Raw genomic sequence first — 72,089 nt, forward strand, 5'->3', positions numbered from 1 at the left:
TAAAGCCAAGCTTGCTAAATCAGCCACCCCAGTCTTATACATAACTCTACACTGATAATGTTTGGCCTGTGGGTAGATGTGTTTCTTCTGTGGAGTAAAATATGTGGCCTCGTGACTCCTCTCTTTCCCTTTGCTATTTCCAGGTTCCAAGCTGCATTCTCGATAGTTGAAATAGTCCAAATGCAGCAGATGAATGGGGTGCCATTGTCTACATGTATATAAAACAGATACCAAGTGTTTTCAAAATCTTTCATTTTATTACATTTGTCTTTTCTTTTGAGAAACAGTGCACGCCACAGACATTACAATTGTTCTTGAAGATACTAAAATCTGAGCTGAAGGCTTTAGAGCCATATCCCTAGAAAACAGGGAGATAAGTACTTGACAACCTTAACTCTTGTCCCTGAAAACAGTAAGTAGCATTAATTCACATACAGACATACCCTCTCTCAGAACAAGGTAAAGAATGAAGTTTATGAAACAGAAGAGGTTAAAAACCAACAGCCAGGAAGTCTAATGTGCCTGGCGTCCTTAATAAATGAAGAATTTATGTTTTCTAGACAACTACCCACTTAATTACCCATTTCATATATGTGTCCCAATTCATTCCAACCTTACAGACTCAGGCTGGTCCCCAGGCTCTCATTTGACATTTGCATGCTTCTAGTAAATTGGCTAGCTTATTTTTAATGCTGATGGACAGTAAAATATCTTTCAATCACCAGGATGTCTTCTGATAGTTAATAATGACAATAGCTGTTATTACAGAGAGCTTTAAGCTTAATTCTATACATAATCTCACTGATCCTCCGTCTTGTGGGGTAGGTAATACAAATATTCCTCCCATTTTGTAGATGAGGAAACTGGGTAAGGGACCTGTCTGTGGTCACACAGCTAGTAAAGCGTTAGACGTGGATCTTGAGCTCAGGTCTGTGCTGACTACACATCTAGTGTTCTTTCCCCTACACCAGGCTTTCTGTCTTTCAAGACATTTAGATGAAACAGATGGAAAGGTTCTAATTGATGTACTTAGGGAGTGATAGGGTGAACTAATTTATACAACAGGCAGCAACAAATCCAATTTTATTTTCGTGAACGTTTACATTCCAAAAGTAACACAATTAGCCGGCTGCGGAAGGATTTTATCTTGCTTGCATAGGACTGTTGAAATACTGCTTTCAATTTTTCCCGTAAGGATTCCAGAGAAGGAAGATGGTGACAGTCTGGTATATTCAACATGATATGAAAAAAGTCATTCCACATTTCAGAATTTGGAATCCTAAAAGTGTGACAGAATAAAAAAAAAATGATAAGTGTTTTTAAAACAATAAGACCTTCAATGACCTCAAGAGGATTGGTTTTAATTTATTTCCCACCTTTGCTTAAATCCACAATTTAGAATGTAGAAAGTAAAGAGAATGGAAAATGTGACTAGAGTAACACAAAAAAAGTTTAAAGATTTATAGAAATTATTTTACTTTTGGCTAGTGATAGATGGACTATGGTCAGAATCATTTGGCTCATATAATTAACTGCAGGATGAGGGATTCAGATTGTGTTTACTTGGGATTCTTATTGGTTGAAGTCCAAAACTTTGTTGCTATCATAGCTAGAAAAATAGGTAACAGTAGATACCAAAGACCATTCAGATCAGGGGTTCTTATTCTTGGTGTGGTTGTTGTCCTTTGTTTTTGAGGAGAACCAAAATGACATCATCGTTATGCTGGGGTCAAGGTACAGCATGTTCTAGGGTGGCTGATTAGACCAATACGAGCTCAGAAGGCTCTACCACAGGCTGGGCACAAATGGTCCGTGTGATCATTTTGAGTGGAGATGTTTCTAAACTGGCACATCTCACGTTGCATACACTTACTGAGTAGAATGGTGGAGGCTATGGATCCCTTCTTAGAATGTTTTTTGCCTGAACTGGAAGAAATGCTAATTTCATTTAGAGGTTAGTAAAAATGAAGATGTCAGTTTTCCCCACTCAAATGCATGGACCTCAAATTAAACCTATAATCTAGATCAAAGGTACTACAGTAGCAAAGCAGAAGTAATGAAGAGAATGTGATAAAAATTAGTTTGGGCTTGGCAGAAAAGTTTTGTCAGCTATGATCCGATTTACCCAAGACTCAAATTAAGATTTTTTTTGGGGTGTGTATCAAGGCCAACCACATTGGTTAAACTAAAAATATTTAGGTCTAACATGTATGACACTAATATGTGCCATAATTCAAGAAAGTGCCTATAGAAAACATACTTGCTACGCTAAATTATTCAGTGCAGAGAATTTGTTAAAGTTATCTAACAAAATATTCTTATGGGCCTTCTTCTAGGACACTATAAGAACTGATATATGGAACCTATTATTGTAATAAGATTTAAAAATCTACATACATGTTTCTGGTAGATGCCTTTATAACATGTACATATGTAGACACACACACACACACACACACACACACACACACATTTTTTGAGAAAGGGACTCCTTATTTTGTCCAGGCTAGAAGTACAGTGATTCCTCACTGGCCTGATTCCGCTGTTCATGAGCATCACCCCTCCTTGTGTGGCCTAGTGGCCTCTCGCTCCCAGGGCTCACCATAAGGGTGCCAGACTTAGTGTAGACACTCAACTTTAGCCCTGCTGTAGCTCAGAGCTGCCCATCAGCCTCTGCCTCCCCAGCAGCAGAGACTAGGCAAGTATCACTAATATATTTTTGAAAGCAAAGAAATTGATGGTTAATATTTTTTAAAATCTTATTTATACACTTGTTTATTCACTTAGGTTTTGATCACTTGATCAAGATTCATAAAAAGCATTTAAGTTTGCATTAGAAATGCAGAGATCCTAGAGCTCACCAATTAATGACTATTTACTTCCAAAACCTTCCTAAAAGTGATTATTCAACATTACAGCTGTTTCCTCATTTATTCAAAAATACTTACTAAGCACAAGACAATTCTTTGCAGACACAAGAGAAACATATTAACTTCATATAGAAAAATACATCAAAAACTAGAGAATATAAACAAAACTATAACGCAGCATAAGTGATGATGAATGTAAAGCATGGGAAAATGGAATGGTAAAGGAAGCGGTCTAGCTTAGCGTGAGGAGAGTGAGATGGGAGAGAAGGTAAAACTGGGGAGACAGGTCGGCTTCAGCGATTGTAGACTTATAGGATGGTACACAATAAATCTGGGGCCGCCATATCTATTCTAGGGAAGATTTTTGTACATAACTAGTGAGACATGGTTTCTGCACTTTAGATTCAAGTATAAAACCACTGCCTTTTTTTAAAAAAGCACCACTCCTTATAAAGGGTCCAACAGTCACCCCTGTCTCTCTTTACAAATGCAGGCACAGCAACAAAAGTGTCAGTGATTAGGATATTGTGCTTGAAGGTTTGTAAAATGTTTAGCCCTGACATGTGGGTGCTACGGCCCCCATTTTATATATAAGAAAATAGGATTAGAGAGGAGAAATTATTTGTTTCACATAGTCACATAGCTCATGTCTGAGGCAGCATTTGAACCCAGACCTTCTTGACTCCAAGTTCAGGACTCTTAATTAGGCTCACACTGCTTTTCTGAATATGAATACCTAACTTTAAAAAAAATATCTAAAGTTCTTTAATAATTAAGCCCTCTTTGATGAAATCCAGGTTCTGGGTAGCAAAGTGGATACAGTACTGGGTGTGGAGTCAGGAAGACCTGAGTTCAAATCATACCTCCCAACATTTACTAGCTGTGCAGCCTTGGGCAAGTCACTTAATGTCTCTGTGTTTCAGTTTCCCCATCTATTAAATGGAGGGTTGGATTTGATAGTTTCTAAGGTCCATTCCCACTCTAAATTATGTTCCTGTAATTCTTTTCCTGAAATTAAACTAACATTTATACTCTGTAGAAAAAATCGTGTCATGGAGAGGATCCAGAGCAGAGCATCTTTCTAACCATTGAAACATACTGGTCTCTGCCTTGGGCACCCCCCTTATACCACCCCACCCCCCGCTTTTTTTGTCAGTTTCTGGTTTTTCTTTCCTTAAAAGGCAAAGAGATGATAAATTTCCTCCAATGCATTGGTTTCTTAAGAATGGATGTGTGGATCATTTCTATCCATCTATTTGTCTTTTCATGCTAGGATACATATTTTATAACCATAAGATCTACCTTCTGAAAACTCCTTCAGGCTTCCAGACTCCCTGGTCATTTTTCACCTTCATATATGTGCCAAACAACATGCAGTACGCTGTGGCAGCAATCCCAAAGTAATCGGTCTATGAACAAAACACATATAAAACACCATTGTAACTTACATGGCTACTCAAAAAACAGTTCATTAGAATTTCTGGCTCCTGGGGCAACTACTTCCATAATGACCAACAGGAGAAAGGGGAGAAACTCCCCAAAACAAAGAATTCAAGTAGCTTCTCCCATGGCCCTGATACTTATCTTCACTGATCCTCAACTGATGTTCACCCCTCAGAAGGAATTTATGCAAAAGCTGTTTTTTATTTTTTTTTAACGTTCAAATTGATCAGAGCCCCCAGATCATTCTGAAGGCCTGAGAAACGTCAAACCAAAATTCTCAAACTGAACAATTCCATACCTGATAGTTCCAAGGTTTTTGGCTGAGCATTTCAACACACTGAAAACCAGAGGTTTCACACTTTGCTGTAAATGCAGTTCCTTTTGGGAAGAGGGTCATATCTATACTTTGACCCAAGTCAATTAAAGCCAATCCATGAGATAAATCATCTATTCCATTGTCCTGTTCCAAGAACCTGAATTTGGTTAAAAAAAAAAAAAAGTATTGGTTGCCATGGAATAGAGATTTGATAAACAGAGGAAGAGGATCCCTGACAGGAAGGAACACGACTTGCCTTTCTCCAACTATAAAATTGTCAGGTTTAATGTCCCCATGAATGATCTCACAGTCATGAAGTTGTTCTATCATGTGGAGAATTTTTATTGTAAAGTAGAGGACTAGTGCTTGTGGCATCACTTTTTCAGGAGTGTTTTTGTAAAGATTAACAGCATTCTGTAAGCAGAAATGAAATTCTTTATTAGCAGCCACATGAGTACAGCAAAGATTTAAAATCAGCTACCAAAGCCCCCAAATCCCTCCAAGCCAACCTATAACACCAAACAGAACGATATCAGCCACAAAAATCTATACTTCAAACAGAATTAAATACCCAGTTGAATCGTGAGATATAAGGTACTTACTAGTAACGTTCCATAACTGTACAGATCGCCAACCAACACGCTGCCATTATGGAAGAAATGAGCAGCATCAAACTTGATGAACAGGTGGCGCACACTGGGTTTTAGTCTCTCCATCAGCTGGGTTCCTATATAGAATTCCCAGGGATTTGCAGGCTTCTGGATCTGTAAATTAGGTATATAGGAACATTTACTGAAAAATCCATTGTATACTCTGGAAAATATCAGAAAAATAACCCACCACAAGAAAGTTATGCAATTTCAACCAGATGAAAGGCAACTATAAACATGAGAGCTCATCACCGCATCTGTGGGACTCAGATGAAGTGTGGCTGTGCCATGTCTGCTGTATCAGAGGAGAACTATACACACTTGTGCTTAATGCATTCTCTTCTGGGTTGATTATAGACCTATTTTTTTCTTTTGGTGGGTGTGGGATAGGAGAGGTTCCAAAATCATGATTTCACTAGTCCAGAAACTTTTGAAGGCCTTGCCCCAAATTTTACTGAGAAACAGAAGCTACTCATGCTGACCTCTCTCTTCTTCCCTTCTCTACATCTCAAAACTCCTTGGTATCATCACCCCCACCCTGCCCCATTCTCTGTTCCTTAAGTCAGGCTCTGATAAAGAGATGACTCTTCTCATCAAGGCCAACCCCTCTACATGTACCCTGGCTTCTCTTGCAGATCCACCTTTGCCTCCTCATCTCCCCCTTCTCTCTCCATCTGCTGGTTTCTTCCCTGCTGCCTGCAACTATATCTAAGACTCATTCATCTTCAAAAAACTCTCATAAGAACTCACTGTCCCCTCAAAATATAGTCCTCTACCTTTTCTAAGCCCAACTCCCAGAAAAATCTGTGGCTGTCCATCACCTCCACCTCCACTTCCCCTCCTGTCACACGTCTCAAACCTTTGTAAACTGGCATCCAACCTCAGCACTCGATGGAAATTGCTCTCTTTGAAGTTAGCAACAATCTCGTGCCTGCTAACTCTGATGGCCTTTCTTCATCCTTCTTGCCATTTATGCGACACTTGACACAGCGAGATACTTTCTCCCATCTCAGTTTTCTCTCTTCAGGTCCTCCTCCTACCTGACTGCCTCTTCTCAAATGCCTTTACTGGTTACCAACGGTATTCCATCCTCTAACTGTGCATATACCCTAAGGCTCTGTCATGGGTCCTCTTTTCTTTATATATACTTTTTAATGTAGCGATCTTATCTGCTTCCATGGATTTAATTAATATGACTCCCAGATATATATATATATATACATAGATATATATATATATTTTGGCCTAGTTTCTCTCATGCTCTATGGCATGCATATCCAACTGCCTACTGGACATTTCAAACTCTGTTAAGTCCAAGACACAACTTATTATCTTCTCCTTTCCCCTCCCCCAACACCTCCCTCTTCAAACTCCTCTATTTCTGTCAAAGGCATCACCATCCTTCTAGACGCTCAAGTTCACAACCACAGAGTTATCCCTGGATCCTCACTCTCTCTTACCCTACATAGCAAACCAGTTGCCAAAATCTTGTTCTTTCTACTTCCATATCATCTCCAGCACACATTCCCTTCTCCCCATTCACATTCAGTTGTTTTTCAGTCATGTCTGACTCCTTGTGACCCCTTTTGGGGTTTTCTTGGCAAAGATACTGGAGCCATTTCCTTCTCCAGCCCATTTTACAGATGAGGAACTGAGGCAAACAGGGTTAAGTGACTTGCCCTGGGTCACATAGCTAGTAAGTGTCTGAGACCAGATTTAAACTTAGGTTTTTCTGACTCCAGGCCTAGTGCTCTATCCACTGTGCCACCTAGTTCAGGCTCTAATCTTCTCTCACCTGCACTATTGGTCTCCCTGCCTCAATTCTCTCCTCTAATCCATCTTCCAAATATCTGCTAAAATGATTTTCCTAAATCACAGTCTGAACATGTTACTTCTCTATTCAACAAATTTTAGTGGCTTCTTACTGGCTTTTAAAATCCTTTATAACCTGGCCAAACCTACCTTTTTGGCCATATTATGGACAATATGTTATTATTATTACTACTACAGATATATTACATAGACATTATATTATATAATCTGTATGTCTCACATTTATAAGGTCCAGTCAATTTCACTTAATTACTCTTACAAATAATGTTTCCATCTCTGTGTCTTTGCACTGGCCGTCTCCCAGGCCTGAGATACATTCCTTACTTACCCCCACCCCTTAGAGAATCCTTTATTTTCTTTAAAACTCAGCTCAGGTGCCACGTCTACGTGAAACTTTTTCTGATATTAATAACTGTTCCACAATTAAGAGTTTTAAAGAGTTGCCTAGAGCAGTTGAGAAGGTAAGTGACTTGTCCAGAGTCAGGCAGCTGGCATGGGGGTGAGGCAGGTATGAACTGGGCTCCTTTTGACCTCAAGGTCAGTGTTCCATCCACATCGCATGACCAAATAATATAGAAAAATAGATGCAAAATATGAAACTATGCCAAGTGCTACTCTGAAAGCAAAGATGACAAAGATGTTCTGAACCTGACCTCGCTACTGTTCAAGTAACTCATCCACCAAACTTACCTTTAACATTACTTTTTGCTTGTTTTTAGTGTCACTCATATTCCATTGAGTAGCTTCATAAACATGGGCAAAAGCTCCTTCTCCAAGAAAGGAATCAACATAGGTCAACCATGGACCTTTGGAAGAGGGATACAAGTTGAAATAAGAAAAGAGTTTGTAATACATAACAAAGTTCTGCAAAAGTACTGCCACATTATCAAAGTGTTTTTTAGAGTCTTGGATGAAGTTTATACAAACAGGTCTTCAGAGCAGCACTATTCATCAGAGATCTAGAAACTGCTAAAGACTAAGTTTCATAAATGCTCCTTAAAGAAAACCAAGTATTTGATTATTGACTGATTTTTTTTTTAACATAAGTAAGTTTCTGCCTAATTTTTAATAATGAGAAAGGGCTACAAGCCTTAAATTTCAGATTGTGCCCTCTTTTATTATAAAGTGCAATAAGTATCTATAGGCTATGATGCAATAGGATATATTATGTAAATGAAGAATATAACTGCAGAACAAGTCAAGAAACATAACCAAGACCAGATGAACTAGAACTTCAAATGTGTGCTGTTCCTAGAGTTCTAAACTCTACCACACCAAAGATCAACTATTTGGTTATTTTTTACAGTATTACAAAGGTAAAAGGAGAATATGCTATATGGATTCTTCATCAAACCCAGAAATGTTATATATCCTACAGGACTCTCCAGTATACATTTTTTAGAGAAGGGAAAAAGAAAAGTAAGCAGGATAATAATGGTCAATGGTTAGGGAATACCTGAAAAGGCCATGGTCCAATGCAAGAATAAAAAATAACAAATATGTCAACAATGCATAATAAACATAGAAAGGTCTACACTAAATAAAGTAAAGCACAAAGATCAATATGGGTACTCCTTCCACTAATACAGATAGCAACACACCTTTTCAACCATTGCAAATTGTGTCCATATCCTTGTACAAAGCTTTTAAAGAGGATCTACCCTATATGCTAGAAACCTTCCCCTTGGGTCTTTCACAACACCCTGAATGTCAGTGTATTCTCCCTTGCCCTTATTCCATGGTCAGCCCAGTCAGTTTTCCTTGTAGAAATGAGACTGATTGAGTACATAACAATTCTTACCCAACTGGATTTCAGATTTTAGCTTGATGTATGGAAGTTTATAATCCCATTCAAAGACATTAGAATAAGAACTTATTGGAGTAGATAGTCTTGATAAAAATTTCTGAATCAAGTCACTATCCCATGGGTTCTCAACAATGAAGTCTTGAAAGAGAAAGAAAAAAAAAGGCAATTTTCTATAAAGCAAAATATATCAGAAACAAAACACAGTGTAACACACTCCCATCATAATATGGAACTTGGTAAAGCAAAATCTTGATCATAGGATTGTGGCTTTAGAGCTGGAAGAGACTTCAGTGGTCATTTAGACCAACTCTTGTATTTACAGATGAGAAAAATGAGTATCAGAAGGGCTAATAACCTGCACAAAGTCACAAGCATGGGTCTTGGATTCTAACCGGCGGTTTGTTTGTTTGTTTGTTTTTTTCCCCCATTTAATAGTATTTTATTTTTTCCAATCAGTACATGTTAAGGTAGTTTTCAACATTCACCTTTATAAGATTTTGAGTTCCAAATTTTTTTCTCCCTCCCTCCGCTCTCCCCTTTCCAAGACAACATGCAATCTGATATAGGCTATACATGTACAATCATATTAAATGTATTTCCACATTAGTCATGTTGTGAAAGAAGAACCAGAACAAAAGGGAAAACCATGAGAAAGAAAACACACACAAAAAGCATAAAACAGTATGCTTCAATCTGCATTCAGAGTCCATAGTTCTTTCTCTGGATGTGGATAGCATTTTCTATCATGACTCTTTTGGAACTGTGTTAGATCATTGTATTGCTGAGAAGAGCTAAGTCTATCAAAGTTGGTCATCGAACAGTGCTGCTGTTACTGTGTGCAATGTTCTCCTGGTTCTGCTCACTTCACTCAGCATCAGTTAATGGAAGTCTTTCCAGGTTTTTTGGAAATTTGCCTGCTCATCATTTCTTATGTCAAAATAGTATTCCATCATTCATATACCACAACTTGTTCAGCCATTCCCCAATTGATGGGCATCCCCTTAATTTTCAATTCTTTGCCACCACAGAGCCACTATAAATATTTTTGTACATATGGGTCCTCTTCCCTTTATTTATGATCTCTTTGGGATGAAGACCTAGTGGTGCTATTGCTGGATTAAAGCGGATGCACAGTTTTATAGCCCTTTGGGCATTGTCTAACCAGCGTTTTTTCTCCTACATCATGCTACCTTTCCCAATTATCTGTTATGTCAGGGGATAAGTCTCTGAATAAGAGAGTCTCTCAAATAACTTATGCTTAACTGTTTAAGCATTTGGCCAACCAACCATATCATAATATACTGTGTTCTTCAGTTATTTTTGTTGTAGCTCCTATCTCAGTAGATTCTGGCTTCAAAGATAGCTTTAAGAAACAAAAAGAAAAAAATCCCTAAACATCTGGGCTTAACATTGTTTCAGATGTTTGGGGGTGCTGAAAGGCTGCTCTCCAAAAACCAAGATTTAAGATATATTGTGGACCTATCCAGGGTTGGTCCTATTTTGCCTGTATCAAGAAGACTGGAAAATGAGCCAATTATGGATCTCTTTGTTTTTTTCCTGCTGCTAGACAGGATTAGACCATGGAAGCTCAAATTTTTATTCTTTCAGTAGCAGCAAAAGCAGCTGGGAAAGGGGACAAGAGCTGTCAAGAGCATAGAGTTGGCAGAAGAGCCATAAAATGCGTTTTTAAACATCTCTTAAATGATCATACTTATCAGAGACTACTGTAATTTGAAGTTTCTGCAGATAATAAAGCCTTTAAATGTCCAGGCACATTTAAAGAAGCCTAAATATCAAGGAAAGACTTATAGTCCTATAGAAATAGCAGATAACTACACTCACTAGGTATACAATGCTATTTTAGGTGCTCAAGAGATCTAAAGATTAAGTAAGGTATGGTTTCTTCCTACAACAGGCTCACTCTCTAATGGGTAGGATACATGGCTATAATATAAAATAATACACAGGCACAGAAGAGCTTAAGAGAGGTACAAATCAAGTGGTAGTAGAGGCCTCCATTTCTGGGTCTTTACATTGGCCACCCCTTAAGACTCAAAGGTTCTTTTACATCATTACTGCTTCAAAGACTACCTTTTCTTTAAGAACACCACTCAAGCATCACCTTCAACAGTCATCTTTTCTTGATCCTTCAGGCTGATAGTGGTTAACATACCTAACTATGTTGTATTTATTCTTCTTATATTTATTCTATATATATGTGATGCTCTAAAAGCTTAAAACTGCACCAAGACTTTTGGGACACCCTGGATAGATACTTCTTGTCTCCCTGTGAGAACAGAAGCTCCTTGAGAATTGGGATGGTTTCATTCTTTGGATTTATTCCTGGAGACTACAAAAGGGCCTGGCATATAGTAAGTACTTAATAAAGGCTTGTGGATGGGTAGTAATTTAGGATATGTCCAGCTTGTATTCATATTTTAAAAATTAATTACCTACTAACACTCTTAAAATATTGTTGCTGTTGAGTTGTTTCAGTCATGTCCTCCTCTCTGTGACCCCATTTGGGATTTTCTTGGCAGAGATACTGGAATGGTTTGCCATCCCCTTCTCCAGTTCATTTTACAAATGAGGAAATTGAGGCAAACAGGGTTAAATGACTTGCCCAGGGTCACACAGATAGTGTCTGAGGCTGGATTTGAACCCACGAAGATAAGTCTTCCTGATTCCAAGTCCAGTGCTGTAGACACTGTGACACCCACGGGCCCTTCATAAATATACCACCTATTTAAACAATCACAAATGATATCTATTATTATGATTAAAGCATTCACATGATATGCTTCTAAAACACTTTTCTACTTACATTAAAAGATATGAGGTACAGCAGGTATGTTAACAGGCATTATACATGTACTTTTTGTAAACTTACAAAAAGTATGCCTAATGAAATGGGTAGTAAAAACTTCTACAAATAAATTCTAAGGAAGAGAATCATCTCTTCCTAAATTAAGCTGCCATAAAAATTGCTATTTATGGCACAAATCAAAGGATTTGATGTTACTACCACTAAAGTAACAGACAGCACCTGGTGTATGCCTAGAACATAGTTTGGTTCCTTAGGTTTAAATGCTTGTACTTTCACTACTGCATATTACTTTTACAGGTATATCCATGTAATAGCTGGTTGTCTGAGTAAAGAAAAATATTCTTATAAAATAAATGAAAACACATTTATCACTGCAATATATTAAATGTCCTAAAGTAACAAGTATGTATACAGAAGTTCACTGTAGTTTTGGTATCACAGAATGGTAGCTGATCAACTTGTCCTTTATGTGCTACCACTGTAGGAATCAAATGTCATACACTTTTCCTTCCAGAAAATAACTACTAATAATATCAGAGTGGTGAAGCGGATAGAGGATTGGGCCTGTAGTCAAGAACACTCATCTTCCTAAGTTCAAACGTGGCCTCAGACACTTACTAGGTGTGTTACCCTGGGCAAGTCACTTAACCCTGTTTGCTTCAGTTTCCCCATCTGTAAAATGAGTTGGAGAAGGAAATGTCCAACTCCAGTATATTTGCCAAGAAAACCCAAAATGGGGTCACAAAGAGTTGGACACAACTAAAAAAAGACTAAATAACAATATGTCAGAAAACAAGTACGACCAAACAATATTCAAATCTGGCTTTAAATGTCTCTTATTAGCAACTGTCTCCCTCTCAAGGGTTCCCCTTGATGCCCAGAAATCAATTTTTTTGTTTAATAAAAAAAAAAAAGAAAGAAAGAAAATTAAGACAATCATCAGCTCATACCTTGGACATGAAGACTTTCAGATGGTCTCCTCTGTGTGTAATTGACTGAGTGCTCAACACTGACTTCTTCTGGCTCCACATCCATTGCAAGGTCGTTTTCAGTGAGTTTACAGGCAATGTGGCCCTCCTCAACACCATCAGTAAGGACTCCAGCCACCACACGCTGAGTGATGGGGAGTGGTGGCACACTGCCTGGTAACATACTCTCTGTGACATTTTCTTGAATTATACTGGATACATACAGACAACAAAAAAGAGGCAGAAAAAAGTTAGACTTGAGAATTAGATATCAGAAGTCCAGGGACTAGAATATACACCTAACTTATACCAAGTAGTTTTCTACTGATTCTAAGGGCAGTATTTCAAAACCCCAAAGTAAAAAAAAAGATTAAATTATTAGCCTTTGGCTTTCGAAGTCACTGGAATCTGGTCCTTCTGCATACATTTTGCTTGGAACATACTTGACCACTTACTGTTCTTCATCCACAGCTCACTCTATGGTCCACCTCCATGCCTTTGCTCATCACTCCCTAGACCCATCTCTGCTGTTGACTACTACCTCATTCTTTAAAGCCCAGTTCAAACACCACCTCTTTCATGAAGCCTGAATCCCTCCAATTCATGATGCCCTTCCCCCTTTGAACCTCCTATAGCATTCTGTTTGCTCTTTGGCAATTGGGTATTTATAATTTTTTTTTTATTCTAATGATTTGTGTATGTACCAAGCACCCTACTATACTGTAAGTTTTGTGATGACATGAACACTGTCTTATCTAATTTTTCTTATCTAAACTTTCTTCCTTCCTCATCACCAAGCCCTGTGCTCTGGACTCAGTTCGGGAGGTGCATAGTAATTGTTAACTGAATTTTAATCACCAAACTAATCAACCTCGAATTCTTGCTTAGTTTACCAATGCTACTAATAGTTGTCTGATCTATTGGCCTCAGTTTCACCAAAGTGGTTATCTTCTAAGAGTAATAATGATGATACTTAATTGACATTTACATAATGCTTTATTTAAAGCTTCCAAAGTATTTTGCATATATAGTATTATCTCATTTGAGCCTCACAACAACCCCATGAGGCTGGTAATACAGGTATTTTTATCTTCATTTACAGATGAATGAAACTGAGGCCCAGAAAGGTCAAAAGACTTGTTCAAGATCACACAGGTAGTATGTGTTAGAGGTAAAATTTAAACCCAGGTCTTCCCAACTCTAAGTCCGATACTCAATTATATCATCCTCTTGGTACTTTTAATAGTCCTTTCCCCCCTTCAAGTGATATGAAGAAATAATTCATCTTCGGAATAAATGCATTTTTGGTGAATCTGACTTGTACTTCAAGTACTCTGACAGATGTCTTAAAACTACCTTGATATGAAGCCAGAAGAGGGTCTCAGAGAATGTCAAAGTTAGAAAAGACCTCAGAGAGTCATGTAGTTCAACTTGAACAATCTATTCCATCTATAACCCCTCCAATCAGTGGGATTCTAGTTTTCCCAGGAAGGCCTCCAGTAATGGGAAATTCACTACTTCCTAGGACAGCCCTTTCTACTTTAGGACCAATAGTCTGAAAGACTGCTGGACTTAGGGAAAGGTTTCATATTCTAGCTCTGACACTTAGTAATTATTTGACAAACCAAAACTTTCAAGCCTCATCTTTTTCATCTATAAGAGGGGGATAATACTTTGAACCACCACCTCATAGGGCTGTTGTGAAGAAAATTCTCTGCAAACTTTAAAGTATAGATTGGTACAGTACAAAGATGGTCAGCCTTAGAGTCTACACGCCTGGATTTGAATCCTGACTGAGACCTGTGTGACCATGGGCAGGTAACCTTTCAGAGCCTTAGTTCTGTAAAATAGGGGTAAAATGCTTATACTATCTCCTTCACAGGGTTGTGAGAAAAATGCTTTGTAACCTCAAAGTATTATGTAAACTGGTTACTATCATCATTATGTAAATATGAATTGTTATAAGGATCAAGCTAAAGTCTATTTCTCTGCAATTCTTACCCATTACCAGAGGTTCTTCCCCTGGCTTTATGGAAAACACACCTCATCTATCTTGGTCACCCTCTTCTGGATGAGCTCTGATGGCTCAATAATAGCCATGCAGCTTGTCTTTAGAATGAGAGGTATAGTATTTTGTTTTTCTCCAAATCTGGTAAGCACAAGGTTGTAGTGGCACACTTTCAAATCATCTGGTCATAAGGCCAGAAGAGGGTATACCCATTGTCCCTTCTCCCAACTGCTACTGGATTCCATCTGGCTACGAACTCAGTAGGGCTCTTTTGTCATGATACCTCTACCCCAGCTATTTTTCCCCTTGGCTTCTCAACTTTATAGAGTTAAAGTCTACATATCTTAAGTGAGAACAGTTTTCAATTTAAAATAACAACTACATAATAACATATACAGATTAGAATTAAGTGCTGTATTATAGATGTGAAATTAAAGACACATTTGGAAAGGAAGACAGAGAAACGCTCTAATGTGCCATTACCTTAGCTTCTGGTTTTTTGAGTTCTCCACAAGTTTTTCCTTACACGAATTATAAGTCATACCAGCACTATCATTTTCAATCATATTTTCTAAAATTCAAACATAATTAATTAGAAACAAAAGTACAGGATAAAAAAAAGATATCTTATGACACAGTAACTGTAATTAGTTCAATTATGTTCCTTAATTTATGGTATATATTGGACTTGAGGATTTAAAAGTACTAATAAAGAGAAGCTCTGATTTCCATTAGAACTTCAAAATTCCATTTTCATAGGAAAGTTTAGTTCAGAAATATAATAAAGATCATGCACAAGAATTATAATATTAACTTTTCACTTTAATAAGCATTTTTGTTCTTTCTTTCCTTTCTTTTCCTTCTTCCCCCTTTCCTTTTTCTTTCCTTTCTTTCTTTCCCACACAATTCCTCAAAGAAAAATTACAAATAGAAACAAACAGTCTAGGCAAATCTCTTAACAGCACACATATCAACATGCAAAACTGGAGATCATTTTTATGTTTGAAGGTGACTTTCCATTTATCCTAATGGACTTGAATATTTAAGCAGCCACAAGGGTGATGCCATGGCTCCATTTATTGAGCAGAACTCATGAGCTGGGGAGTCACATGAAAAGGATTTTTCAGGGAGTATCTAGGCTATATCATTTTGCAGTACTGTTGTTATTTATAAAATGCCCAATGTACTATGTAATCTTCTAAAACACATTAGTTTTTTTAAAAACACAAATAAAACCTCTGACAATGTCCTTGTCTTATATACATAGTTTAATAGCTGTTAGTGATCCATTAGGTTGAAAAAGTATATGGATACTAATGAAATGAAAATTTTGTTTTGCTATCCATACTTGAAAAATGCATATATATAAACAGAAATAGAAATGGCAATGATTCTCACTACAGTTAAATGCAATTCGACATAATTTCTACAAAAAGCAAGGTTAAGCTATATTGTTTCAGTTGTGTCCAACTCTTCATGACCCAATTTGGGGTTTTCTTGGCAAAGATAGTGGAGTGGTTTTGCCATTTGCTTCTTCAGCTCATTTTACAGATGAGGAAACTGAGACAAACAGGGTTAAGTGACTTGCCCAGGGTCACACAGCTATTTGATTTGAACTCAGGAAGATGAATCTTTCTGACTTCAGGTTGGCAAACTATATAGCAACACCAGAAACAGGAAGCATATGAAGTCATTAATTCAACAAACATTTATTAAGCATTTCCTATTTATAGAACATTGTGTTACATAGTGTGGAAGACTCATAATTTTGATAAGCTAGCCTTTGCTCTCTCAGACCTTACAATCTAGTTGAGGAGAAAAGACATAAAACATTTTTTTGGGGACCAGAACTGTGATTTCATGAGTGCTGGGAGCTCTAAGTGAGGAACTCCATTACAATGTAGACCAACATCTTTTTCAATAACTTAAAATCAAAGAGTCAGAGGTGGAGTTGGAATTAGGGTCCATTAAGGTTAGAGTTAGCTGGAAGGTACTGAAAAGGTGACCAGGATCACATAGCCAGGTTTTCCTGGCTCTGAAAGCAGTTCTCTGTCTGTCATGTCTTGGCTGCTTGGTATAAAAGATATACTTTTTTAAAAAAACAATTTTTTTTCAGTGATATACAAAACAAGCTATATGGTAGCTCTTAGAATGAAATAAAGTTGTTACTAATGGAGAAATCAGACAAGACTTTCTGAAAGTCATTTGAGTTGACGTTAATAGAGGAGTAATGATCTCATAAGAAAGTATAGGGCATGCAGGAGGGCAAAAAGTAGGTAAGTTTCGCAGAGATACTAAGTACATGGAAGGAATTAATGAGATAAGACTGGAAAGGTAGGATAGTGCCAAATTGTGGAGAGCCTTGAATGCCAGAAAAAGGAATTTGAATTTGATTCAGCAGGCAGCAGGGAAAGCCTGAAGATTTTTGAATAAAGGAGTAAGATCACCTTTTGAGCAGAGGAGTGATGCTGGTAGAATGTTAGGCTCGAGGGCAGGGACTGTTCACTTTTGTATTTGTACCTGGCATAGCTGTTGGCACATAGTAGGCACTTAATAAATACTTACTGATCAAGTCTGAGCTTTAGATAAGGAAGTTATTTTGAAAATTATATGAAGGATGGAATGGCAGGCATAAATAATGGAGAACTGACCTGCTAGGCAGTTATTGTCCAGGTAGGTAGTAATAAGGGTCTGTTCTAGGATGGTGTCAGCAGATGAAGAGTTAGATAAAAGATATTTAACAGATACAGAATCAGCATGACTTGGTTATGTTGACTGAGTATAAGGTGAGAGAGAAGGTAAAGACAAATTTTTTGCATATCAATGTATAATGCCTGTGATTTCACTGATTTAGGGAACTCCTAGGAAGGAAACACTTTACCACTTGAGATTAACAAATGTTCTGAACTTGAAGTCTTAGAGAGCTACTTGGGGGACACTGAGATGTTAAATGATTTGCCCGGGGTCACAAAACCAATACATATCCAAGGCAGGACTTGAACTCAGGTTTTCATGACTCTGATGCCGGTTTCTATCCACACACCAGCTATTTTCAAACTTGCTGGTTTCAGGACGCCTTAACACTCTTAAAATTGAGGACCCCAAAGTGCTTTTGATTATGTGGATTATATCTATTGGTATTTACCATGTTAGAAGTTAAAACTGATAAATTTTTTAAAATTAATTCATTAAAATGAATTATCATGTATAAATAACATTTTATGAAAAATAACTATTTTCTAAAACAAACAAAAATCTTAGTGAGAAGAGTAGCAGTGTTTTATATAGTATCTTGGTGTTGTTATGAAAAGTTTTGATCTGAAAGGGTCTCAGAGACTCCAGGCATCTTCAGATCACACGGAGACTCAATGCACTATATGATGATGCTTCTCACTTGGGGCCAACATATATGGCAAAACATGGGATACAAATAAGTATAAACCACATTCTTGATCAAGGAACATGAGGACATAAAACAAATGACTACAATACAAGGTCGTATGTGATAAATGCCAAGCGAACGGTCTACAATTAGTGCTAAGGAAGGAAGGATCATTTCCCAGTGGGTGATAAGGAGAAGCAACATTTAAATTGGGTTCTGAAAATGCTACCACTTAATATTGATGGTGATGCTATAATCCAAAGCACAAGGCTGTTTTAAGCCAAAGTTACTTTTACTGATTAATTTCTAGCAGAGATAGACACCTACAGAATAGGTACTAGATAGTCCTTATGTGTTTTTCATACTACAAAGAGCTTTGCTTACTTATGGAGCTGACGTGGCAAATGAAACAGACAATATTGACGTTTTGGGGAAAAAATTATGATTTGAACTAGAGTTCCTTTTAAAAAAAGCTTTTAGAACTCTGTTGAATAAACTGTGTAAGTTTGCCTTAATGCTTGACCTTTTCCCATTTATTGAGATTTTCTTTTTAAAAAAAAAAGTAAGTAAAATTTAAACTTACAAGTTAATAAGCTAGGGATTATGTTCTCTCATTCTTCAATCAGTAATCATGATATAAAACAAATGGGACCATAAATACTGAACCTGCATTAAAATATACCTTGGTCTAGTGACCTGATTGAAATTCTCTTGGCAGATCTTACATCACTGCTTTAGCTAACAACTGCTAATAAAAAGTGATGAATCAGAAGAAAAAAGCTTTGACTATAGGGTATAGGTAATCACTGACATTGCAAAGTGGTAGCATGTGTGAAAGAAGATTTCTGCCAGTTGGTAATAAAAGGCTAATGATTCTTTGGGTTTATATGATAAACTTAATAAGAATACTGCTTTAAATTCAAATAAATAATGATCTTTACAGACAGGCATGATTAACATTGAGACCTCAGTAAAGCATCCAAGCAGAAGGCACAAAGTCAGCACCCTTAATTAGCCTTCAAAGAAAAAGACGAAAGAGAGAACAGTTCTCTCTATCCCCACCCTGCTGTTCTCAGTATCATCTCCATTGTAGAAACTCTTCTAAGAAGTTTAAGTTAGCTATGTTATATTTATTGAATAAATATATCTTTACAATTACCTAGTTTTGACAAATCAGGAAGACAACAGTTTAATAACGTGAAATTTAAATAAATGAAAGATCTACATAAGTTTCTTGTGCAGGTTATAATACGGTAGGGACTTAAAGTGTAACTTTCATGGAAATCATTGTTAAACTGCATTTAAAATCAGCAAGTTCCTGCCATGTATCAGGCATTGAAGATACAAGACAGAAATGAAATTCCTGTTCCCTGGATGACCTCTAGGATCCTACGCTCTACCAGGAGAAATAGCATACACACACAGAGTATGTACACAGACGCACAATATGCTTACATACCAAGTGTGGATAAGGTAAATAACAAAGCCATCAGGTTGGGTAGAGAATTAGGAGGGGCTTCATGTCACAAGTGGTTCCTGAGCTGAACCTTGCAGGGAGCTTGGGATTCTGAGAGAGGGAGGTGAGAGGGAGGTGAACTCCAGACATTGGGTGGGTACAGGCTAGGTGAAGGAAAATTACTTCAGCTGTTGGCCACAGGACAGTTTGTTAATTCAGTCAATTAAGCAGCAAACATTTACTGAGTGCTAGGCACAAAGATGAATAAATAGACCTTTCCCTAAGGAACTTCCATTCTAACGGGAAAAATCATTGCACAAAAACATACAAAACACGTACAAAGTAAACACAAGGTAATTTTGGAGGGAGGGATCAGGAAAGACTCCATGTGGGAAGTGGTGCTTGAAGTGAGTTTTAGACAAAGTTGGGCCTTCTGTGAGTGGAGGGGAGAAGGGATTCATCACAAATATGGGAGGTAGCCTGGAACCCAAGGCTGCTTCAGAACAAGGACTCAGATCTAGATCTCCTCTTTAATTTGAAGGCAACGCTCCTTCTACTGGATGGAAGGTAGCATGGAACCCAAGGCTGCTTCAGAACAAGGACTCAGATCTAGATCTCCTCTTTAATTTGAAGGCAATGCTCCTTCTACTTCGTCTTGATGATGACAGCTATCATTATTTGTTAAGGGATCTGGAAAAAGTGAACAGTGTGCACAATTGTCTGATATAGTTGGGCCAAATTAAGATACACACACCTTTCGATTGCTACCTACAGATCTCTATTTTACTGTCTAAGAGATTAAATCTCAAAAAAAGCAAGAAGACCCTCTAAATTCCAGAACTATCTATCTGTATGTGTATATATGGAGAGAGAGAGAGGAGAGAGAGCTGAGATGATATGATTAAGTAAAATGAAAAAATACAAAAGTCTATTGAGTTTCTTCCTCTTAAATTAAAATGAAAATAATCTTAAAAGATATGAAAGTCTATTGAGTTTCTTCTTCTTAAAAAAGAATTCATGCATTCTTATTTAAGACTTCTGGTCAGCAGGAGAACGTTGTACACAGTAACAGCCATGTTGTGCTATCAACTAACTTTGATAGACTTAGCCCTTCTCAGCGATACAAGGATCTAAGACATCTCCAAAGGCCTCATGATGGAAAATGCTATCCACATCCAAAGAAAGAACTATGGAGTTTGAAGGCAGATCGAAGCATACTATTTGCTATTTTTTTTCTTCTGTTGAGCTTTGTTTCCTCTCTCTGGTGGTTCCTCCTATTAGTTCTAATTCTTACTTACAACATCACTAATGTGAAAATATGTTTAATAGGAATGTATATGTATAGCCTATATCAGATTGCATGCTGATTAGGGGAGGGAGGGAGAGAAAAATTTAAAACTCAAAAGCTTATGGAAGTGATTGCTGATAATTCAAAATAAATAAATAAATAAAAATAAAACATTAAAAAAAAAAGACTTCTGGTCAGAACACTAAAATATCAATAGTGGTTCACAAAGGCACCAAAATACAGTAACACCCACCTTTGTCCTCCAGGGCTTGCCATGCATCCATGGAAATTTTGTTAAATGGTGTAGAAGCAAGTTGTGCAGCAGATGTAAAATCTCTTGTGCTATTAGGACTGGGCGCCAAAGTTTTGTTATAGCGTACACCCCATATAGTACAGTCATCCAAGGGTTCTGGCGCCTGAAATCCTTCCTATATATAAGAAATAATGAAAAGTAACAACCTTCTCATTCCTAATGACATTTTAAGTTTTGATAGCTTTTTAAGATGTTCAAGCCACATGAATAAAAGATAATACATATTAACAGCTGCCAAATGTAAGAAGTTACTTTAGTCCTATTACTATAGAAGGAGCCAATAACAATTCTTTCTACAATTGTGATTTTTGTTTTTTAAAGGTATTATACAAAATTCAAGTAATTAACTGGCATATTTCTAAGAAAAAGGTCAAAGAGCTTGCCCGAGTGAATAGAGGAGAGATTAGCTTTTCTAAGACTTTTAGCAGTGGAATATAAAATATCAGAAGAGGATTCAGCTTTGTTTTTTCAGGCTGGGACATTCTAAAGTTATAGTAACACCCTGTTGGCAGGACAATTCAATACAATTCAATTTATATTTATCAAGGACCCACTATGTGAAAAGCACTTTGAGATACAAAGATAGTAAGAAGAGTAGTCAATCAAGGAACTTGAAATCTGGTAGAGGCAGGTAAGGTAAATACACAAATAACTATAGTACCAATAGTTATAGCTTGCATTTATGTACTACTTTAAGGTTTATGAAATGCTTGACAAACATGATATCCTCCCTTGTACTCTGAGATAAGTGTAATTAAGGACAGTATAAATACAGTTATTGGGGGGAGAAGATTTTAAAGAGGGGTGTTATTCTTTTTTTGGGGGTTATTTTTAGTGGTGGTGGGAAGGAGGAAGAGAAAGAATCTGGGAAAACTTCATTAAGGACAGACATTTGAGGTTAACCTAAAAATTCTGACAGGAAGAAATAGGTCAGGGGCAAAAGGCAGGTGAAGAATTCTAAGCAGAAGGAAAAGTTTGAGCTGAGGTATGGAGACAGAGAAATAGAAGGCGCATTTGAGGAATAGTGAATAGTCTACTTTGGCTACAATGGAGAATACGTGTAAGTAAGTAGGAGATTAAAAGAGAAGCCGAGGCCATATTACAAGAGGCACTGAATGCCAATCTAATGAATTTATATTTTATTCTACAGGCCACTTAATGTTGAGAAGGGGAGAGCTATGAGTACAGCTATACTTTAGAAAAACTGATGTGGCAGGGGAGTATAAAACAGACCAGAAAGGAGAGGTACTAGAGAAAGGGAGACTAGTTAGGAAGTTTTTGACATCTAGATATGAGCTAAAGAAACCTGAATAGATGAATAGAAAAGGGAGAAAGGGTATTAAAGAAATTGTGGTGTTGAAGTCTATAGGCCTTTACAACTGATTAGATAATATAGGAGGTAAAGAAAGAGTCCCCCCAAAAAAGAACATAAAAGGCAGAACTTAGAACGTGGATGACTGGGAGAATGGTAGTGCCATTGAGAGAAGTTAGGAAAGATGGACGAGGCAGTTTTGGAGCTGAAAAAAAATGAGTTTGGTTTTAGATATGTCATATTTTTGGTACTGGTGGGTACTGGGGATGGAGTATAGCAGGCAACTGGAAAACAGAGGCTGGAGCTAGGGAGAAAAGTCAGGTCCAGTAATAGAGATTTGGAAGTTATTACCATGAAAGTGATAGCTGAAAGCATGGGAGGGGATGAGATTCCTGAAGAAGACCAGAGGGCTAATGATTAAGGTTGTGTACTGGTTAAAAGCAGCAATGGCTTTGTTATTCATGTAGCACATGTATTGACTGGCTGATGTTTCATAACTTTGTTTTGTATTTTCCCCTTCAGCTTCAAAGTTGAAGCTATATATTTCACTCCATAAGTTTATTATAACTGAATAATCTCTTAGCACTTTAATATCAAGGGAAGGGTGAAGTTTGGACTTTTCATTAACAGTGGAAAAAGATTTCCTTGGGTCAGTGCTGCTGTGGAGAAGGAAACTGGGTTTTCTTTTTCATTCATTTAAGGGTATCTAAACTAAATTCTGACAACTGGATTCATTAGTTCTTAGCCTTCAACTTATCTCTGTCTGTCTGTCTGCCCACTTCCCTACCCAAAAGAACTGTGAACATCTATACTCTTCATTACTTCACAAGCTATTTGAAAAGATAAGCTAAAGGCACTAAAATGAATTAGATACTTCTTCACATTTGTAATCTGCTACAATTTCACTAACTTCAAATCCCAAAGTTTTAGGACTCTCATTTCTAAACATATGTTATAAAATAATGCCTTACATTTGTCAGGCCTTCAAAAATTCTTTCACATATATTCTTTTTTAATTATCATAACACTTGTTAATCTACCATTCAGTTTCTCATTTTCAGTTCCAGGGCTGTTGAACAGTGCTAGAGAAACACAGGAAGCCCACTACAACTGGGCTCTTGCTGATACTTGACAATTCTTTTTACTCTACTCTCATTAACCCTCTTTCTCACAGCCTAGATTACCTAGGATAAACCTTTTTTCCTTTCCTCTCACCCTCACCTTCTAATTAATGAGAAGATTGATGCCAAACTACAGGAACTCCCTCATTACCACAACTTTGTTTCTCAAAACCCCTCAGCAGCACTGTCCACTTGCTTGTCCTTTCTTTCAGTCATAGGAAGCTACTCTTCAGGCTAATTCTTCCACCTCTATCTTTAATCCCATTTGTCCTCTCTCTCCAAGACTAAAAGCCCAGTCATCTCCTCTTGCAATCTTTCTCTTAGCTTCTTCTCATCTGTTTAATAAACATTTTTTTTCCCAGAGGAATGATTGAATAAATAAGTATTATGGTCCCCTTAATGGCTGTGGCAGAAGGGTTGAACAATTTCAAGCTCATTAGGCTTTTTGAATGGTTTCTTTCCACTATACTTACATTTGGTTTGGAAGCAGATATGCTTGTAGGTCGTTCACCAAAGAATCTGATTCCCGTGATTTTATTTTTAGGCTGTGTTAATCTAGAAAAGATTGGTAATCTTTTAAATAAATTTGAGTAGCACAGAAGAATGCCAAATTTGCAAACAAGACAGACTAAATAAGCTGAAAAGATGGAGGTGACAGAAAAAAAAAAATCAGCTGTCCTGTTGGATGAGATTCTATCAGTGTAGACATCCTTTACCCAGTGAAACAGATGAATGCAAAACTAGATAAAACAAATTAATTTAATTGATTTTTGTCATAAAACTAGAGATTTATTCGCCTGAATTTAACCGATTTTTGTCATAAAACTAGAGATTTATTCTCCTGGAAGGATGGGTTAGGGAATCCTAAATACTTCACTCAAAGCTCTGGCACAAAAGGAAAAGGTCTGGTGGTAAATTGGAAATCATGCCCCTCCCCTCCTGCACCTAGCAGCTCATTTTTTCTTTACAAGATTTTTCTGTAGCCTTTCCAATCCCTAGACAGTATGACTTTCTCCCATGTTTTGAAATTTCCTTTTTCTTTATTTTATCTCTGGAAGAGAATTTTCATCGAGTTAATGGAGCTAGGCTAGACAATCAGCTGCCATCTATTAGTGAAGTCAATATTCCCCAGTTAGAAAATGGCCATCATTTGAAGCTTCAGGTAATGTAAAACCATTTTCTACTCTTTAAATGCTGTGTGCCCAAATTTTACATATTTAATTTTACTCAGAATGAGGGATGGTTATATACTATATATTATATACTATCCAAATTTTCTTAGGCAAGTTATTTAACCCCTTTGGGCCTCAGTTTTCTCATCTCTAACATCATCAGTTCATAGATTAGGGGCTGAATGGTATGGCAGATGAAATCCAGTCCAACTTCTTTTTATAAATAAGGAAACTGAGGCCTGGAGGAAAATGATTTGCCCAAGCTCACACATGTAGAAAGTGGCTGGGCTTGAATTTGAACTCTCAGGTCCTTTGATTCCAAATCCAGCACTTTTCCCCCTGTACATATGTACTGTCTCATGATGAGGTTTACATGAGATGACTGTTAAGTCTCTTTAGCACTCAAATCCTTGATCCTACAGGACTATGTAATGTTCCATTCCCCTACCCCAAACATTATTATAACTATGTTGTTTTACCCAGCATTTTCTTTACTTCCGTCTTCAAAGATGGAAAAAGCAGGTGACACAGAAGGGACATCATTAATTCCCCAAGCTCCCAGGGGTTGTATAGGCTCTGCAAGACAGTTAAATATCATCAATTTTGATGTTACAAAAACGACATTTTAACATGTTTTATATTATAATTTGTTTATTAATGAGAAAGCAACTAAGTTTTCTGGTTTCTGAAACCAAAGTAACAATATCAACTTTTCAAATATTTAGGTAACCAGTCCCAATTTTCTACTTATGAACAAAACACATTCAGATATTTATAAGTTTCTTTCAAATACAAATGTACCTTAAAAAGCTGTATATATAATTTTTACAAAATGACTATTTACTTGGCTTATAGTTTTTAAAAATTCATTTCTGATTAATATTTGACAATGGCTAACACCTCATCATCTTTCCTCCACAATCATTTCCACTTCATTTCAGTCGATGGTCCCAGCATTCTTCTAACCACCCTGACCTCAAACCTCAAATATCTCTAATCTCTTCTCTACTCATATTTAATTAGTTCAACTGATTCTTCTGTTATAAAATTTCTCCTCTTTACCTTTTCCTTTTCTTTCCCATTGAGAGCTCATGTGTTCAGGCTCTTATTACTTTATGCTTGGACTACTGCAAGTCTTCTAAGGGTTCTCCCTCTAGCCTATCTTAATTCTAATTAATCCTGCAAAATCACTACTCAATTAATCTAATGTATTATTTTCATCACTTTACTTCACTATTGCCTATTAAAAAAAACCAAAAACTTTTTTCAGACTGACATTCAAGCCTCTGCTCTGGATCAATCTGATCCCCATACCTACTTTTCAGCCTTATCTGCTAACAAAGAACATTTCCTATGATCAATCAATTCTTTTTTTTTACAGTCCCTGTGAACCTTTACTCACAAGATCATAGAGCTGGGACGGAACTCAGAGACAATCTAGTCCAACCCTCACATCGTGAGGAGGAAACAGATCTAGGGAGTTGAAGTGACTTGCTCAGGATCACACAGGTGATGAGTATCATTGGCAGCATTTGAATCCACATCCTCTAATACTCTGCATTTTCCCAGCCCAGAAGATCCTACTCTTTTTTTGTTTTTAGAAGCCCACCTCAAGTTTGACCTTCACTGTGATGTCTTTGCTGGTCACCCCAACCCACTGTGCTCCCTTCCTTTTTAAACTCCTCTAGTGCTCACTGTCTCTGTCATTTAATCATATTGGTCTACTGCTGTTGCTCAGTCATTCAGTCATGTCTGACTCTGTGTGATCCCGTAAACCATACTATCCTTGGGGTTTTCTTGGCAAAGACACTGGAGAGGTTTGCCATTTCCTTTTCCAGTGGATTAACACAGGTTAAGTGACTTGCCCAGAGTCACACAGTTATTAAGTGTCTGAGGCCAGATTTGAACTCAGGTCTTCCTGACTCTAGGCCCAGTGCCCTATCCACTAAGCCACCTAGCTGCCTCCTATTAGTCTACTATTGTTCTGTAATTTCTCACCTCACCAACTAGACTGTAATCCCACCCAGGCCAGGGACCATATCTTTATAATTCTTGATGTGCCCCATAGATCTTAGGACAGTGTGAGCTGAATCAATATGTATCTGATGAAAATGAAGGGAAGAAATCATTACTTTGTGAATGGTCCTTAAATGCATCATCATCTTGATTCAGAGAGGAAAGTTTATCGTCTTCAACAGAAACTTCAGGATGTGAAGTTTCCTGAAACATATTCATTATAAAACCTTAAAAGAAGAAAGGAAAAGTTCATTACAAAATGATTACAAGAGAATTTTCATTAAGCCATGCATGGCCAGATGTAGTCTAAAAGGCCCCTTACCTAGAGCTTCTTTGGTGTGAACTGTGGGTGAAGGCTGGACTCTTGATGGTGTAGCCTGTATCATTCCTGCTGATGTGTTGGGTGTCACATGAGAAGTACTCACACCAAAAAGTAAAGGTGTTTCAGCTAATGTAAATTATGTAAGAAAATGGAGTGTCAGAATGGTACCAGAACCATAAAGGGAAATCAAAACTTTCAGCAAAGATTTACTACTTCTAGGTAAATTTTATTCTCACTGTCAGTTACTTGTTCTCACATTTTCAGTAATGTATTTCCAACAACCACACTACCACCTTCATTTATATAGCACCTTTTTCTTCAAGGCACTTTCACAGAGGAAAAAGCACTGGGCTGAGAACCTGGACAACGTGGCTCCAACTCTCTGTCACTGCTTTGTTACTTAACTGTGGGCACATCTCTGAGTTTCCTCACTAGTAAAATGAGTGGATACGATTAGATGAGCTCTAAGGCCACCCTTGGCCCTAACAATCTCCATCTGAGAGGAATCTTATTTTATCCTTACATCATTACTGAGACATAAACTCTATCTGTTTTATAGATAAGGATATCAAATACAGAGAAGTTCAGCAATCTGGTTATGATTGCGGCAAGCTGGAGTATAGACTCTTCATCTCCTGCCTCTCCCCCAGTGCTCTCTCCATGGCCCCACATATCGCACAATGAGCACATATCAAGCACCTACAACACGTAGGCCCTGTGTTAGGGGCCTGACAAATACAAAAATGAGACACCTTGCACCTGAGGAGCTTACATCCTTCTGAGGGGATACAGCACATCCACGGATAGGCAGAGGAATAGAGGACATAAAGGAGTGGGGGACATTTAATTGGGGAAGTCAGGAAAGGTTTATTCAAAGTGGTGACACTTGAATTGAGTCTTGAAAGGAGCTAGTGGTGCTAAGTCATGGAGATCTGGAAGGACAATGTTCTAGGCCTGGGGGACAAATAGCGAGAATATTCAGTACTGAATTGACAATGTAGAAAGACTCATTCATGTAAAAGGGGGACAAATAGCGAGAATATTCAGTACTGAATTGACAATGTAGAAAGACTCATTCATGCTTTTCTAACCTGCACATTATTATATATAGAGCTCATCTTGTGTTCAAAGACCCACGATAACCAAAAAAAATATAAAAAGTTTTATAGCAATCCCTGTATTCTAAATAGATTAAATCCAAACCACAGGCTCCTTGAAGGATAGAGGTTACTTTTTCCATTGCAACAAAACAGACCTGGGTATTTTGTCATCAGTAATGAATTGGGGATAACTTTTCATAAGTAAACTTGGTTATATGAGTAATTACCTTTAATCTGTGATTCAGTATATAGCTTTGATTCATAAATATTTTTATTCACATATCTAATGGAAAAAGAAAAAAATTGTTAACTGGAGTATAAGCAATTACTATATTAAGTAAATCCTCAAGAAATAAGTAATCAGATTACAGCAATCAACTCCTCCTCTTCTAGCCATTCTTGGTTCCAAACTAAAGATGGATTTTTTTAAACACTCAAGAATATACCTGGATCAATAGATATGTTGTACCTCAAAGAAAAATGCCCAGTATTAAATACTCAAATGGATGTGTGATCGAATGTTTCCTCTAACAGTACAGATTGCAACCCACCCATACCTGCCCATTCTGTATGAGCCCTCCTGTAAATTTGCCACAGAAGGTACACCCTATGTGCTTTCTCCAGACACTGTGAGGATGAAAGGGAGGCCTTGGGCTGTCCAATGGTCCAATGGTTATCTCTCATTTCTCTTCCTATCATCTCTTTCTGTGATGACATTTCTACTCCTTCCAAGGTCTTTATGGGTTACACATAGTGGCCGGCTCACAGCTTATACGTGCCTATCCATTGTTCTCTGTGTGAAATTCATTATCAAGTCTTTGGAGACCTTCGTGTACCATGTCTCTTAGTCATACACCACCACGCACCCCATGAAACAGGTATTAAATGCCAGCCTCAAAACCAGTGATAAAGCATCACCTATGCCAATTCCAATGATACTTCCAGAACTAGGAACTATCTGGTAATATGAACACTTTCCTAATCCAAAATGATTAAGTATATTTACAAAAGACTGATTTACATCAAGGGGAGAAAAAATAAAACAAAATAGAACCTCCTAATAAAAATCCAACCCAATTTAACTAAATGCATTAACCATACAAGGGAATTGGCAAGTTTTTAGTTGTTCAGTAAATTAAGTTCCCTATTATGTCATTAAAAAGTTTTTTGGACTTCTTTCCTAATTTTCTGGTTATCTTTTCACAGATTTTAAAAACAAATGTGACTGGGAGACAAAAATGGCATTCAGCAAATATGCCCCACATTATTTTTAACAGATTAGAAATAGATGATTTGACTTTGGGGGATTCCTTTAAGTAGCACCAACCAACTCCTAAGAATAAAGGACACCACACACACACACACACACACACACACACACACACACACACACACACACACACACACACACACACACACACACACACACCCATCTCCTTTCATTGTGAGGAAATGGTCACCACTCCAGACAGGCATGCTCTGTCTTTAGAAATTTAGAGTGAAAATGTGAAAAAATGTCATAGAAACATTAATCAAAGGAAATGAGGAGTACTTTGGAGAACAGACATTGGGAGTGACTGGGACATGAATTGTCTTCAGTATTATTCTGTGAAAGAGAGATTAGGCTTGCTCTGCTTTGCCCAAGACAGGAGACCTAGTAAGAAAGGGTAGAAGTTGAAGAGGCAGACTTCGTTTTGATGTGTAGAAAAAGTCCAGCACAGAACTATGCAGAAGTTGCCTTAGGCGTTACTGGGTTCCACTTCCTAAAAGGCATTCAAGTTAAGGGTGGATGCACTCCTGGTTGAGTATGTCACACACGGAGGTAGTGTTCAGGTATGGGTTGGTCACTAGGTGGCTACTATATTTTCCTTCCACTCATTTTCTGTCCTGCTCTGTGGAAAGGAATGTAGATTGCTATCAGTAACTTTAAACTAATGCATAAAAATGCCACCTTTCCTTGATATAGGGGGAGAAATGCTGTGGCAACAGTCACTCTGGAGAAGGGACTGTGGCTGTGTTGATGAGGAAGACACTGGGAAGTTCTGCTAGAGAATAATGATCCCTGGAAACTGTAACTGAGGGGAATTTTAGCAGTTATATGTAGTGCATGGCTCGATGAAAAGGCCAGTCAGTCCTGGGAGAGTAAAGTTAAGAGGCAGATGTACCACAAAGTTGTTTTCCAGGCAAGACTGCAGCTCCATATGGAGGAGCCTGATGTTAGTAATGGGGGAGCAGAGGCTAGTTAAATCCAGGATGCCTTACTGCCAGATAGACTCTAAGGTTAGTATAAAAAATTAAGAAAAGATTCTTGGGCTATAATCAGATTATTCTCTAACTCTATAAACTTATAAGGGATTTTTTTGGTACCCTCTTTCCTTTAATTGCTAGTATCAAAAATACTTTTGGCTTGAATCTATTGGAAATAAAGGGGCAGCTACGAGGCACATGCTTAAAGTAGTGGGAAAGAAAGGAATTGGTGAAGTGCCAGCAAGCATTATTGAGGTTAGAGAAAAGAGAGAATGGCATGTTCTAAGAGAGATGCAGGATTTTGGTCTATCCCTTCCCCTTCTTGCCAAAAGCTGTCCCCATTTCCTCAGGGATATATACAATGGAGAATGAAAACCAAATGCCAATCACAGATTTCAATAACTAGTACAGTAAAAATTAGAATTCTCAAAGTGCAAGTTAAAAACACCAACTTGTAAAAATCTCTCAAAATTAAAATCTCCAAGACATTATATGGTTTTACTTTGGCAGAGAGCATCTTAGATATTAATCTCACACAATTCCCCTTGGGAGACTGAAGGAAACACGTATGAAGAGATTGTGTATCAGAGGCTTTGTCTGGTTTAACAATTACCCTACATATCCAAGTTCAAGACTGGCAAGCAAAAATAATTTTGGTTTAACAGTTGGATGTTCTTCAGTAAATATCAAGAAGTATCAAGCTGAGTTTTAATATGGGGAAAAAGATGGATTCAAGAGGGAACCATGAAATGAAGTAAACACTACGCTTCTTTTAGAGTAAATCTTGGAAGTTGGGGGAAGTTTTAGAATAACCTAGTCATTCACTAATGCAACTGTTACTTATATAAATATGAACAGTAAAAAGGTTATTTTATACATACAGTTCTTTAAGTTCCAGATCATGAGAAGACACCAAGTGCTTCTGAAAAGGATCAGGCATAATATCCACGTTGCTGTTGTTAGCTCGGACCCGGTGATGTTCTTGACCCTCTCCAGGCTCTTCCTGTGCTTTGTTGGCATCTTTTCTGCATACTGCAACTGGGAAGTCTGTTCCTGGCTGGGGCCTCAGAGAGGCAGGACACGTAACACTTTGGTTGACCCGTGGTAACACTGAGATAGCAGAAGTGGTGCTTGCTGGGAGTGGTACAGCAGGAGACACCGTTAGCTGTTGGTCTCTTATGTTAACTGAGGGCTGCTGATTTCTGGCTTGATGAGGTCCAGTTGGTTCTTGTGGGAAGCGTGCACTTGGCCTCACACATACTGGATGAGCCTTTTAAAGTGAATTCAAAAAGGAAATTAAGTTCAAAATTACTAATGGGTAACTTCAGTCTTGTAAAGAGTATCTATTCCTTTGGAGCAAACGCCTCCAACTAGTGGATACTTTCACTTCCTGATTTCCCTTTGTTGGTGTTTTTACCTTGGACTTGGAGAATTCTAATTTTGCTATATTAGTTATTAAAATCTGTGACTGTTACTAATTTTCATTCTGCGTTGTATATATCTCTGAGGAAATGGGGACAGCTCTTGGGAAGAAGGGGCTTGGATAGTTTTGGAAGCAACTACCATAAAACATACTTCTCTCCTTTTCCATGTATAGGGATAACTTTGGCATCTTTTTAATCATTGACCCCTGACAGTTAAACTTTTTACCTACTGAACCCCCTTTCAGTTTAGGAAGCAAAAATAGTTTGTTCTGTTCAGATTATTTCATTACTAGTTGCACACAATGGGTGCTTGATTGATGAATTATCTTTGGAGGAAAAATGAAACACAGTCACCACTTCAAAAATGTGTGTTTGTGGGGAAGTATAAATATTTTGCTAAGGCGTGGCTATATTATTTGTCTTACCAACAAACAAGAAAAATACTTAAATGCAAAAGAAGGATGATTCAGAAGTCCAAGATTGCTTCTACTGGCTAACAGACTTAGAGTCTCGAACTCTCTTAAAATAAAGAGAACATTTATTTTTACTGTCATACTATGGTTAGTAGAAAGCAAATTGAACTATAGTCAAAAGTATAGGACTTGGTTTGAGTCTTCTAGAAGTCGTGTGACCGTGGGCAGTTTGCCTGACCCCTGGGGCCTCAATTTCTTTAACTGCAAAATGAGCAGGTTGGACTAGGATCTATCCCAGCCTTAATAATCTATGAATAGCCTATACATGAATATGAGAATAATCTAGAATTTGTCAGTGTGGGCGAACTTTGCAGGGAAGTCCTAGAGTTGCTTAAAGCATACAGAGGTTAAATAATTTGCCCGGGGTCACAAAGTTATTAAGTTTCAGAGGTCACTTTTAAACCCAAGTCTCCCTGACTCCAAGCCCAGTACTCTATCCATTATGCTACACTACCTCAACTGTTTAAGTCACAGAAATTTTAGGTTCAAATATATGTGAAAGTAGAGTCTAAACTTCCTTTCTTAGTCTGTTCCTACCCTTACAGTTTGCTGAGAATTTCAGGAGAAATTGTAGCCATGGCTATCTCAGTACTTGACCTCTCGTTAAATTGTGACATAATTAATGTTGAAACAGAATAAAAGTCTAGCAGGCATATTGGATTAAAAATATTTTTAAAACTCCAAAAGCCACTAACCAATAAAATAGAATTGGTAAATGTTATAATAGGGAGAATAACATAGCTCTTTATAGCACTAAAGACCAATTTTAGATTTAGAAGAAGGCCCAGTCTTTGATATGGAATAGGTTGCCATTTATAATTTAGGGGTCAGAAAACAGTACCTCCCCATGCCTTCCTGTCTACTTTTTAGAATCCTTTTCTTCCTTCAAAGCTTAGCCCAGGCGCCAGCTCCTTTGGAAGGCCTCCCCTCATTCTCCCAGCCCAAAGTTGCAGAGCTTTTCCTGGCTCCAAATTCCCTCTTATTTTACTATGATACTTAACCACTCATCTGTGCACATGCTTAGCCCACTCACTTCTACCCTGTATAACATAAGCTGGAGGGCAGAGATGCTTTCATTTTTTTCATTACATCCCCAGAGCTTCATTTGTAATAGGCTGTTAATGTCTGCCCAGTTGAATTTACCTCAGCTCGACCCTGGAGAGCGGCTGCATTTCCCTGTGATGTCTTCATCACTTCAGCCAACTGCTTGTGAAGTTCATCCATTTTCTGTTTTAAAAGCTGATCCTCAAAAGCATCGGCTTCTTTCCTTTTTAAGTATTCTTTGTCTTCATTCACTTGATGTAAAAATACATTAAAACACATTAATTTAAAGCCTTATATATAAGATGAAGTCCGTAAGACATATCTATACATGCTCAAAGGTGATTTTCAGGACTGATTGTTTTTTAAGCTGGAGTAATTTCTGGACTTAATGTCAAGTGAGATTTCTACTGACAGAGCATACCAAACAGTTTAAGGAATATGATATTACTGAAATAGTGTATTTACTATTTTCATTACATCTTTGTTGGTCTACCCCAATAATATTTTTTAGGCTCAGAGCCTCTTAATCTTACTTACACGCACGTGCACACACACACACATGTACACTTATTCATCCAATAACAATGTACTAAAGTTTTCAGCAACCAATTTGGATCACCTTAAGAAGAGTCGCTGTGAGCACAGCATATAAACTTAGCAAGTTCTTGAGAAACTCAGTGAGACTGACTCCTCCATAACAGTTCAAAGGAAATATGATAATGTTCATTAAAAAATCAATCTAGAAACATTTTTAAAATGGCAATCAACATTAAGTCATTACCACATGGAATGCAGCTATCTATAGCCTAGTTTTTGCTAGTTCTTAGTAGCTCTGAATCCAAATGAATGAGGTATGTAGCTTAATACTCTGTTATTTAGCCTGGGTGTTTTGGGGAGAGGGTTCTGGACACATGATTTCATCAGTTGTGGGAAACTTCCTCTACCAATTGTAGATCACTATATTCTGTAACTGATAATCTTAAGACAGTTGCCTGGAGCTCTGGCAAATTATGTGATTTATCTGTGGTTACAGAGTTTGCAGGTGTCAGAGGAAGGGATTTGTACCTAGGTCTTTTTGACTTCAAGGCTGGCCTTCTGGGCAGTAGACCACACTGCCTCTCAAGTTTTTTACTTATAAAAATACATTTTTGCTCCCACAGTTTGTGCTCACTTAATGTTGTTGATTAATGGTTCAGAAGTAGAGATGATTTTTTTTGGAGGGGTGGGCCTGGGAAGGAAAAACCAGAACACAGTGGATAGAATCCAACAGATTCACATGTTCAATGGTCACTGAAATCTGAGTAGGTTTATTTTCCTTCCTCCAAAATTCATGTTATCACAATAAATTCCAAACATATGGAAATCCTATGTAAGGTTTCTGTATTATGAGGGGAAGCCTACTGTACATAGACTCTCCATAAGAGGGATGATTTAACTCACTATGTTTCACCCAAATCTTCAGAGTACGTAAAAGTCCACTTTTAATTCTTCAGTAACAGTATTTATCCTGGAAAACACCCATGAACTTAGATGCTAATCATGGATCTTTTCTTCATAAGAAATAATTTACCTAGAGATTTAAGAACACTACTTGTAGAAATCACAAGACCCTAAATCCTTCAATGAAGTCAGAATTTCATTCGTGTGTGTATTTTCTTCTACTGTTATAGATGGCAGCCTATCCCCACATTCCTAACTGATGAGCTTCCTATTCATATGATCTACAAATGATCTACACATCAGAAACCTTCCTCTAGGTCTTTTTATGCTTTGTGAGTACCCGTAGAGGACGTGGGCTGTCCATCTGTTATTCTTCACTCTTGCTACGTAATTCGTCCAAATACTTCGGAAATGATATTCCTTTCACCACTTTTGCATACAAGTCAAGAGTCTAGAAACTACTTCATCCAACAAATACCAGCTTTTTGCCAAGAAGAGAGAGTTAGTGATGGGCAACATCAGTTTAAAATAGAAAGTCATTTCTATAACATTACAGAGGAGTACAGTGGAAGATTACAAGCAGTATCGCCCCATAAATCTACGTAAAGTAGAGGAGAAAAATTTATGGAACTCTTGAAACAAGACCCAACTAAACACTACCAAACCAAGAGTGTCACAGATGAAGCTGGCAGGGGAACAAAAGATAAAAGATAGAATGTGTCAAACCCCAAGAAGCAAAGATTACATCAATTAAACAAAGGAAGGTTAAAAGATTAATTTTGATTAAAATCTCGGACATTACTGGTGTCAGCTGCTGCTTGTCCGTGTTCAAATAACTCTTTTTTCAAACTGAAGGTGGCAGTATATAAGGCAAATGTGGGAAAGCTATATGAAAGCCATAAGTCACTTGTTTTCACCAGTATTATAGGCTTGAATACTGTATGACATCAAGATTACTTATGATAGAAGCTGAGATTTAAAACACTGGAGATTCCTCAGATTTAAACAGCTCTCTTAGAATTTACACAGATTTCTCAGATTTAAAACAATGGAAATAAGTAAGTTGTGGTCAATTTGGTGACATAAATTGATCTAGCATAGGGCAAGTATTTAAGAGGCATGACTAAGATGGCAGCATTCAGTCCATAACATAGTGAACTAAATGGGAAGAAATTAACTTCATTTGACTTAGGAACCTGTGAGAGTCTCATAGTGAACCCTTAGCTACTTCTCCTGTCAGGATTTAGGAGAATGCTCTTCAGCTCTCTTGAGAGTAACTGAGGGCTCCTTTCAGCAAGTTCTCCTAGGGGAGGCTATTATGCAATATAAGCTGGACCACATGGCCCTTGAGATAAGGAACAAGAAGTCAAATAAAAAGCAAGATCATAAATACCCCATTCTTTCTGTTTTCTCATTTGCTTGTGTTTCCGAGCTCTCAGTTCCTCGAAGGATAATTCTGAATCTCCACAAATGAGCTTATCTTTGCAGTACATACAGACTTGCTTGATATCACTCCTGGATGCTAATGAAGATTGCTGGACTGAATAACCTGATTTAGAAATGATGATATGTTGTTCTCTGTAATGGAGAGACATGGTACATACATTTACAACTGTATACTTTATCCTGCTCTGCTTTAAAGCAAATCAATTATTTACACACAGACTGTACTTGCATTTTTGATTCTTTACTGTGAATAGATGACTGCACTGCAGAAGGAAGTGGATCCTTAAAAAATAAAAGTAGACAAAAAATGCAATGGATTCTTTGCATTAAAATACATTTTTACCCAATCAACTCAGCCTAATAGTTTGAAACTGCTAAAAAAAAATCAAGTACCTTTGTTTTTTTTAAAACCAATAATATGTTACCACTAATATTTGAGGTTTCTACTCAGTGTGTTTATCTTGCAATAAATTATCTCACAAATAAAACCTGTGATACTGACAATCACTGGAAGCCAAATATAAAATAAAATACAATACAATACATTACTTGATGTGGGAGAAGGGTACCTAAATTATCTTAAGACATCTATCAACACATAATCTGGCAATGGTCTATTACAGTGGTGTCAAACTCAAAAAACAAACAAACAAGCAAACCAACAACAACAACAGTCAACTGGTTCAGGCTATACTGGGGAGTTTTGCAGCTGCACTGGGGTAACGAATTTGATACCTCTGGTCTACTCTACCAGACACTGATCAGACTGAAGTATAAACTTCTTGTCTTCACGTGCTGGACTTAAGTGCTCTCCCCCAAAATCTGACAATAACATAACTATATTTTCTATGGCAGATTTTCCCCCAATCTTAAGGGATATTTTATAATAATAAAATAATTATTTTTGACATGTAATATCAGAATGCCAATGAATTTTAATTAGCTACATCTTAAAATCTCACCTTAAGACAAAAATTCTCAAATGTCTACTTGGTTTTCCTATTTCAAATTCTATTAAGTGATCAATGACCAACGACTTTGGGCAATACCATTCCTAGTCATTCCATGAGTTTGTATAACTATTCTTTTTTGGCTACCTGACTTTTAGGAATGCAAGCTGGGTCACCATTTTCTTGAAGTGATCTTTTTGTTGTCATTTGATTTAAAATTTGAGAATTTCGGAGGGGTTCTGAAGAAAAAGAAATTAATGGAATAATTAGTCAAATAAAAATTCATAACAAGCAAGGCTGTGAAACAAAAGATTACAGCTATATTTGCAATAAATTTGAGAAGATCATATATTATTCACATATTGCTCATATATAACTACTTTCATTATTTACTGAACGCTTCCTAGAGACTCTCTTCTAATCACTCTAATCATTCTGCTAATTAGTACTAATAATTGCAAGTGATGAAAAGAGTTTTAAAAAATTCTAGTAAGCTCAACTAACAAGACAGGTCATTTTGAGACTATTGTTGAAATGTGATCTTTTCAAGGAGGAGATGAATTTATTCATTATTAAGTAGCATTAAACACATATAATTTAGTATTTAATTTGAACTGAACGGGTTTGTTGATCCAATTTTACCTTATTCTTTTTGTATGTTCTGTAGTACCTCACAATCCTCTGTTTAATATAATAAATGTTTAAAGTAATATGTATTTAATACATGTTTGTTGGAGTGGATTCTTTCCAGCATTTAGCGTGTTTCTCTGCACAATAAATATTTGTTGAATTAAATTTCAGAAGCAGGATGGAATTTAAAAAAAGAATGATCCCCTAAACCTAGACTTTTGTGAGCTCTCATTTTGGAGGGATATTCATTCCAATCATTATTTACCAAGTAACTACTAGATGCCCAACACTGTGAAATATATAAAATAAATGCAGGCAATCCTTGAATTAAAGGACAACCAATGCACATGGACAAATAGTTATTGTGAAAAACAAACCAACTAACCAAAAAACTCAATTTGAGAGTCTTTTGAGAATCTGTGGATTTAGAAGCAGAGGAAAGAAGAAACAATGAAAAGCAGGAAAATTAAGCCTAGAAGCACATTCCCAGGCAGGGCTGGTCTACCTTTATGGTAGTGGCACCCCATCTCCCACCCTCCTCATGGCTAAAAACATCCTCCCACATGTAACCTGAATTTTTTTCCCCCATTTAATTTTTTTCTTACAGTAACTGAAATTTCAAAAACTAGTGATTTAGTTCTGCTAATAAGTATGTTAAAGAAATATAAAAATCCCTAAAATTAAGGTGCTAGCTACCAGTCATCCAAACCTTGATGTGAATTAGTCGGAGCTGCCTCGTTAGAGAAAAGGGATTGTGTATGGGGGCTACAGAATTGGGTTATTTTGTAACATGAAGAACTCTGAGGGGAAGGACAAGTTTGGAGTACTGAATTGGTGTGGAGGAGAGCTGTGTGAAAACAACAGACACCCAGAGAAAGAGAAACAGGAGGTTGTTAAAGAAATTTCATCTAATTTAAAATTTTGCTTAGGGCTATCCTTGTATCCAGTAATGGAAATCATTCATGTATTCGGCCTGCATGGTTCCCAAGATCCATATCTTAGGATAATAGTACTATAGCTCAGATACTCTTCAGGTTAAACAGATTTTTGCAAACTATCTTAAATATCATTAATTATACAATTAAATAATTACAATTAACTTGTTTATAAATTGGTGGCTAACTTTGCTGAGCATATTCCCTGCTCTTAAACAGTGTTGTCTACAGGGAATCTACCTTGTATCCTCCTATGTCATCTAGTACAGCATTCTAGGTATTAAAGGCTATTTTTGTCTAAATTAGTAACAACTTCAACTTAGGAAAATGTAATTTTACCTTGAGCTGACAAATGTGTTCCAGTGAATCGGTTCTGGAATAAACTAAAAATAGAGTAAGAGTTAAGAATAAAATTCACCCAAAAGTAGATACCACTTTAAACATGCAATTTTGTTAAAAGGAAAATGAAACTGAAATGAACCTATTAAGAGACCGATAAATTCATGTAAATTAACATGACATGAAATATAATAGGGTTGCTTTGAATAAACAAACTTTATAAATGTTCGTCATACCATATAGGTTAATGGCTCCATTAATGGGTCTTACCACCTTGAGTACTCTCTCCAACAATAAAGATTGTGAACCCTCCATACTTCATCCTATGCAAGTCTTGTCCATGACTTTCTATAAAATTAGCCTTAGGTAATCTATCTAAAGTGCTACAGGCCTTCTTCTGATTGTTTTAATATTTTTTGGTTAGTGGTTCAGGATCTGGGCTGTTCACATATCTTTTTTACCTTCTCATTCTTGCTACACAACCAGCCAACTATTCTTTTCTAATCATACGCACTCTTGATATCTTTTTTGTTACTTATAGGATCATAGATTTAGAGCTGAAAGAGTGCTAACTTTTTGCATACAAGTTATCATGGGCAATATGCTGCAGGTTCCTTATGTGCCATCACTATCCTTTGGTCCACCTGCAACACTGAACTGTTTGATATGGTCACATTATATCATTTGCAGCCATGTAGAATTACCCCAACAATACTAAGTTAAGTATATGCAGCAACAAGCAGCTCAGGGAATCACTGAATGTTCTGCACTGCTGCCCCAAAGGAATCTATTCTCCTTTCCTCTTACTCAATTTGGACCCACCTTAGGGCCATCTTCAGTGCCTATCCAAGTTATGTACTGATCAACTACATCATTGGGCTATCTATTTAGATTTATGTCATAATCTTGGCAACAAATTTTTCATTTGCTTGGCTTTTCCAATGAGAAAGGATAAGCAGATTTCCTTTGAAAGACTAGATCTTACTGAAGAAGACCAAAAGTTCAAGGTAATCAACATCTCATCCACAAATGAATATCTATAGAACTGTTTAAAGGGAATTCCATCTCTGTTTGGATTTTCCTAAAAGCAGCATCAAGACCTTCAGCAAGCAGATTTTCTTGTTTGGGGTTTCACTTACTGTTGAACACTTAATGTTGTATCAAGGAATTTTATATAACTGTGGCATATGTTAGAGAGACAATATTGAAGAACACTTAAGAACGTGTGTTGCTTTACTGGGTTAAATGCCTTTTTGTAATCAATGATAACATAGTGGGATACTGTAGACTCTAAAACTCCAAGTCAGTTGTGGGACCATTAATATGTGTCTGTTGTAGAATTGTCTGCAAAAGTTCCTTTCTCATGCTTTGGTCAAAGTATACCCTTGATACATGCATAAACTATTCCCCAAATTCTTAGGTATACAAAAGCATTTAAAAGGGCTTCTGTAATCTTGGTCACTTTTCCCCTCCTCATTCTTTTGGGGAATAATTTTTGAAAAGTGATTGCTAAGTGCCTTTAATATTCTGCTCTTCAGAATTAGTCAAACAATTCACTTCCTACTTATTGGCTACAGGTAAGAGAAGAGGGTAAATTCAACTTATAAGCAACAGCTATGTTTGAGATGGTTAGGCAATATGTATTTGCCAAGAATGAGTACTGTGTTGCATAATGTGGAAAACGGTGCTTGCAAGGAATAGTGCTTAACTAAAGCAGATTTAGAAATCTGATAAACTACCTGTACTTTTGATGCAATATTTCTGCAGGTTCCGCCTGGTTTTGAATTCCTTTATGAAAAACAGCACCGGCACGCTGTAGATCTCCTTGGACTTCAAGGTTCTGAGCCCAAGCTAAATACAGAGCTGATGACCTGATACCAATCCCTTGGCTGTGTATATATTCATAAAATTGATGAGGTTCACTGTTAAATTCAGCCTAGTTCAGAAAGCAAAAGAAGACATTATCTTCAGATGTTTCATAGTAACACAGCAATTCCTATGCCAGGTTCAACCTAGGGCTCTATTTTGCCTGATATTGTTGCCAGAGACCCTAAGTATTATGTTGCAGAAGGGCATAGTTGACCTCTAATGGCAACCTTAAAAGTTAAATATGCCTTAGCTGCCACTTCTGGTCCTATGATCCATAAATCTGTATTAAGTCTTTAGTCTATTTATAATTCTTCCTTATACTAAGTCTAAGATAGTCCCACAAGTTTATTTCCTGTTGTGTGAAGCAGCACTTTAATTTGTCCTAAAATTTCCTATCAAATTTCAAAAGTTTCTTGTTCAGTTCCAGTATCCTGGGATTTGGTAAACAAGGGTATTCATTATTAATACATTATTAATGCATTTATTATTTCATTCATATATATTTCAAAATATTGCAAAATTCTGATCATGTCTCTGATTAGCCTTTGCCATTCTAAAATCAAGAGTCTGAATTGTTTCACTTTGACTTCTTACACAGGCCCCTTTATCCACTGATTTAATTTTAGTTGTCCTATTCCTAATATACCACTTCTTTTATTCCACAACCAAAAAGTCCACTAAGCCCTCTGCCCATCTTCTTCTCATGGTCTTGGGTATTGAAAATTCTGACTTAACTATTTATAGAGATTTTGGTCTTATCTCACCTTCTAATCCACCCCATATCTTTCCTAAGTTAGTCATAGATTTTTAACTGATTCTGATATTCTTAATGAAATCTATATTCAGACACCTTTTCCCCATCAACAGTGCAGTTTCTTTCCCCATTCAACTTCTCATCTCTCCTAAAAGTCTTTCTTTGATTTAATGAGTTTTATTCAGTAATTATAATATTGTCTATTGCTATGCACAATTAAGAGAAAGATTGGAGAACAAAATAAAAAGTCCTCTTATTAAAAATAAACTCTAGGGGCAGCTAGGCGGCAGCAGTAGACAGAGCACTGGTCCTGGAGTCAGAAGGACCTGAGTTCAAATGTGACCTCTGACACATAACACTTTGTAGCTGTGTGACTCTGGGCAAATCACTTAACCCCAATTGCCTCACCAAAACAAAACAAAACAAAACAAAAAACTCAATTTAAAAATTTTAGGCATTATGATTGATATCTTGACACATTTGTTTCAATAACACTCTAAAAACATACTCACAAATTTTACACAGCAGTTAATGAACCTTGGATCACTGTGGTACCTTTTCTTATCCAAAAATGTCTTGACTAATCGTTCTAAGAGTGTTGACAAAAATTCTGTATTTTGAGCAAAATTCTCTTCTGCCCACTGTACATATCTGGAATAAGAATATTAGAAAAAATGTTTAAGGTTGATGTTTGTTTCTTTTTAGAAGGTAAAAGTAAACTGAATACTAACCTTTCCCAAAGGTCAAGTGGATCATCTCCCCTGTAGCTTTGTACATGGGCTTCAAACATTCTAAAAAAAATTGGGAAAAAAATGATGAAATCAAGGTATTACTGTGGGAAAGTGAATGTGAAAAAGTGTGTTCTGATTTTATATAGTATTTATTACTTATGTATCTTGAAATGCAAGTTTAAAAATTAGGCCAAAGTACAATTAATTTAAAATGTTTAAAGATAGTATTGAGTGAGAAAGTATTGATTTGAAAGCCTTAATTTAGGTTTGTACTCCAGGAAAAAAATCAAAATGATGTCTTTTTTCTGCTTTGGTCCCTAGCCCATCCCATCCCCACCTCCTAATATTCTAGCTATTTTTTCTTTTGATATGAAAAATATGAAGTTTATGTGTATATATATATATTATATATGTATATGTCAATCAACCAGCAACTTCTATGGAAAACCTCCTTAAAACTATTACACTCCAAGGTGGAGTATGAGATGTTGTACAAAGGAGGAGTCTAAAGTACTATGAGAAATTTAAAAAGGAAAACTACTTTCAAATGAGGATAGGGATGGCAGTGAAAGTAGAAAACATTTCAGGAGAAATTGATACCAGACCCTTAAAGAGATTTCCATAGCTGGAAACAAAAAGAACCTATTCCAAGCATGTGGGAAAGGAAGAATAAAAGTATGAAAACTAGGGCAACGTGAGAAAAGGTGTAGTTGTGTTTGGCTCAAACAGACCATAGGTAGGGAAATAGTGTGAGAAGGATGGAAAGGGATATTGGAGTCAAACTACATAGGGCCTTGGAGTATCACTGAAATTTGGATGTGAATCCCAGAAGCTAAAGAGTTGGCATGAATTTCAGAGGGCATGGTGTCCAACCTGTAACTAAACAACACTCCCACCATGTCATAGCTAAGAAATGGTTAGTCTTTGCTTGAAGATCTCTAGTGAAGAGAAAAGTTGTTGCTTTGTGAGGCAACCCATTTAATTTCTGAATAGCTCTGCTAGCATTATATCAGACCAAAATTTGTTTCTTCGCAACTTTCATTTGCTCTACCCTCCAAGTCCAAGTTTAATCTTTCTTCCACGTGACAGCCTTTCAAATTCTTGAAGACAGCTATTCTTCTGTTTTCCAGGCTACACACCCTCAGTTCCTTCAACAGATCCTCCTGTGGCAAGAACTCCAAGCAACCGTCAGCATCTTAGACACTTTCCAATTTATCAATGTCCTTTCTAAAATGGCCTGCCCAGAATGAAAAATATTCCAGATGTGATCTGACCATGACAAAGAACAGTGGTGTTATCACTTCCCTAGTCCTGGACACAATAGCATTGATATGGTGCTTTAAGGTTTGCAAAATCCTTTGTATGTGGGTATTGCATTTGGTCCTCCCCACAACCCTAGGAGATCCGGGCCACTCTTGTCTCCAAGAGCGAGGCCCAAGATTACTTATCTGCAAAGAGCTTGCACCCTTAGGTCTTCCTGCCTCCAAGTCCAGTGACTAGACTTACTGTTCTAGCCAGCTTTCTCTGTAGCTAAAAGAGCCTTGGTTTTCTTGGCTGCCATGTGACTCATGGTGACTCATAATGAGCTTGTAGCCTAACGAAGCTCCTAAGCTTTTTCAATTCTACTGCTATTTAGTCAACCTGGACTATTCTACTACTACTGCTATTTAGTCAATCTTTTTGAGCTAAAACTCACTCCTTATTCTCCTACACTTCGTCTGTATTCCAGCCAAACCATTATTCAATATTCCTTGAATATACCCTCCTTGTATTTTTTTTTTTGTGGCAGCAAAATCCTAGAAACAGAATGGGGTTCCCTGATTGGGTAACAGCTGAAAAATTATGTACGTGGATGTAATGGAAAATTATTGTGTAGTAAGAGATAATAAACAGCAGGAATCTGATAAATGACAGTCATAATAATAGCTAGTATTTATGTAACTCATTCTTGAAATCTATGATCTCATCTGATCGTCATAACCCTGGGATATAGGTGTTATTCATTATTCCTGTTTTATAGATGAGGAAACCGGAGCACAGAGATTAATGACCAAGATCACGTAGCACACTAAGGGACTCTAAGTCTGACACACTCTATAGTAACCACCTAGCTGCCTCTAATAAACATATTAATAAGGTAAACATGGGAAAACTTGAATACACTGAGGCAGAGTTAGGAGAACAATATATATGACTACAATAATGTAAATAAAACATACTAACAGGAGCAAGAACATGGAATAACTAACATGACTAGTCTTGGACCTGGAGAACAGATGAATGACCAACTATTCTCCCCAGAGAGATAGGGATCTATGTAGGCCAAACAATCTTATTGCTGTACTGATTGGTTGTATTTAACTATTTACAAAGCAGAGTTCATAAGGTAGGGGGCATGAGAAAGCATGGGGACAAAAGAGGGCCTTTATATTGGTAAATTACTCATATTAAAAACAAAAGGAATCATCAAAACTATTTTTAACGACCTAATAGCTTCCCTGCTGCCACAACTTTGCTTCCTTTGATGGGGTGCTTGGGTACTTGTGCTTGTATTTGGACCCTAATTTCTCCCTAGTCTCAGAAACACTATCTCTGATAATTGCTCCCCAGCCCAAGGACTACTCATGAGTGGGCCCCAGCAAGACCCTTATCTCTCTCCCTGGTACAGCTACACAAAGCTGGGTGAGAGAGTGCTGGGCTGCTCAGGCCCCAGCCCTAAGATCATGTCTCTGGAAGCTTCCTAATTCCTTAGTAAACTCCTGTCTTGTGAGAACTTTCCCTTGTTGCAGAGCATTCTCTAATCAGATCAGACAGAGAGGGGTGTCTTGTCTGGCCCAAGGAGTTTTGTCCCTGGCTGGCCCAGGGACTCTTCCTCCTGCCAGATTCCCAACATACATGTCTCTGACATCTCCCTTCCTGTCTGGTATACTTCCTACACTTTCCCATCCATAGCTGCCAAAGACACCTGGACCTTTAGATTACCTAATCAGTATACCTGGCATTCCTTTCCCATGCTCTTTTCCATATAAACCCTAGCTCCATCCTCAGTCTCTCGCAGATTCCTTAAGAATCCTTGCCGCTGAAAAGTATAACAATAAACTTTTTGCCAACTTGACTTAAAGAATGCTCGAGTCTGTGAATTCATTCTAGATGACCCTGTCCGGTACTCCAGTCTTTGAGGGTTCTCAACCTCTCAGACCGCAACACCTTCACTTGAGAACATCCTATCCTAATATCTCCTCTAAATCTTCAATTTTGAGAGTCCACAATTCCATAGCACCTTCATAAAACCATCTCAGATATCCCTTCCTATCTGATAGCTACTATGGCAACCTATTTGATTCTATAGTTATTTATATTCACATAAAATTATAAAAATAGAACAGACCTCACATATCAGCTAGTTAATGGTAAAGCTGGACCTAGAATCTAGCCAAGCCAAGGTACTGCCTAGCATCCCCTTTTTCACAAGTAGAAAACCAATTCCTTGAGGTTAGGGCCTATGCCTTCCTCATCTTCCTATTTCCTTCCCAGAGTTTAGCATAAAAGAAGGCACTGAATAAACATTCCTTTAATTTTAGAGCTAGAAGGAATCTTGAGATCGTCTAGTCCCTACACTTCATCCCCTCTCCCCTTTTTTAAGGCATTGCTATCACTACAAATTGTTCCTTCTAATTATCCCCACTCTCTTCAATCTCTCCCCACCTACTGACCACTTCTTTACTCTCTACAAATATCTCCATGTCTCCCCCATGCTTAAGCTTTTACTTGCTTTGTCCATCCCTAGGACCTGTCCTATCACATCTCTCTTCCCTTTTCTATCTTTTATATTCCTTGAGCAGGCCAACTACAATCAGTGTCTACACTGCCTTTTCTCTCACTCTCTTCTTAACTCTGGTTTTAACTTCATCATTTAATCGAAGCTGCCTTTACCAAAATTACCAATGATCTCTCAATTGTGGAGTCTAATGGCTTTTCTCCAATCCTCATCCTTCTTGACTTTTCTGCAACTTTGGACACTCTTTTCCTTGATATTCTCTTCCTACTATGTTTTCATGAAACTGCTCTCTCATGGTTTTCCTACTACCTGTCTGACTGCTCATTCTTGGTCTCCTTTGCTGGATCTTCATCTATGTCATGCCCCCTCCTAAAGCTCTTTCCTGGGCCCTTTTCTCTTCTCCAACTATCCTATTTTACTTGGTGTTTTTATCAGCTCTTGTGGATTCAACTACCATCTCTATGTAGATCGTTTTCAGATCTATTTATACAGCCCTAAACTCTAGCTAGGTGGACCAGTGCATAGTGTCCCAGGCCTGGAATCAGGAAAACCTAAGTTCAAATACAACCTCAGTCACTGTTAGCTGTGTGACCCTGGGCCAGTCACTTAACCCTGTTTGTCTCAGTTTCCTCATCTGTTAAATGAGCTGGAGAAGGAAATGGTAAACCACTCCAGTATCTTTGCCAACAAAACCCCAAATGGGGTCATGAAGAGTTAGACACAACTGAAAAACCAACAAACCTCTTCTGATCTCCAGTTCCACATCTCCAACTGCTTACTGGATATCTCTGACTAGATGTCCCCTAAGATATCTTAAATTCAAGGTGTTCAAAACCGAACTCATTTCCCCCTCCTCAATTCCACCCTCCCAACTTCCCTATTACTCTAGAGAGCTCTACCAAGTCCTCAGTCACCCAGCCTCCCAACTTAAGTGTCATCCTTGACTCTACCCACCTCCACATGCTATCAGTTGCCAAGTTCTATTGATTCTACCTTCACAACACCTCCTTTCCTTCTCTACTGTGTCACTGCCACCACCCTGGTATAGGCCCTCCTCATCCCTTCACACCTGAACTATTTCAATAGCCTACTGTTTGGTCTCCCTGCCTCAACTTTCTCCTCGCTCTGGTTTATCCTCTAGTCAGCTTGTCAAACTGATTCTCCTAAAGCCTTGGTCTGAACACATCTCCCCTCTATTCATTAAACTCCATTGGCTCCTTATTGCTTCCCACATCAAACATAAGATCTTGTATGACTTTTAAAATTCTTCATGACCTGGCTCCTTCCTACCTTTCTTGGCTTTTAAAACTGTAATCCCCTCAATATACCCTACAAACCAGAGATTCTGGCCTCTTTGCTGTTCCTTGAACAAGACATTCCACTTCTGGACTCCTGGCATTTCCATCGGCTTTCCCCTACGCCTGGAATTTTCCCCTTCCAAATTTCGATTCCAGGCTTCCCTGACCTCCTTCAAGCCCCAGGTTAAATTCTATCTTTTTCTGCAAGACGCTTTTAACAGTCCTCCTTAACTTTAGTTCTGTTCCTCTGAAATTAACCCTAATTTCATACATTTATAATTTATCTATATATCTATATATCTATATATATTTATCTATATGTCTATTTATACCTATACATAGATACACATCACTGAAGAAAATGTTTTTGTAGTTTAGCTCAACGCTCTGCATCGTTTCATACATGTCTTGTAAGATATCTCCAAATCTATCCCTTTCGTCATGTCTTACAGCGTATTAACATTCCATTAATTCTTATACTTTTTTTTCCTGATATTGCCATTACCCCCATTTGTTGCCACACAGACCTCATCACCTCATGCCAGACTTTTGAAATGGACTGCTGGTTGATCTTTGTGGCACAAGTCTCTCTCTACTCCAGTCTATCCTCCACTCTGCCATCAGGGTGATCTTTCTTTTAAAGTACAGGGCTGACCACGTCTACCCCCTCTCAACAAACTCCAGTGGATCAAGGTCAACTATAAAATCCTCTGTTTGGTGTTCAAAATCCTTCATAATTGGTCCTACTACCTTTCCAGTCTACTTACAGCTCACATTCCCTCCACACACACTCTGTGATCCAAAGACACCAGCTACTTGCTATTCTGTTCCTTGCACACTCCTCCTCCAGGTTCCAGGTATTCACTGCCTATCTCATATGCCTGCATGAATCCCTCATCTCCGCCTCCTGGTTTCTCTAGCTTCCTTCAAATCCCAGCTAAAATCTCACCTTTTACTAGAAGCCTTTCCCAAAGCCCCTTAGGTCCAATGCCTTCCCTTTGTTGATTATTTCCAATTTATCTTGTTTGTACATAGTTGTCTCCCCATGAGCTCTCTCTGAGTTCCTTGAGAGCAAAGACTGCCTTTGCCTTTCTTTGTTGCTTAGCACAGCACCTAGCCACGTAGTAGGTGCTTAATAAATATGGATTGAATGACTGATAAGACTATCATATTCATTCATTTAGTCAACATTAAGTCTTTACTATGTGCAGTGCCCAGTGTCAGGATCTGGGGATGATAAATCCTGGCCCCTGCCCTCAAGGAGCTTTCACATCAAAAAAACAGATAAAGCTGGTGTTAAATGCTACTCTTTTCCCATACTTTTAATGACAACTGAATGCATTTAAGGAGCAACACTGGACAAAATAAACCACTACACCACCTGACAGCTCTCTGGTCCTCAGTTTACTCGTCTGTAAAAAGAGAGGGAATGGACTAAAATGATCTTTAAAGGACCTTTCTGCCTTTAAATCCTATATGCCTGTAAGAGTATCAGGTTCCCTTTATGGTCTAGCCTTGTTAGTTCCCTAAGTAATTATGCTCTTGAAAATGTCGCAGCAGCAGCACTAGCATTACTATTATTACTGTTAGCAGCAGCATTATTATCATCATTAGCACTGGCATTAATATTGTTATTAGCAGCAGCTGCCAGTGGACCAAACATTTGCCACAGCAGACCGGGGAAGTGGCTGTGCAAAGGCATCAGGCCAGCGAGGCCAGGTAGGGGTACCCAACCCAGCACGTCGAGCTTTCCGGGATGACCAGGAAGTGGGGAGACCCCCGACGCTCACCCCAGTGCCCCAGTAAAGTTCCCAACCCTTTTCACTGTGGAACGACTTCGGGGCATTGACAACAACAAAGGTCCAGTCCCTAGACTCGACCGCCCCTACCTCACTCCCCCCGCCGCTCCGCCAGGCCCAGTCCTCGGCTGTTAGAGGACATAGCCTCTTGTGAACTTAGAGGGCTGGGGTTCGAATCCAGATCCTGTCATTTGCTCCCTGTATGAAACTGGATGAGCCACTTCACCTCTCTGGGCCTCAGTCTCCTCATCTGTAAAATGGGGGCTTCCAGCTCTTAATCCTAGGAACGAAACCTACCCTTTCTCCCATCGTTCAACTTAGTATCCCCACCACCACCACCACCACCCCTGCCTCCAACCAGGGACTCACAGCAAGGCACGTTTTGGGTCGTCCATGGCCTCCCAAAGCGAACATACACATATATACACACACACGCACAAAGAAGTTGCGAAAGCAGCCACCACCGGCCCCGATTCAAATCTCCCGCGCAGGCGCAGCCCGCACCCCGAGCGTTCCCAGAGCGACGCAGTCATTGGCTGCTCGCTGAAATTGCATCTAGCCAATCAGGAGCGCAGTTGCTGGGAGGCGTTCCTTCCTCCTTCATCAGCCTTGGCCGGTCCCGCCCATTGGGCTCGTGCTGGTGCGCGTGCGTGCTGCCCCCCTGCCGCGTTTTGTGAGTGACCCTGGGAAGAGAAGCGCTTCTTCTTTTCAGGCTTAGGGCTTTAGGGGGTTGCAGGTTTAGAACTGGAAAGCACTTCGGTGGGTCATCTAGTCCGACCTCCAATTTTACAGAGGAGAGAACTGAGGCCTAGAGAGCTTAAGGGACTTTTCCAAGGTCCCCGCAGATTCATGATTTGAACCCACGCCCTCTGATGTGGTTCCAGAGTCGTGGCTCTTTCCCCTTGTTCACACTTGCTGGACGGAGGTGGGGGTGGGACTGGGGTTGGGAGGCAATGGTTGTGTTACACACCCCCCGCCCCCTTATTTTGCACCAGAGGAAGCTGAAGCCAAAAGAGAGGGGAAATGACTTATCCAGGGACCCTAAGCCGATCTGGAGTGAAGAGGGGTGGGGAGAGGGAAGGAGAAAGGCTGGAACGTGTTTGACCTTGACCCCAGGAATTGCATTTTAGAGGCCTACAAAATGATAATAATCTAATGAAAAAAAGAAAGGGCTGCCCCTGACCTTTATTTTGTTGTGATTGTTGGGCGCTAGAAATAGGGGATAGAAAATAATAATCGAGATAACAATCATAGGATTTGAGGCTTGGAAGGTACTTCAGAAATCTCTTCCACCTCCCCTCTTTTTTTTAAGAAGGGAAAAATGAGGCCGGGAGATTTGCTAATTAATGAAGCCAGGGTTCAAACCCAAGTCTTCAGGTTCTAAAACTAGGCTGGTATAAATATCTGGGAATGGGGAGAGCAAAGAACTGTGTAGTCAGTTCCTAAATTGATATTAAAATACATTAACTAGAGATATGTACTGATAAGTGGGAAATAAAAGAATGTAGTATTATGGATGTTAAGGGTCCTCAAGTTTTGGAGATAAGGCAACTGATAGAAAGGTTGAGTGAAAAAGAAGTCTGTGCAGGTAATAGTAAAGGTTAAACATCAGAACCTACTACATCAGCTGCTTAATATTTGTTTATATGTATCAACGATGAATATTTATTGCCATTCACTTCTAGCAGACTGTGTTGGCCTTTGGCTTGTTAAGCCCCATATGCTGAACTAGATTCAGGTTTTGAGTCGTGAAAGTCCAGTTCAGTGCTGTAGTATGGACTGTTAAAAATATCAGCCTATATATAGCTTGTTTGTACACATTTGCTTGCTTGTTGACTCCACCACTAGATTGTGAGTTCCTTGAAGACAGAGATTATATTTTGCCCCAGGATTTAGCCCCCTACTTGGCATATAAATGCTTAAATAATAATTTAAATAAATTATTAAATAATTATTATTTATTGAATAATTAATATTAAATATTCAATAAATAATATTAAATAAAAATTATTAAATAAATTAATAAATGCTTAAATGTCTGACTGTTGACTGGGCTGCCCCCATCTGTATTCACTGTATGTCTCAACCACCGCTTCAGAGTTACACCCATAATACACCAGGAAAGCAGAAGCTTGCTGACCTGTTTAGACTCTTGAGTTGTTTTATTGCTCCAGATCTGATTCTTGCCACATCTGATCATTTGCTGAAACAGTGACTTACTATTTCTTCCTTCTAAGAGGAACAGTTTTACAACAGCAGATGAGTAGTTTGGATTGACAAATATCAGCCTAGAAGATACACTTCTCCCTGCTGCCTGAAATGAATTTCAAGAACTAGAGGGAAGGTGGTATTCTTCTCAGAGATACTCTCCTCTTCTGTCATCTACAGTTGCTGTTTTGTCCTCACTATTATGTTAATAATACAATCAAGTGATTAAAGGAATTCTATAATAGATGACGATACTTTGTCAAAATTGATCACATAACCAAAATTCAGCTTCTTAATGATCAAGAATAAATTTTGGGGGGTATTTCTTGGCACATTAACTTGAATGTGTGCTTTGTGTATAGATTTGATACAGACAGCAGAGGAGAGGATGGGCCTCTTTGGCTGCCCCAATAAGTAACTTAACAGTAGGGCCAAGTTAGTGTAGCAGAGCAGAGCAACTCTGAGGGGTTCATACCCAGGTGGCACCTCTCAGTTCCCTGTGCAATATAAGGGTCATGATCATAAGATCATAGATTTATAGGTTATCTAATATAATCCTTTTTAATTTTAAACAAATAGAGACTTAGGCAAAATGATTAACCCAAGGTGACCAGGGTGGTAAATAGCGGAGGAGGGGGTTCTAATTCAGGTCCTCTGACCTGAATTTAAGTGAGATTACTTTTTCTTTAGGTCATTTTCCTGAAATACTGACTGAATATTCTTTGTTGCCTGTTTTTCTCACACAGACATTTGTCTTATATTCTCATCTTCCCCCTCCTTAGTCACCAGCCAAAGTCCTTTCATTAGGATGAGAACTGGACTTGTGATTTCATTGGTATAGGGAACTCCTAGGTGAAAGATGGCATCTTTTCTGTAGATAATAGATAATAATACTAATAAGCTATGTGACTTGTCCAGGGTCGTATAGCCAGTATATGTCGTATGTGGGACTTGAACTCAGGTTTTCTTGACTTTGAATCCAAATCTCTGTCCACAATGAAATGACAGTTTCCTCTCCCCATTGAGGACCTTTCCTGAATCTTGAGGGTCTCATTCTTCAACTGTTTTTTCATTTCATGGATTTAGGAAATCTTTCTCTTCTCATTAGTTCCATATTGTCCCATCCCCCCCTTTTTTTTGGTGAGGCAGTTGGGGTTAAGTGACTTGCCCATGGTCACATAGCTAGTGTCAATCGTCTGAGGCTAGATTTGAACTCAGATCTTCCTGACTCCAGGGCCAGCGCTCTATCCACTGTGCTACCTAGCTGCCCCTCCCATTCCCTTTTCAGTTATGCATTCCTTTACTTGGAACCTACTCTGTTCTGTATTAGCCATTGTCTATGTATATAGTCTGAGGATACAGTTCTTGAAAGATTATTTGAGTACAAAAATAGCTATCTGAGCGTAATCTTACTACCCCTGTTGTCGTATCTCCTACCAAGCCAGGAATGGGGAGTAGATTAGCTCTCTTAGCTTCCCTTATGTGACCCAGTACATTACTAAACATTGTGTCTTGGACCTAAGCCAATTCTTACCGAGACCCAGTAACACTTAGTTAAATATCTTCGCCACTGTAACAAAGGAAATTCGGAAGAGGGTCAGCTTTAGGGCAGAACATGTTAGGTTTTAGATATGCTGAGTATGAAATGCTGACGGGACATCCAGTTGAAGATCTTCAATGGGCAGTTGGCAGTGAAGGACTAGAGTGAAGCCTTTCTCATACTTATCACATTTACAGGGTTTTCTTTTGTGTACATTCTCTGATATTTAAAAAAATGGGGTCCAATTGAATCTTTTCCCATAATATTCACCACATATATAATTTCTTCCCTGTGCGGATTCTCTGATGCTAAAAGATTGAGTGCTTATTGTATCCTTTTTCATACTGATTATATTTATATGGTTTCTCCTGTTTGGAAATAGGAGCTTCACTTGAATCCTTTTCCACACTCATCACATTTATAGGATTTCTCTTCCATGTGAACTCTGATAATATTGAGATTTTTTTGACTGAAATGAAGCGTTGGCCAGACTCATCACCTTTATAGAGTTTCTCTCCTGATAGAATTCCCTGAATTTTTTTTTGTCAGAAAATAGCATTTTCTCTACATGGAGCATTTATAGGTATTTTCTCTTATGTGGTTTCACAGATGGTTTATGTGATTTGCAAATGGAAATGTTCATGTATTTACTGCATCCATAAAATTTCTATTTCATTGGATCTTCCAGTTGACCATTTTACAGTTGTGCCATGGAGAGTCTTGTTATACTAAGTCAGATAATTGTTGACCTTGGAACTTCTCCGAGCCCATTTCCATGGACCATGAAAGGATTATTTCTCAATAGTATGTACTTTTCATAGGACCACAAAATCTCATATTGGAAGGGACCCCAGTAACTTTCTAACCCAACTTATTCCAGAACAGGGCTCTCCTTTACAACACACTGGAAAGTACTCATTGAGCTTTAACTTGAAGACCTAAAGTGAGGGGAAATTCACAGTTTCCTTTAGTAGTCCATTCTACTTTTAGATAGTTCTGGTTATTAGCTTTTTTCTCCCATAAATTGAGCCAAATGTACATCTTTGTAACATTCACCCAGTGCTCCCAATTCTGCTTTCTTGGTCCAAGAAATCCAGTCCACCCTTCAAGTGTTCAAAAAATAGCTATCATGTCCTCTCTAAATCTCCTCTTCTCCAGGCTAAACATCTCCAGTTTTTTCAACCAAGCCTAATAAGTCATGATTTTGAGGACCTTTACCATCATGGTTCTCCTCCCTCTGGAATCTTTCCAGCTTATAATGTTCGGTTAACAAACTTTGGTCTGAGCAAGGCTTAGTACAATGCCACTATTGAATCAAAAGTTCTGTAAACTATGTTTCACTTGATGCAGCCTGATTGCTTTCTTAGCTCCTGTATGATATTTACATTGAATTTATAGTTTGCTGAACTCATAATTTACTATTATATTGAGTTTAAAGTGTACTAAAACCTCTAGATCTTTTTCAGAAAAACTACTATATAGCTGTACCTTCCCCTACCCACCTTATGATTTTTTGAACCTCTATAAGACTTTACCTCTATTCATACTCAAGTTCATCTTCTTGGATTCAGCCCCAAATTCTAGCCTGTCAAGAACATTTGAAATCTTGACTAAAATCCATTTTGTTAGCTATCCTTTTTACTTTTTATCATTGTAAATTGTGTGAGTATGTAATCTATGTCTTTATCCAAATTACTGATAGGGATAAAGACTGGGCCTGTGATTTCATTGGTATAGGGAGCTCATTGGTGAGTAAACACCCTCTACCAGTGTAGGTCAGCATCTACTCTGTACATAAAGTTTTAGAATTGCCTAGAGCACTGAGACATTATGACTTGTTCAGTTTCATAAACCAGTATTACTGAACCCAGGTATTTCTGGATTTGAGGCCAATTCTCTCTCCATTACTCGATGGTACCTCACAAGTCATTGATAAAAATATTAAATTTCGGAAGACAATGCAGTATCCCTTGGCTCTTGCCTGGAGACATCCTTCCAAGTTGACATCAGATCTTTATTGATTACCCTTTGAATTAAACTAATTCTAAATCCACCTAATTGCATTATAATCTAGCTTCCATCTTTCCATCTTGTCCACAAGAATAGCATGAGGGACCTTACCAAAAACTTGCTAAAATATAGGCAGATTATTATCTATAGAATTCTTATAATCCACTAATTAAACAATCCTATATATTATATATATATGTATGTATGTGTGTGTGTGTGTGTGTATATATATGTATGTATGTATGTGTATATATATATATATATATACACATATAAAGAAATAAGGTAGTCTGCCCATGACTTGTTCTTAATGAGGCCATACTGGCTTCTTGTGACTGTTGCTTCTTTTTCTATATATCCACTAACCATCCCTTTAAATAATGTTCTAGAATGTTGCCACAAAGTATAGGAAAGCTCATTGACTTACAGTTTGCAGACTTCATTATCTTCTCTTTTTGAAAACTGGGTATTTGTTCTTTTCCAGTCTTGTAGTACTACTCATATTCTCCATGATCTTTCTTTTTAAAAATAAAATGCATTGACATCTTCTGTTTTTGCAGCAGTCATTCCTGGATTCCCCCCCACAATATTTGAGATAACTGATAGTGGACTAAAAATCACTTGTTTTATAATCTTAATATTAGTTCATCTAGATTTGGTCACCTGAACTCATCAAGGACAGCTAGATATGCTCTTCCTTCATTCTTGTCTTGGATATCAATTCCTTTTTAGCCTTTTTGTCCTATCCTTTCTGGTCCAAAGATTTTTTTCTTCGGCAGAGAAAATAGAAGCAAAATAATATTTATGCATCTTTACTTTTTCATTGTTGTCAATTATCATTGCCTGACACACTCTGAGCGGCAGTTCTGTCCCTTCTCTGGTCCTCATCTTTTCCTCTGATAGTGTGAACCCCTCTTTTTGTTGAACTTCACTTTCCTTGCCAGCCTCAGCTCAGTCTGAGCTTTGGTATTCTTGACACTAATCTTAAAGGACAATGCCACACTTTTGCATCCATCTTCTATTCCCTGCCCTTGCTTTCATCTTTTGTCATTATCTTTAAAAAACAACAATAGCCCTAAGTAAGTGAGTTTTCTGTGCATCCTTATGGAGCTTCTAAAACAATCTTCTTTCTTCAGGTTTTGTATCCTTCTTGGGTTGACTTCTTCTGTAGAATTTTAGGTCATGGGATACTATCTATTCTTGCCCCTGGCTCTTTGAAATCTGCTCTCCCAAAATCTAGGCTGCATGTCAGATTATACTCAGCTTTCCTTTCTCTTGTCACAAATTCTGAGATGGAGTGGTCACTCCTCTGCAAAGTTCCCATCATTTCTTCTCTAGCAGCCTGTTCCTCCTTGTTGGTGAAAATCAGATCCAGACTAGAATTTCTCCTTGCTTGTCTGTCCCCTTTTTGAAACCGTAAGTTACCATTGAGACAAAACAAAAGCTTCTCTGCTCTTGGCAAAGAGAGTGTTCTAGCAGGTATCCAGATCATCTAAGTCTCCATCACTGCTCTCCTGCCCCTCAGGCCGGCTTGGGAGCTGTTTCTTGAACTCATCTATTTCTTTCTAGCCAGGCAGTTTGTAGTATATTATGATGACAACATCACTTCAGTTATTGTCTCTGTTGATCTTCACCCAAATGTTCTCCACTATGCTTTCCCCTCTCTGGTTCCTCCATATGTTCTATATTTCCTCTCATGAATATATTAGTGTACAGTTTTACTCTGTCCCCACCCACTTTACTAATCCTATTCCTTTTGAATAAGGCAGAGCCATATTTCAGTCAGCTGGTATTCATTAAGTGCTTACTGTGTATCAGGCGCTATACTAAGCACTTATTTCAGTCATAAGGCTCAACCTAATAAGTCTTAATGATAGCCATGGTTCAGATTTGCTTCCTTGTGTTAGAACTGCTAGTTCATCTTGCTTGTTACCCATACTTTGAAGATAGCCATCTAAAGTCATAGGTTTTATTCTTGGTTCCTTTCTTGAACTTTACTTCCTGAGAGCTTCTGGGTGTGTTTATGCTTTCTTCCTAGGTTATGTGATAGCTACCATGGGTGGTATCTCACCTAGCTGTGGGTCCTCCATACAGGTTTCCTTCCCAAAGCCATGAGTAAAGATTCAGGTAAGCTTTTTGAAGTTTGCCAAAATATGCTGGAAACCTTTCCCCTTAAAGATTAAACATGAAATTATCACTTCTGGTTACGTGAGTGGCCAAACTTTCCTCAGCTTTGTCACAAGAAAAGGTTTTGTTCTGGGCACCTGGAAGCTTCTCCATGAGTTCTGCTCATATAGTTAAAATGTCTAGATAGCTGAGGAGCCACCATTCCTCAGGCTGGTCAGCAGAAGGCCCTTTGACCTTCTAGATCCCTCAGTTGTTTTCCCTTGAAGGTTTACCATGCAGTTTTCACTTTTCTCCTAGTGATATGTTTCTGTCATCCTCCCACTAATCTCTAAAGAGATTTTTTTGAGAACTATCTAGAAAACCTGCGCTTCTCTCAGGAAAATATGCATCTATATCTATTACCCCCTCTCTGTAATGAGTTTTCTAAATGTAGACGTTTGAACAAATTTAAATTCAGTGGAAATTACTTAAGTATCTAGATGTTTTTCTCGACCTTATTATTTCTCTAGCACAGTAGCTGGACGGCACCAGTCCTTTCTTTGCTCTAGATGCATTGCTCTGGAGCTTCCTGACTTCTTATTGGGGAAATGGGCCTTTCGGTCCTCACATTCGTTGGCTCTTCATCCTGACCCTGACATTTGGGGAAACTTGTTCATTATGGAAATGGTTATGGACTTGAAGTCTTTTAGCAAGGGGAAAAAGATGTGCAGACATCAGACAGTTTTGTAATGAGTAGTTTATTCCCCCACAGGAAAGGGAAGGCTAGGCAATAAGGGATCATGGCATGATTAGAACAGAATCCACTGAGTCAGCACAACCAGTACAATCAGTTGAAGGGCTTATTCTTTTTTTTCCTATTAAACATATTTTTACATTAGTGATGTTGTAGGTAAGAATTAGAACCAATAGGAGGAACTACCAGAAAGACGAAACAAAACACAACAGAGGAAAAAAAATAGCAAATAGTATGCTTCGATCTGCATTCAAACTCTACAGTTCTTTCTTTGGATGTGGATCGCATTTTCCATCATGAAACCTTCGGAGATATCTCAGATCCTTGCATTGCTGAGAAGGGTTAAGTCTATCAATATTAGTCATTGCACAACGTGGCTGTTACTGTGTGCAACGTTCTCCTGGTTCTGCTCACTTCACTCAGCATTAGACCATACAAGTCTTTCCAGGTTTTTTCTGAAGTCAACCTGTTCACCATTTCTTATAGCACAATAGTATTCCATTACATTCATATACCACAACTTGTTCAGCCATTCCCCAATTCATGGGCATCCTCTCAATTTCCAATTCTTTGCCACCACAAAAAGAGCTGCTATAGATATTTTTGTACATGTGGGTCCTTTTCCCATTTGTATGATCTCTCTAGGATATAGGAAAGGCTTATTCTTAATCCTCATTGAGATACAGGATTCATAAATCTGAGTGCTACCCATTTTATACTTCACCTCTCAACTTGCATAGTCTAGTCAAATAGCCATGTGTGATCTTTTTTGCTAGTGACTCTTTTGCAGTCTGTTGGTTGATGCTGTTGTGGCCACTATAACCATTCCAGTAGCCACTGCCCTGACTCCAGCCCACTCCTGCTGATACTTAGGTACTCACTCTTCTCTCTGGTGCTTGGGTACCATGGGAAGGGGGAATGCCTCCAGTGATCTTTTGAGGTCTCACAAGACTTTCTGCAAAGTTAAAATGACCTGAGAATGAAATGACTATCCCAGGGAGTTTGTGCTCCTGACTTAGGACTGGGATATCTCTACAGACTGAAATTGGGAGTTAGCCGTACCATTTGATTAAAATACTAACTGAGCGTGTCATGGGGAATAGATTTCTTTCCTCTCCCTTTCCCCAGCAGCTACTATGTGGGCTTACTGCAATGTGCTTACTTACACATTGCAGTGAGTACATTGCTTGTCTAGGTGGAACTAAGATTGAGTATCAAGTTCCAAACTGTGTCTTCTGCTTTGTGTTTCTTTTCCTGAGCACAAGTGACTAAATGGCAATCCTGAGATTGTTATTTCCAGCCTTGGCAGTTTATGAGTGTGAAGAGGTAAGGATATCCTGGGTGGCAAGAGGTGCTTCAGGAACCACCCGCTTCTCAGAGGAAAGGATGACCACTGTCAGGAGGATGAGCCATGCCTGGCAGGACACGACTGGATTTTGAGTTGCTGCTTAAATAGTGCAGGCTGAAGTAAAATCTCATGAGCACTTCTGCAAGTCTCCCTGGAGAACATTTTAGTAGTGATGGCTTACTGTTCATGCTTTCAATATTTTTCAATGAATGCTTATGAGTTCTTGGTGTTTTAAACATGTCCTATTTGGTGAAAGAAATTAGCTGATATCTACCACTTTGTACATTGAGTAACATTATAGAAGGTACCCTATAAGCTCCTTATAGGAGAGACCCTGGACATGAGCCAAAACTAAGCTTTGTTTTAAGAAGTTTTCCTGGAATAATGAGGTGGGAACACAATAAGCCAGCAGTACAAGAAAATCTTGAATCCCATTCTTTATAAGATATTCTCCTCCAGGATTGAACCTAGTTCACTGGAGTTCAAAGCTGGGGCCATTTTGGGGGAGAAGGGCTCTTTTTAGGTCACAAGGAACACTATATTCTTATAATCCCCTTTAGGCTGTTGGAGAGGAACAGTGACTTTTTTAGTTAATGTATATGTAGGAATATATGGGTGATTTACCAAAAGTCTACCAAAAATGAAGAAGCTTCTTGATTGGCTGTTTGGTGAGGATCTTTTTAAAAATGCATAAATAGGTTCCAGGGCAATTGGATGGATGGGTGCCAATACTGGTACAGGGTGCTCTGGAGAAAATTGTGGCTATTTTAGTTTGGGGAGATGATGGAGCTGAATGCTTATGAATTTCTCTGGGACCTAGAGAATTATGTGAAGCTAATGGAAGGGGTCTGAGTTCTTAGCTTGGTTATCTGACAAAGATAGGTTTAGTTAAGTGGTAGAAGCAACTAGTTTGATCTGAACAGATGTCTTATTAGTTATCTTTTAGTTTTAGTTTTAGTTATCTGTAATCTTATCATAGTATTTCTGTAAATGAAGAGGTTTTGAAATTGCAAAATGCCAAGGCTGAAGTGCTGGAAACGTGACAGGAAAGTGGGACATAATGCTCCTTCCTGGAAGGAAGGAAGGAAGGGAAGAAAGAAGGAAGGGGGACTAGTTTACTATAGTCAGCTACTTTCTTAGTACAGAGGGACTGAGCAACTTTGAGCCCACAGGGACTAAATATAATATCCAGAGAGATGTGAAAATCTCCGGAAGCTGGGGGAGTTTTTGAAACAATGGATTTGGAGACTAGTAGAACAGAGTGTGTTGTGTTGGATGTGAATAATCTAAGATCTCTGGGGGCATTGACTACTGACTGATAGTCTGTAGTGCCATGCTGTACAGTGTTATATTCTTCCTCCATCAGGGTATAGAATATCTCTTTGCAGAACTATGCCTCCAGTTTTGATGCTATAGGAGACTCCTAAGGGGATGAGGGGTAGTCTGCAGTGAACCAGTTCAATGTCTGTTGGAAATGTTGGCAAGAGGGTGTGCAAAGCCCATGAGAAAAAGCTATGATGCATTTGATAGATAGAGGACAAGGTAATCATGAGGCTGTGGTTCTCTAATTAGAGCAAATATAGATGAATTTAGTTGGCTTCTCCATAGTACAGGGAAGTCCTTAATTAAAATGTTAGCAGGACAGAGGGGAATGATCAGGAAAATGACTAGAAGAGAATCTTCCCTGAATTAACAGTGGGGATACTTCCATCTTCTAGTTAGTACCCTACGAGGTCCTTACTTTTATGCCAGCTATGTGTTCCTCATCAAAAGTCCAAAAAAATGGAGGTAGCATGATGTAGTAGAGAAAGTACTGGTTTTAGAATCAGAGGATCCAATGTTCCAATCCTTGCTCTGCCGCTTAATATTTGTGTGACCTTGGGTAACTAACTTAACTTCTCTGAGAGGCCTCATATTTCTTTTCTTTAAAGTGAGGGGGTTAGATGACCACTAAGATCCCTTTCAATCCCTAAATCAATAATCCTGTGAAATGGCTAATGAAGACAATTAGAGGCAGGGAGAGCAGCCCAAATGACAAAGCATTGGCAATTAGTTAATAAAGCTTTTTGATTTTGGAGGGTTGGGACAATAGATATTCAGGAGATCGGGATTATCAGGAATGCAGAGCGATAAATTTTCTTAGACAGATATCTTATTTGTAAGTGTAGGGTGCTTTGATTATAAAAGGAGAGCAAATTCAGCCAATATTAAGAGTCTGCACTGAACTCAGAACAAATTCGTCTAGAATGAGAGCCTAAAGGACATGAATCGTTTAGCTAGGCTAGTTTGGAAGAGAGGTCATTAAAACATTTAAAAGAGGTATTGGATATCTTGGACCTGAGAGAGATTTTCCAGAGTCTTGCAAAGACTCTGGTCATATCAAAATACAAGGTGTTTGTTTTTTTTGTTGTTGTTTAATACTGGTAATAGAAAAGAATATAAAATGAAAATGTCCAGGGAATTAAATTATCTCTCAGCGTATGGATTGTCTTCAGTGAGTTGGGGTGACTTAGGAAACCCAATATATCAATACAACCAACTTTTGTACATGGTAGGCAGGGTCCTCCTATTGCTGTTTTTATAATTCTCATCCATTTTCTCTTAACTACTGTTTTTCATACTCTCCAGTCCATGAACAAGTCAAACCTGGCATTGGGGGGAATAGTTATGAGTCAGCCCTTAGACTGACCTAGTCAGTCCTAGTTGCTGTGGCGAAGTTAATGAAAAAAAAAAAAGACCTGTGTTTGTTGTTCTCTGAAGGTAATACAAATATGGATATATAAAGTTGGGTGTTAAATTATGACAACTCTTTGTTGTTCAGACATTTCAGTCATGTCCAACTCTTCATGACCCCATTTGGGATTTTCTTGGCAAAGATACTGGAGTGGTTTGCCATTTTCTTCTCCAGTTCATTTAACAGATGAAGAAACTGAGGTAAACAGGGTTAAGTGACTTGCCCAGGGATATACAGCTAGTAAGTGTCTGAGGCCAGATCTGAACTCAGGAAAATGAGCCTTCCTAACTCCAGGCCTGGCACTCTATCCACTGTGCTGTCTAGCTGCCCATGACAACTCCACTCAGATTAAAAAGACATAATGAGAAATGGCAAGACTCAATGATTTGGGTCTAGTCTGGGTAAGGGAAAGGGAAGGATTGCAATTAGATGATTCCAACGGTGGCTTAGTAGTATTGATTCTCTTAATTTATTTTCCCACCTTTTTCCTTGTAAAGAGGTAAGGAAGTGTTAGAAAGGGAAAAAGGGAAATGTAATAGGATATGACAGAGGGAAAATGAGACAGTAGCCATAAATAGGAAAGGTATGAACTTATAAAATAGAGGATGGTAGAATGTATCAAAAAGCAAAAATCCAATTATACTCTTTATATGAAACACGCTTAAGGTATAAAGATTCACACAGTTAAGATTGGGGTTGGGAGAGAGTATTCCTCAGCTTAATCCATAAAAGCAAGAGAAGCAGTCATGATCACAGACAAAACAATAGTATAAATAGACTTGATTAAAAGAGATAAAGAGGGAAACTGCATTATGCTTGAAGACACCATAGGTAATAAAACAACCTAAGTACTAAATACATATACACCAAATAGCATTGCAGCTTCATAATGAAAGGAAAAGCTGATTGAACTAAAGAGTAAAAAAGAAAAATAATAATTGCAGTGCCCCACTCAGACTCAGCCAAATCCATCAGAAAGTTAAAGAAGAATGAAGTTAAGGACCTGAAGAGAATCTTAGGACAATTATATATGGTAAATCTCTGGTGATTATTGAATGGAATTGAAAGAAGTATACATTTTTTTAGGTTTTCATGGTACCTTGACTAAAAAATGCAGAAGAACAAATATTAAATATATCCTTTACAGAGCACAAGAAAATGAAAATTATAATAAATAAGGGGAATTTAAGGGAAAAATTCAGACCTAACTGGAGATTAATTCAATTCTAAAGAGTGAAGTAACACATCAGAGAAACATTAAATGACTTTTATGAAAGAAAATAACTTTTTAAAAGAAAAAGAGGTAGAGAAAAATTAGCAAAATGACTAATACGTTGAAATGTCTGAAAATATATGCAATGTTTCACACCCGTGGACCTTCTCACAGCAGGGACAGGAGTTGGAGAAGGTGTCTTACATATCTTCTTTGGAGATATGCTTATTCTTTGTAATTCTACATCATTTTCAGTTGTTTTGTTATTCTTTCTATTTACTTTGTTGTCATTGAGTATATAGTTTTTTTTGGGGGGGGGGGATATGATTACCTCACTGTGTATCAGTTCATATAAATCTTTCCATGTGTCTCTGTATTCATCACATTGATTGTTTCTTAAAATACAGTAATATTCCACTACATTCAGGTGCTACAATTTGTTTAGCCATTCACAATTGATAAGTATCTACTTTGTTTTCAACTCTTTGCCACTCTAAAAAGTGCTACTACAAATATTTTGGCATATTTGGGGACTGTCTTTTTTTTTTTATCAAGTACCTCCTTGAGACATATGTCTGATGTTTGAACCTCAAGTCAAAGGGTATGGGCTTTGAGATTCAAAGGCATGGACATTTTGGTTTATTGGCACAATTACAAATTGCTTTCTGAAACATTTATACTGATTCACAGATCCACCAACTATGCACTAATATGTCTTATCTTCCTATAATCCCTCTAACATTGACTATTCCAATCTTCTGTCATCCAGTTTACTGGGTATCAGGTGAAACCTCAGGGTTGTTTTGGTTTACATTTTTCTAATTAATGATTTGGAGCATTTTTGTATATTAACAGTTTGCAATTGTTTTATTGGTATTGCTTTCTCCAACCAGCTTTTAGCAACAATACCTTTCCTTCCATCTGCATGACTCCTAACAAAATTGTCTTTCTCTTTGTCAGTTCCAGGAAGCAGCTTCTCATTTCCTCCCTTGCCTTCTATCCCCAGTGTCTTCTGACTCCTCCTGTACTTATTTTCTTTGGGCACTCAGATTCTGACTTCTAATGCCACAGATCAGAGCCACCTTTTTAGTACCAATTGGTCTCAATTCAGATGGAAAAAACCCAAATCCGTAGTTCTAACAGGTATGGCACAAGACACAATATACACATTTTCCCACAGTTCACAAGAAGCTTTTTGATTTATAATTTCTCAGTTATATTCTCTAAAACTGAATCTAGTCATCTGTAGATGGGCTGATGGAAGCACCTTAAGGCGCTGTTGTCAGCTTTACCTCTATGCTCTTGTCTTTGATCTGCTTTCAAACAGTTCCTTCTAGTATATTTATCTGAGGGCAGTTTTTTCCTCAAGTCCTCAGAAGTTTCAAGCTGCTTTTCTCACATGAAAGTCTTCTTTTCTGTCCCTTTCAGCACATAAAATGTTGATATATAAAAGGGAGGCTACTTTAAAAATGAATGAATGACTACACGAATGAATGAAAAAGAATTTATTAAATGCTTACTGTGTTCGAGGGGATGCTCAGCCCTTCAGGATGCAAGGACAAAAATCAAAACAGCCCTAGCCATCATGGAACTTATATTCTGGTAGGAGAAGACAACACATACAAAGATTTGGTGGGGTAGGGGGGGATATTTTAGTCAAGTAAATCAAGGAGATAATGAATGGAATCAGAGAAAAAAAATGGACACAATAGGAAAGCAAAATTGCAGCCTCCTGAGGGAGCTTTCACAGAAACCATGAGAAGGTATAGTGCCAGATCTAAGGAGACAAGTGGAAACCAGCTGTGAAACTATCTCAAAGATGTACCTGGGGGTAGTCCAGGGATGAAGAACGCAATGGTATTATGAGAAAGTAGAAGAAATAGTTTCCAGTCCATGATGTGAGGCTCAGAAAGGAGTGTGTAGAAATGATGTTCCCCAGCTGGCCAGATGTATCATGGAGATCTGACAACTGAAAGAGATAAGGCATTAATAGTCTGGAGAGCATCCATAGGAAGGCAACCAGGATAATGCAGAGCTTTGAGATCTTACCATATAAAGATTAACTGAAAGAACTGATGATTTGCCAACCTGAAAAGAGAAGACTTAGGGTGGTCCAGTTAGCCATATTTACATATTTGAAGGACTATTATGTGGAAAAATAATTAGATTTCTATTTTTCCTAACCTCAGAAGGAAGAACTAGGAGTAGTAGGTGGAAATTACAGAGACAAATTTAGGTTTGATTTCAGGAAAAACTTTCTAACAGAACTATCCCAAAATGAAACTGGTGCTTGTGGAGGTAGTATGTTTCCTTTCACAGGAAGTCTTCAGTCAAAAGCTAGATGATCTTGGGGATCATTGTAGAGGGGATTCTTGGACTACATTCTAAAATCAAACCATCACCACTAACATGAACACCCTATCCTTTCAGACACTAGTAGAGAGCCCAGCACCCTGATATCTTGATGGTACTATCCCCCAGACGACTGGCTGTGCTTCCAAACCAAGCCCCTGCCAGTCAGTGATGCTAGTCTTGGAGAAAGGACCAGCCATCCTCAGCAGCACCAATTGCTTAGCAACTGTTGCTGACAGGGCAGATAAGCTAACCTAGCTGAAGCAATGTTACCTTGAGGGAGACAGGAGATGGAATGTGTCAGGTGAGTCATCCTGTTGCTACCAACTTAACCACCACTTCCCTTCACACTTGGGGGGAGATAACCTAGCATCCTGAGCCCAAGAGCCCTCCAGACACTGGTCTTGTTTCCAGTCCAGTCTCTACAGACATCATGCAGTGGAGTAACCCTTATGGATATGAGAACTGGAAATTTTTTCTGCAGGTGCTGCAGCTCCTGCCTCCTTAGCAGTCATAACTCTTAAAGACCCAGAAAAGCAAATTCTTAAAAAAAAAAAGAAAATTCTTACCACCAAAGTTCTTGCCATTATCAACAATGAATAAGGTTTTATCAACGCAAAGGACATTAAAGAAAATGCATTACTATCAGCTTTCCCACTGTGCCCTAAGGATCACTGGGTCTTTCCTTCTGACTTGGGACTGAAACTTCCTATGTGTTTCATCTCCCCCTGTTGAACTGTATGCTTTTTGAGATCAAGGACTGCCTTGTTTTTTTCTTTGTATTACCAGGGCTTAGCATAGTACTTTGCAAATAGTAAATGCTTAATAAATGCTTTTTCATTCATTTTCTCCAACTCTGAGATCCTATGATTTCATAATCCATGTTCCAAGACCAGGCACTGGCCAGAATACATGCAGATTTCAACCTATAGGACTCCTCTAAGTGAAAGTGAGAAAACAGTAGGGCTTAGGGGGCATATCATCCAAGTAACTTCTATAGTTTCTGGGGATAGATATAGTTGACTGCATCTTTGGGTCTGCAATGGCTATATTTTGTGGAGGGCTAGTTCCATCTTTAAGAAGATTCAAATTTAGTGGCATTCCAGAAGCATATACCTTAACTGCCAAAGGTAATATGGTAGCTATAGTGTATGGTATGTAGTGTATAGTGCCTAGGGAAGTGTCTGAAGCCCTTGTAAGTTATTGCTCACAACCCTTCACCCCATTTGGCATTCTGAGTAACTGAGCAAACCTGGATTTATCTAAGTATTTTGTTGAGTCTACATAGCTTCAGGTAAAAAGTTTAGAGAACCAGCCTACTCTCTACAGATATATGATCAGGATTCTTCTGTCTCCTAGATACATGCCCTTATGTATGTAGCAGGCATGGGCTGAAGCATTTCCATGCAGCTAGCCGTGTGTTCTAGCCTATTTCTATGACACATCTTCTCTGGCCCCTTGCTGAAGGAAATGTCTGATCCAGTAACTCCTAATAAGTTCTTCATTTCCTGTCACTGGCATTGGTTTGAAGATGATTGACAAATGAGTCAGAAAGAACCACCAACTCAGAAGTCTATGAAAGGACCAAAGAGAAAAGCTTCTCTTTTGAGCTCATTGCTCTGGGACTCTGCCAGATCTCCCATGTGCTTCCAGGGGAAGAGGAGAGGATTTCTCTCTCTGCTCTCCCACCCCATCCCCATCAGCCACAGTGGTCGCCCACAAGTCAGCAAAAACATGTGCTTGCCTTGGTGAGTCTGAGACTGGACCTCAGGGTCCAGCCTGCCTCTTCTGTTTTGTGTTTATTTCCCTGAACACAAGTTGTTGACCGGCAGTCCTGAGAGATGTGTATTTCTAGCTTTGGCAGCTGCTTCATGAACTTAAAAATTCCTAGGTTCCCAGTGGGAGGGGGGTGGGGTCCCACGACTAGCATGCTTCTCAGAGGAGATGGCTACCTTCAGCATAATTTTGAACATGAGGGGACCAGTGAGTCATGCTTGGCTGTTCAGAAGATCTGGATCTTTTAGGTTACTTAGGTAGTAGTGTGTGTCTGAGGAGAACGCTAAATGTTGGGTCAGCAGTCCTACAAGGTGCCTTTGTTGTTCAGGGACATTATAACATGGCATTGTTTTATTGTTTTCTATTTTAAGTATTTATTAACATGCCTATGAGTCTTTTGTGTTTTAAGCATTTCTTTTGGGGTGGAGGAAGTAAATAACTATTGTACCTGATACCTATTTTGTACATTAAGTATCTTCTCTAGAAGGGACCCTGTGTGACCCTGTTAATATTTTTTGAGGAGACTCTGAAGATGAGCAGCTAGAGGCATTAGGTGCAAGCATTAGAGGCAGCTAGATAGCTCAGGGGATAGAATGTTGGGCAACAGTCAGGAAGACCTGAATTCAAATCCAGCTGTGTGACCCTCGGCAAGTCACTTACCCTCTGTTTGCCTTACTCCACTGGAGAAGGAAATGGCAAACCACTTCAGGATCTTTACCAAGAAAACCCCATGGACAGTATTGGTGTGCTATGGTCCATAGGGTCACAAAGAGTTGGACTTGACTGAAAGACTGAACCACCAAACATGAGCCATAGTCAAAGGCCTATTTTAGAGAATGAGTCAGAGAGAATGAGAAACCCCTCGTCCCCTCTCTTAAGAGTCAGTATGTCCCCAGGATGAATCCCAGATCTGTGTGAGGCTAGATTTAATTCTCTTATAGGAGAAGGCCTCCTTGGACTGTGGGTGACAAGTGAACATTTTAGCTGCTACCAGGGGCATAAAAAGAACATTTATGTAAGGAAAACTGATGAAATCAGCTCCAGGAGAGAGACATTTTCTCAAGTAAAATGCTGAGGAGAGACACAGTCTATGCTGAAGACCTGTTTGAAGGTGGAACACTGACTGAATTAAGGATGGTTGTGGTACACTGTGGTCCATCAGCGCATTTGCATGTGACTGCTTTCAGAGTGTTGAAGAATATAATTGAATAAATGATATTTAACAGGGAGGCTAATGCAGTCCCTCACATATTAGAGCAGGCTGGGGAGCCTGTTTCCAGCAAAGTATAATGACTTGTAAAGGCACTAGTCAGAATAGGCCCATCTCTTGTCTCTGGCTCCTTCTAGGCCAGCTGAGTAAGGCCAGAGTTATCACTGCCTATCAATCAAATGACAGTTTGGGGAGTATGTGAAGATTACATAAATACTGTTGGGGGCCTTACCCATCAGAAAGATGGAATTTTTAAATTTTACATAAATTTTAAATTTAAATATTTTAAATTTAAATGTAAATGTAAAAAATTAAAAATTTTACATAACATGTTGGACATGGGCCACTGCTTATGAGGAGACCCTGGTTTGAGGCATTAGAAGCCAAAAGGAGAATATAGGAAAGATAGGAGATGACCAGATAAAGATAAAAGTAGAAGAGGAAGCTGAGAGTAGGAGGAGTCAGGGACAGGATGCAACAAAAAGAACAGCTTATAGAATACAGGAATTGACCAGAGCTGATTGCAACTGACAGGCAGGATGTGCAGTTTGGCTGGGAGCTATGTTGGTTGCTTTGCTGAGAGTTTATTGAAGGAGAAAGGAGGGAGAGGGAAACTTCCCTGAGTTTGCTTGTGCTGCCCTTCATGGTTCTGTTTCATTTGAGAGGAAGAAACATTGGCTTTTCATCTATTTTGCTGAGAATCGAGGCTTAGCTTTACTGAAAACTGATTAGTCAGAGATGAACCCCCAGCTATTTGAAAAGCTGGCTGCAGAAAAGCTGCACAGCCCTATTTCTATCTACAGTTTGACTGGGAGAAACTCCGCCGAGCCTTAGGGCAGATCTGAGAGAGCTTGGCAGTTTTCTGGCTTGAGGGAACTATTTGTTACAGAAAGAGCATTATGCTTTCTCAGCATTCTGCCATGGGTGGCTGTGTACTAAAAGAGCTTGTCACTGCTTCAACAACTTGATAGAAGCACAGAAGCAGTTTTGCCAAACAGTAGCATTGTGAGGACCAGAATATGAGCAGGTAGCAGAGAAGTCATTTTGCTCTGCAGATGACACAGGGTACAGACTGTTTTCTTAGATATTCAGGGCCTAGAATCCTGCAGTTGTAAATTATGAGTTGCCCCTAGGTACATGGGTTTCCCTATTCCTGTGCCACCCTGATAGTTTTCTTTAGCTTTGTGCCCACTCTCCCCTCATCACAATCTTAGCTGTGTAGTTGTGGCCATGATAACTATCTCCTGGGCACACCACCCCAATCTGCCAAAGGACATGCAAGTTGGATTGAGTGAGCCAGCCTCAGCCCAGGGAGAATGAGAAACTGGAGGGATTTGGGATTTGGTGCCATAGCTGGGCTATAGACATAAGCTACCTTCTATTTTTTTTTTTTTTTGCAATCTCTCCTTTACTTCTCTTCAGATGCCACTTAAAGATTATCCAGGAATAGTCTGCCATGGATGTGGTTTACTGCAATTTATGCATCCCAACACATGCCCAAAGTCCAAACTCTGTTGTCTTGGTAACTATCCAATTACAACTGCATATCATTGTCTTGGTTTATTCTTTGTTAATTCTGAATGTTTTCTTGCTATCTTATTTTTTGTTTCATTGAAGCTGAATTCTTATCAATTTAATTCAATAAGCGTTTATTAAGCACCTTGTATGTACCAGGCACTGGACTGGGTACTGGAAATACAAAAACAAAGATGAAACAAATCCTACCCTTATGAAGCCTGCATTCCATTTAGGGAAACAACATGTTCACAAATAAATATAAAACATATAGGAAATAAATACAAAGAGATTTTGGGAAGGGGAGAATCACAAGTATTTATTAAGTGTTCAGTATGTGCTATACACTGCTAAGCTCTGAGGACACAAATCAACTCAAAAACATAGGCCTTGCCCTCAGAGAACTCATTTTAAGGGGGGAGACCACATATAAACAACTGTGTACAAACAAGCTACGTAGAGGATAACTTGAAAATAATCTAAAGACATGATTTGATATTATCAAGGGCAAGTAGTTGGCCCTTTACTATTTACTTACTTATCAGTTCTTTGGAAACTAGCCATATTTATTCTGTCCTTTGCATTCTGAAGAACATGCTACTTGGCAGAGGAAACAAAGTAAGAATTGGAGCACTTCTCCGTCTTTAGTCTTTTGTTGTCATCCTCCCATTCATCCAGAGCAAATGTCTTCTCACGTACCTTAAAAAGCCCATAGCCTTTTTTTCTTTCTGTTAGCCCTTAAGTCTTCCTTTCTAGTCTCAGGTAATTCTGAGATTTAGCACTTGACACACTATTCTTGCAGTACCTTGTCATGCTTTTATCTTTATACCATTACCTACTCTTCCTTTCACTTTCCGTACCTAAATGTCTTTCAAAAGTCTAAGTTGGTTAGTTAGTTCCCGGTGTAGCCATAATTGGTCTCTTTCAATAACTAAAATTTTTCCTACTCATTGGAATGGCTTGTCTTTGTCTTCAGAAATTCATTCTTAAATATTGCCAGTCCCTCCTAGGATGATTTACTCTATAGAATTTTAGGCCATGGGAGATTGTCTATTCTTTAAAAAAAATTATTATCTTAAATAGCAAAAAGTGAGAGAGAGCAGATGGATCCATTATCTACCAGAGTCCTACACTTCCCTCTTCTAAAAGGTGACAGAACTGTCCTTATGATCTGATTGGCTCTTGCCTTCTTTGACTAAGCATCCTGGCCATGAAAGGGTGTAAAAAGACCCACCCATGTGGAATCATGGCCCCTACAACTTGGTGAATATCAGAAGATCACCCAAATCACCCTATCTTGCACTGCTGACCAAATGGGCTTCCATCTGGAGATAAATGGGGCTAACTCCATCAAAGCTAAGCACCATTGTATCCTTTTTGCATATCCTTGTTAGTTATGGCAAGGTAACCTTGTTTTGTTAACTGTCTAATAGTTTATGAGTGTCTTATTTCATCCCTGAATTGAGCCTGAACTAGCAGAATGTTGGTGTCAGGTCCAACAGGAAGCATTTCCATATACTTGGAATACAAACAGAGGATTTTGTGGATTTTCCCTTTGTTTTTTGATCCTAATAGATATGAACAATTTTCATTTATGATTTTTTTTGTAATAGAGTGTCCAAGCTTTTTAAAAATTCATGATTTTTAGGGAGTCCATGACATTCCTGGGAGTTTTCATTTTGGAGTTTCTCTCAAGAGGTGATTGGTGGATTTTTCCTATTTCCACTTTGCCCTAAGGCTAGGTAGTTTTCATTTATGATTTTTCTTTTTGGATTAGGCAACGGGGTTAAGTGACTTGCCCAGGGTCATACAACTAGTAAGTGTTATGTGTCTGAGGCCAGATTTGAACTCAGGTACTCCTGAATCCAGGGCCAGTGCTCTATCCACTGCACCACCTAGCTGCCCCCCATGTATGATTTTTTGAAATAGGGTATCTAGGATGGGTTTTTTTATGGTCAAGGG

General features: G+C 38.3%; 1 protein-coding gene across 1 annotated transcript; it reads right to left on the reverse strand.

Annotated features, from left to right (window-relative positions):
• Positions 1-235: 235 nt before the first annotated feature.
• Positions 236-49,834, reverse strand: BUB1 (BUB1 mitotic checkpoint serine/threonine kinase). Its single transcript, XM_027853962.1, has 25 exons — positions 49,731-49,834; positions 42,487-42,546; positions 42,268-42,406; positions 40,872-41,068; positions 39,133-39,176; positions 37,376-37,467; positions 36,508-36,560; positions 36,226-36,410; positions 33,492-33,643; positions 31,333-31,721; positions 28,432-28,487; positions 27,105-27,230; positions 26,899-27,009; positions 25,246-25,342; positions 24,068-24,149; positions 21,102-21,276; positions 15,206-15,293; positions 12,697-12,926; positions 8,914-9,057; positions 7,803-7,918; positions 5,232-5,393; positions 4,886-5,043; positions 4,612-4,786; positions 4,173-4,279; positions 236-1,279 (listed from the first exon to the last, which is right to left on the reverse strand). Exons 1-25 carry the CDS (start codon positions 49,754-49,756, stop codon positions 1,084-1,086), a joined length of 3,360 nt encoding a protein of 1,119 aa, XP_027709763.1. The 5' UTR covers positions 49,757-49,834; the 3' UTR covers positions 236-1,083.
• Positions 49,835-72,089: the final 22,255 nt, after the last annotated feature.

The sequence above is a fragment of the Vombatus ursinus genome, unplaced genomic scaffold (assembly GCF_900497805.2).
Source record: "Vombatus ursinus unplaced genomic scaffold, bare-nosed wombat genome assembly UNPS02010219.1, whole genome shotgun sequence".
In the NCBI taxonomy this organism is placed as follows: Eukaryota; Metazoa; Chordata; class Mammalia; order Diprotodontia; family Vombatidae; genus Vombatus; species Vombatus ursinus.

Bases quoted from the DNA above. Each gene is read 5' to 3' on its own strand.
- BUB1 (XM_027853962.1), bottom strand. From the start codon at position 49,756: ATGGACGACCCAAAACGTGCCTTGCT. The intron at 39,177-40,871 runs GTAGTTTATCAG...CTCTATTTTTAG, and splicing joins ATATTGCATCAAAAGTACAG to TTTATTCCAGAACCGATTCA. The intron at 33,644-36,225 runs GTATTTATGATC...TTTTACATCAAG, and splicing joins GAGAAAACAGAAAGAATGGG to TGAATGAAGACAAAGAATAC.